The sequence below is a fragment of the Lupinus angustifolius genome, chromosome LG01 (assembly GCF_001865875.1).
Source record: "Lupinus angustifolius cultivar Tanjil chromosome LG01, LupAngTanjil_v1.0, whole genome shotgun sequence".
Taxonomy (NCBI): Eukaryota; Viridiplantae; Streptophyta; class Magnoliopsida; order Fabales; family Fabaceae; genus Lupinus; species Lupinus angustifolius.
Window position 1 is genome coordinate 24,254,648 of NC_032009.1, and position 61,911 is coordinate 24,316,558.

A 61,911-nucleotide genomic window follows, 5' to 3' on the forward strand; every position below is an offset into this window, starting at 1 on the left:
GAATGAGCTCCGAGATGTTGAGAGGGACGGCTTTGATGGCGGTGATTCATCAGCAAAGTCTTGAGGGAGAGTCTAGGTGAGACGAGTCCCATGTATTCCTGGATGAGTTATTCCGTTGGATCGGACAGTGCTCACAACATAAACTATACGATCTCTAACAACCCCTCTTTGCAATCAGGATCAATGAGAGGGATACCCAGAAAGTGTTTGATACGACACCGTCCTGAAATGGACAGTTCCTTTGGAACAGATCGATCATATATCCTTGCGAGGAATAATTTTGGTGTGATCAAATCGGCTTGTTATGGGAACTTCACTCTCGGTTATTTCCGAATAGTTATTGGGAGGATAAAGGAGTAAGGATGGTGGACTCATGCATCGCATTGCATACATGATATTTTTCGATTTTGATTCTAAATTCTCGAGTTTTATACTTCATTCGTCGTTATTATATGCTTGTATGATCACATGATATATTTGTACTCGTGTGTTATCTTGGTGTATTATTCCGTGTAATTCCACGATGTCTATGACAAGTTTTTCATAGATGTTTTATTCCATCTCTTTTCTTCTGGTGTATTTGTGCGCATGTTCAGATGGATCCATCAGCACTAATATGAGGTTATCATTCACTATGTCCCAGGAGGGGACATGGAGTGTTGTGGGTAATCGGCACACTTACACAGGTCCTTGCGACCTGGAGCTGGATTGGGTAAGCAATGACTCAGTTCTGCATCTTCCACCTTACTACACAGTTTAGGAGGCATCATTCACTTTGCCCGACCGAAGACCTACAACCGTCAGACTTTCTATACCGGCTGAAGCTCGAGGCATACCAGAAGTTGTTAGAACCTGGCCCCAAACAAGATTCTCATCATCAGGATCGATGCCAAGAGAGACAGACGAAGCCATGCCAAGGGGGTACACCTTGGACCCCTCGATGGATTGGGGAGCAGATGAAGTGGAGGAGGAGGAAGACAACGGAGAGCTTATCTACATAAAAGATTAAGTTGAGGTCATTGAGATCTCTTCTGACTCGAAGGTGGAGGAAGATCCTAGCGAGGCTTTCAGTGCACCTCCGATTTAGGAGGTTTCTCTTTTGTTTTGTTGTGATAGGAACATGTGTGAGGTACTTTTTGTAATGCCAATGCCCCGACATTATTTTCTTTATATTTTCAGTTTTTTTTATTTGTGGAGATGATTAGATTTCGCCCTGTAAACAATTCTGTATTTATTCAAGAATTTTATGAATGAGAAGTATTCAGAAAAGAATTGTGTTCATTTAATTATCTTCAATGTATTAAGAATTTTATTTCCGCAAGGTTTGAAAATGTGACGTCTTGAAAATGAAATAAGGTAAAAGTGAAAATGATTTGTAAGTTATAGGTTACATAAAAGAAAAAGAAGAAGAAAAGGAAATAAAAATTTACCCATTTTTCTAAGAGATTAAATATGAAAGGATTTTCGGGGCGTTACACACTGATTGTTAATGCAGACATTGTGTATAAATGTATGTTGAGATGTATGATATGCAATTTTTGGTTTGTTTGTTTATGGTTTATTTAGAGGAATGATTTAGAGATGCATGTTTGAATGTTTGGTTATATGCAATGCAATAATTTGTTTGTGCTTATTAAAAGAATAGTGTAGGGATGCATGTTGGAATATTTAGTTATATGCAATGCACTGTTTTGTTTGTTTGTTTGTGCTTTTTTAGAAGAATAATATAGGGATGCATGTTTGAATGCTTGATTATATGTAATGCAATATTTTGTTTGTTTTTGTTTGTGCTACAATGATTGGTATATGAATGTGACTATGGATTGATAAATATAGTTATGCTTTAATGTATGTATGTCATGTATGATATGAGTACTATATATTTTGTTTGAATTGAATGAGGAGTAAGACTCATGCATAAATGTTCTAATGCATCACTTATATATATATATTGATGGAACTCATCAACATTTGTAGACTCAACTGAAGTGGTCCTTGTTGCTTGATGTTGATTGGTACCATAGTTTTCTTTCATCAAAATTTGCCCCAGTTTACTTGAAGATGTATTTCCCTTAAGGTGATCCATAAACCACTTCAGTATGATCTTGAGGATAATGACTAAACCCAACTATTTTGCCCGAGTGTAGGTATGCATAGAATTTCTCTAAAAAATGTGATGCTTTTTGTAACAACAAAAATTGCTCCAATGTGCCTGTTATGAACTTTTGTCTTCACTGAGGAGGCTACAACTTAGATTCTCCAAAAAGTTGCACCAATTTTGGTGATTGATGATATACAATAGCAAGTCTTCAACTTGGGGTGTTCATTTAATTTTCCCTAATTTTTGCCCAGAATACCATATGTAGGCATATGTCGGGAATTCTCTCATTTTATTATGATCTCAAGTCGCATTCATAGGTTTTCGACTTAGGACCCCTCACCTTTTTCTGGGTTGCCCACCTGGGTTTTCAACCTAACACTCTTTTGTTTATTTTTCTTTTTTTTTTTGTTTTTTCTTTTGAATACCGTCGATGTGGCGACTTGAATTGATAGGAAGTAGAAGTCATGTGTGAGTCGTTGTTGAAAGTGTCTTTGAAGATGATAACTTAAGATCTTTCTCCTTACTTGAGGCATTTTGACTTATTTTGAACGAATCAATTTGGATCCAAGAAAAGTCATTTCACTATTGCCTAATTTTTGGTTTTTTATAAACTTTCACAAAAAATGAGATCAACTCCAAAATTACCCCAGTTTTGCCTTCTTGTTACTTTCCACTCTCCAGTGTGAGCTAATCTGAGTCATTCTTCTATTCAAAATGATCGAGAAAATTTGGACTGTAAGGCTTTAGAGCATCAATCATCCTAAAACCTGCCCCAGTTTGAGAGGCGTCCAATTTTCCTTTGCCTTTATTGCTCTTTATTTCATGTATAACGTTTTTCTAAAACAATAATCACGCAAATTTTGGTAATTGTTTGGGCTATGAGTGGTGATGTGGTAGTGATTACAAAATTTGGGTTTGGCTCGGGTAGATATGGTGGTGATGGTAATGATAGAATTCAATTTAGGTTTGGCTAATGTAGATATAGTGATGACTATGATAGAATTTAATTTGTCTTTGGATTATGAGTAATAGTGAAGTTATGAATGATAGATGGTTGATATTTGATTATGGTTGATGATATTTAATTTGTGTTTGGGCATGTGTTGATATGACGATGGTGATAATGAATTTTAACTTATGAATTAAAGATGAGATATTTTATCAAACTTTTACGAGATTGTTGGATATATGGCTCAAAACTTGTGTTTCTCATACCCACCATTCACCTTTCTTCTTTATCCTATTTTCACATTTTTAAAACATGACATTCAACTATTAAGAGAATTTTTTAGGTTTTGATAAGAATTACCTATAATTAATGCGATAATTTTTCATGAAGGGTTCCTTTTATGATCCTTGATACTGCACTTTTGCCATACTTTTTTCTGAGATGTTAATTGAGGATTTTGAGCAGACTTCTTTTTTTGTTTTTTTAGCAATAAACATTCTTTGTATTTTCTTATCCTTCGGTCACATGATTGATGTAAAAGAATATTTTTCTTTAATAATTGAATGTCAAGGAAAACTGTTGAAAAGTTACTCTCCCCGGGCTATTAAAATATTGATGGTTATTCAAAAATTATCTCCTTTCATAATGTCTGGGCTCAAATGGGATGACCAGGGATATCTCCAAGATGTTTTGGAATTACAAAAAACACCTTGTGTCATTAAAAAAAATTGCTTGAAGATGTTCATTATTTTTGTGTGGTTACATTTGCATCATCCTCCATATTGCTTTTGAATCATTTTTTAATCAAATATCTCAGAATAATGCATAGATTAATTTTATTTGGGTTATGTGTTCTCTTTTTCGTGTAAATATGATTGGTAGAGTGTAGTGTGGGATCGTAGGGTGACGTATGAGATGTTGAAATTTGCATATCAATGCATTAGTATATACCTGTTAAAAATATATGCATTTGACAGTGAATATTTCTGAGTGAATGCTTGAATGGTTTAACCTTAACTGTCATCCTCTAGTGAAGAGAATTTTTCAAATTGGTCTTCAATTTAGCTGGGGTTGAAGACAATGCACTATCGAGTATAGACTCAACCACAAATTGAGACTTCTCTATCTTCTTGGATGTCTTCAGTTTCAATATTGATGCCTTTCAGTCGAGTCTAATAGACTTGTTCTTAAAATCAATACATTTATGAGTGTCCTTAGTAGTGGTATCATGAAATGCATGCAAAAAAATGATTTCGTATTGATGCATGATATTCATGAAGGTGAATTTTTATCATGTTACATGAATTGAGATGCAACCTATAACTCAAAGTGATGCATGAAATGCAAGAAACATGTATGACTATGCATATGTTTGGATGTACGGATGGTGCAAGGATGCAAATCTTTTTATGATGCATGAGATGTGGGAATGCATGTAATTTTATTTTTTCTTGAATGAATGAGTCTGCTGGGAAATGCAATTTATGATATGTACGACTTTAAATGCATGAGGGTTATGATATATAGGAAGATGTATGACATTTTTATTTTTATTTTTATGATGATGATTGAAGATATAAAAAATGGTTAATAAAATGATACAATCTTTTAATGAAGTTTTTTTTATGAATCTACGCATGAATGATGTATAAATAAATATGTGTATGAATGATATACTTTTCATGAATGAATGAATTTGTTCTCTTTTTGAATAATTTATTTTCATTTTTTTGATGAATGTATGAACGAATGTATTATTTATTTATTTATTATTTTTTTGATGAATGTATGCACAAGTGAGTGTATGTATGAGTAATGTGTTTATTTTTTAAATTGCATGTATATATGAGTGAATGAATGCTTAATAATTTTTTATGCATGAATGAATGCCAAAGTCAATGAATGATTACTTTTCTGTCTGAATAAATGAAAGAATTTTTTTAGAATGATTAAGTGAATGAATAAAATGTAGATAAATGTATGATCATTGTATTTTTATTTTTTAAAATAAGTGCATGAATGAATGTATTATTTATTTATTTATTATTTTTTTAAATGCATGTACGCATGAATTAATAAATGAATAAGTAGAAGAGTGTATGAATAATGTATGTATTAATAATTAAATGATTGAATAAATGCATAAGCCACTTAATGATGATTTTTTTTATGTGATGAACGAAACAATAAGTCAATCGATTTTTATTTTTATTTTTGAATGTATGATTGAATGAATGAATGAATTTTTCTTTTCGATTGCATGAGTAAATGAATGTGTGAGTAATGTACTCTTTTTAATGAATATGTGAAGGCATAAGTTAACGAATGATTAAATAATGTATTTTTTCATTTTGAATGCATGAATAAGTAGTAGAATGAATAAATGTTTGAGTTAGATGTGTTTTTTTACATGAATGATGAATGCATGAATTATATATTTTTTGATGCTTGAGTGGATGAATGAATATATAAATAAATAAGAGAATGTATGAATGATGTATTTTTTTTTTAAAATGCATATATGGATAGCTAATTAAAAGAATGTACGATTAATGTATTCTTCTTATATGCATGTATGAATGAATTATTTTGAACGATAGTTTTTTTTTTTAGATTAGCGTATGCATGGATGAAATAATTTTTTTAAATGATATATTTTTTAACGTATGTATTTATGATGAATAAACGAATGAATGCATGCATGCATAAATAGTGGATGAGATTTCCATGTATCTATGTGTGTATATATGTATAAGTCATTCAATAAAAAATTCATTTTTGAATGCATGAAAGAATGTATATATGTATAAGTCAATAAATGAAGATTTTTATTTTTGAATGTATAAGTCAATCAATGGATAATTGAGTGAATGTTTGAATATATGTTTTTTATGTTTATGCATCCATGAATGAATTTTTTGAATGATGTATTTTTTTATTAATGCATGATGAATGAAATGTCTAAAAATACAAAATATATGTTCCTTAGGGTAATGGACCATATCTTGAGGGTGGTTTAACCATCATTACAATTTGAACATGTATATATATTTTAAAATTATATTTCTTTTATTTTTATTGTTCATGCTAGCTTAAGGCCAAAATAAATTGCCATATTTATTTTTATGATAATCTCCTTGTTAGGGGAATAGGAATTTCCCTCAACGATGCAATATTATACATGATTTTTATTTTATATGACAACATTTCAAACAATGTGTTACAATACAAACATTACACACATCACAAAATTCACAACAAGTATAACGTCCTAGGACAAGGTTCTAACCTACAATGGACGCCCTTGGCAAGTTTTAGACTCTCTATAAGGTGCCCATATTGCATCTCTCCCCAATAAAGAAACCCAAATATTATGATGTTAGGAACAGGAGACCAGCTCGAGCGACTAACTCATAATAAAGTGTAACAATATGAGTGGTCCACTTCACCAACACTTAGAAGTGGGAAAGACCGCGACTGGTGAGGATAGTGTATCTTTTATTCAAAAAGATATCACTAATACCCGGATGTAGGACATATGTGTGTGCCTAAAATGTGTATATGATATATCACATAATAATAAAAACAATACATACATGCACATATAATTCATATACGCAACATATAATTACTAATTAAGCATGCAATTCATACAATTAATAATTAAGTATGTAATTCATACAACTACTACATAAGCATGCAATTTTCATATTTATAATATATAATTAATAATTAAGTATGCAATTCTCATATTTATACATACAATTAAAATTAAGCATGTAATTCATATTTGTACGTACAATTAATAATTAAGCATATAATTCATATTTATACATACAACTACTAATTAAGCGTGCAATTTTCATATTATTGGAAATTAATTAATCAACCAAATAAAAAAATAATGATAATAATTGTAAATAAACAGTCACACATTTTATTGATTATGAGTCGGACTCTCTCAAAACAAGTCTCTAGTAGAGTCGCCAGCTGTCGCGCCTCGATTTTCGGCTGCACGACTTAGTTTAGAGTCGCCACTACATTTATAGTTAAAAATGTAGAAAAATCTTTTAAATCCAATTACCTTGGGCTTTTGGATTTTTGATATCCATGTTCGGGAGTCGGTTACAATGTAGAGAATGTATTAGCACCTTACCCGCCCGCCTTAAGCGGTACCATTCATTAAAATATATGACTTTATTATTATTATTATTATTATTATTAGTTTTATTAAATTGTCTGATTAATTAATTAATTAATTATTAAAAATAAAAAAAAATATTTTTATTATGGTGCCTGACAAGATTGACCATAGTCCTACGTATCCCTATTAAGGGAGTCAAGACTTACATAGTTATTTAAGTAGAAAAAGATTTGTTGATTGAGTGTATTTTAATTAAAGAAAATATATTTTTAGTCAAAAATATATATTTTGAAAGTTTTGTTTATTATTGAAAAATGTTTAAGAAAATGGAATTTATTTGGTTAATTAAGAAAATGGAATTTAATTGATTTTGAGATTTAATCGATTGAAAAGAAGCGACATAGCGCGACCTTTCGAAGATGATCTGAGAAGAAAGAGGCTTTCAAGGCGACCTTTCTTCATCGTTGATTAAATCTCAAAATTATTCTATTCTTTTGAAAAGTGCTTATAATAATGTTATCATATTCAAATTTTTGTTGAAAAATAATTTGTAGTATTTACATGTTTAGTAATGTGATTTGAAACCATAAATTATAATGAGTTTATTTAATTTTAATAAAAGTATTGTTTGTCATCATATAAATTTTTTTTATCACAGTATTGTTTACTATTGCCACTTGAAATATAATTATTATTCTTTTATTTTTTGATTAATTTGCGTAGATATAATTTCCAAAAAAAATGTTTATATATTATTCAAGAAGTTAATTTTATTTACCAAACCATAATTCCAAGTTAACAAACAAAATAATAAATATAGAGTGAATGTAAATATATACCTAATTTCACCAAAAGTGTACAATTTGCACGGCAGGGAGTGAGGATAGCATGTGGTGGCTAGTGGAGATCCTGGACACGTGACAGGGTGTGAGTGGGTGACTGGAGGGTGCATGGAGGCACACTGTAGACTCATCCGCACGGGATCTCGTGCTCTCCACGGGTTGGCGGTCTGGTGCGGCACTTTATGGTGCAACCGTGATGCGTTTTCGCCTTATGATTGGGTGGTTTATTTGGTCAACGTGATGACAGTCGTGGTATGCAGATCTCACGGCTACCGTTTGAGGATGAGGCGAGTGCATGGGAATAACGTGTTCCCACCTGCATTGGATCACTCTAAAAATAAAAAATTTATTTTTTCTCTCTCTCACAGCATGTTGCTTTTTTGGCAGAGCTTTTTTAGTGTTTATAGTGTTTTCCGTGTAAAATTTGTATGTTTACCATAGGCTCTATTTATAGTGAACTTTCAACCACCCAATCCCAAAATTTCGGTTAATAAAATTTAAATTTCGTATAAACTTAATCTCTTAATTCTAGGGGATCTTAACAGACTAGTTTGACCATCTTATCTTAACATTATTTTAATAATTTCCTGTTATTCCCTTTTCAAATTTAAATTAGGTTGTTAGTGTATTTGATTATTTAAATTATTTCGAGTTTTTTTTATAATATATGGGCAAAAATAAAATTAATTATTTCTTATATATTTAATATTAAAAATTTCGAAAAATCAAAATAAATAAGTAAAAAAACAGTTTTTTCTCTCTCTTTTATATAAAAAGAGTACGGGCTCATAGTGGCTCATTCCTAATTCAATTTTTTTTTGTTTTCTAAAATCATTTTTTTTAATTTAATTTAGTTTTGAACCTTAGGTTAACCTAACCACTTTGATTAAGGAATCCTAACAACATTAATATATTATCATTTTGAATTTTCAGTTAACCTAATCACTTGGATTTAGGAACCATAACATCATTGATTTCTTTATTATTATTATTTTTTGAATTTTCAGTTAGTCCATTCATTTAGATTTTGGAACTTAAGAACCCTGATTTATTTATTATTATTTTTTGAATTATCAGTTAACCTAATCACTTAGATTTAGGAACCCTAACAATATTAATCTAATATTATTATTTTGTTTTGTTATATGTTTTTATTTTTTATTTTTGAAAAGGAAGCTTGTAAAAGGATATTCTCACTAACTTAAATTTAATTAATTGAATAATTTCGAAAATAATTATAAAATTTTCATAAAAATAGTTAGTTATTTTTATTCATTAAATATTAAAATTTCTGGAAATACAAAAATAAATAAAATGAAGTTAATTTATTATTTTTCTTTTAAAAGGTTTTAGGCTTTTTCTGGGCCGAACAAAATTGGGTGTTCATAACACCCTTATCTAAAGTTTTATCATTCAGATCCTTATCCCGACTTCACCTAGTAGGAGTAAAACTTGATTGTTGTTATCATTCACATCCCTACCATCTCTTCAGGATGTGTGGTATGGTGGAGAGCAACTAAAATTAGTTTGGAAGATTAAGCTTTTCATAGTTTCTTTTAATAATAAATAGTTACTTTGAGTTCTAGATAGTGTAGTCACCTTTCATTTACCCTCTCTTTGGTAGAGTAGAGAAAACAAAAAAAGAGAAAGGGGAAGAGAGTTTGAAGAGAAATAAAGAGTCTCTCATGTTTGGTTTGAAGAGAGGAAGTAAAAAGTGGATGTGACCTACAAAAACTTTTTATGTGATGAGAAAGTGATGAAATGACTAAAAAACCACTTTCATTACTTTATATTATATTATTGTTTATTTATATAAATTTTCCATAATTATTTTTTCATTTATCTTACTTCATAATTATTGTTAAAAACTATAATTTGAAATTACAATAATATAATATTTGTAATAAATTTTAAAGTTATAATTCTTAAAATTTTAATTAGTGATAAGATATTTTTCAAATTCTTTTGATTGTATGATTTTTTTGTCATTCAAACATTTATATCTACCTTTTCTATTTTCTTTCTTTTATATCAAACAACACAAAAATTTACTTTTATTGTCACATCTTTCTCTTCTCTTATTTTCATTTAGTCTCTAACACATAAAAGTTATATTTTTAATCCCTCACAATGTAGTTATCATCCACTTTAGTCTCTTTCAGATGAGAACTACCATTTTAGTGATGTTAGTCAATTAAGCCCTTCAAGTGAAACTTAACTAATAATCTCCAAACACTATCAGGGCTAAAATTGTAATTTTCATCCATCAAGGACTAGATTGAAAGGTGACTATACTATCAGAGAATAAAAATGTAATTTTCATCTCTTAATTACCAAAGTAAAGGATCGTTAGATTGTCAAGGAATAAAGTGTCTATAATGAGGGAAAATGCTATAATAGATCTAAATTATAATGCAGATACTACAACTGTGTAAACAGTTGAATCTATCCTGTTAGAATGGGTTTCTGACATAACCAAGGTTGAAGTCTTGAAGAGCAATTGTACCCTAAAAAGGATAACCAAAAAGTATAATTTAATTCGAGCCCTATAAAGTATAAACAAATAAAATAGGTATGACGCTAGCTAGTGTTAAATCTATTAAGTGTTTAATATAATAATATACTTAAATCAACCCTTATTATATATATTTGACTATAATCTCTAGCATAAGATGAATTTTACTATTTTTACTCTCGTAAGGGTGTTTACACATATACTCATCTAAAATGGAAATTGTATGTAATAAGTTCCTCAATCCTGTAATCCGAATAACCTTTTCTCTTTTTCCATTATTTCATTGATAATAATTCAATCATACAATAATCACTCTTGAATTCATCTGCCATTAAATCACCTGCTAATAATACAACCAAATTTTCAAACACAAAAATCAAATAATATCAAATGATTACTTCATTTCTACTCGTAACGGATGTTGTTCATGTTTGATTCCTCATAACCAAGTGGTACATATTTGATTCTATTTAAGTAAGATTTTAGGTTCGAATCTTGTGGATAGAAAAACTATCTGCTAGGAGAATTAGCCCCATATACATGTGGATGTTTCCGACAATTACACATCCCAAAAGAGATTATTTTCTTATCAATATAAGATGAGTGATACCCTTAGTAGTACCAAAATATTTATATTCATAATTAAAGCAATTGATTACACTTTTTTGATCAAATGGTTTCTTAATTCAAAATTGATTTCTTACCAGCTGAAATTGGATCGGATAATAATATCCCTCAAATCCCTTATTTAACATTAAATCAGCCGCCATTAACACATTCAAACTTTCAAATTAAAATAATAAATCATATCAACATATTACTTGAATCATGCCCATAATTATAAGGCAAATAACCGCATTATGTGAAAACATTTAAATAATAATAAAATAGTCAGTGCATTGCACAGGATGCTAACTAAGAACATGATTAAACAAAAGTATAATATGGAATTATATTATTGATCAAGGTCATTCAAAAAATTATAGAAGGGTTTTCCTTTATTCTATAGTTTTTTTATACCATATTTAACTAAACTAACTACAAAAAGAGCAGGTTGATTAGCTATGAAAGAAGTTTATATAGTATTAAACAACAAATATTTCTACCACGTTTTATCTTACACTTCCTTTTACACTTTATCTTTATTGTTTTCTATTTCTTTCCCACATCACCAACCACACACATCTATATACACCACCTAATAATATATAGTGGTAGCCGCTCAACACTCCTGGTGATTAGATACAATTGGCCGAACCTCGTTACTAAATCTCTTGTGTTATTCTCTTGTCTCTATACACTTTACTATTTGATTGTTCGCTTGTTCGCTTGTTCCTAACAATTGGTATTAGATGACTCTTAACCCAGGTGCCAAATTCGAGGTGGGGAAGTTCGAAGAAACTTGTAATTTTGGATCGTGGCAAAGGATGGTTAAGGATGTGTTGGCTCAACAAGGTCTATCAAAGGCGCTGCGTGAGAAAAAACCAAAGGGTATGGATCAACTGGATTGAGAAGAGTTGAAGGAGAAGGCTGTGAGAACCATACAACTCTGTCTATCAAATGAGGTGATGTATCATGTTATGGATTTGACGTCATTAACAGAGGTATGAGAGACATTAGAGAAGCGGTTTATGTCCAAGTCTCTAACAAATAAGTTGTATTTGAAAGAGAGACTCTATGGCTTAAAGATGTAGGAGGGTGCTGATTTGCAACAACATCTCAACACTTTTAATCAAGTGATCAATGACTTGCAGAAACTTGATGTGAAGGTTGATGATGAGGATAAAGCAATTATATTAATGTGTTCTTTGCCAAATTGCTATGAACACTTGGTAACAACATTGACGTACGGGAAAGACTCAATCAAATTGGATGAGATCACATATGCACTTCTGTCCCACACTCAAAGAAGACATAATGTATGTGAAGGGTCTCAGGGTGATGGTCTATATGTGAAAGGAAGCCAAGCGTGTGGGAGGAGACAAGGCAGAGGAGGTCATGCTAAAGGGAAAAGACCAAATTCTAAGGGCAGAATACCAGTAGAGTGCTATAAGTGCAAACAGACTGGGCATTACAAAAAGGATTGTCCCAATGAATGGATTCCTAGCAAGCCGGTTGGGAAAGATGGAGTATCTACATCTACAAATGTTGCACAGAAAGATGACTATGGTTACAATAGTGAAGTTGATCTACTATCTGTATCATCAAATCATAGTACAGATGAGTGAATACTTGACACTGGCTGTTCCCATCACATGACGCCAAAAAGAGAATGGTTCACTACATACAGGGCAAGCAATTTTGGTTTCATGTATCTCAGAAATAATAAAGCATGTGGAATTATTGGCATGAGAAAAATCATAATTCTGATGGATGATGGTGTAGAGAAGACGTTATGTGAGGTTAGGCACATACCAGATTTGAAGAAGAATTTGATTTCTTTGGGGACATTGCAGGCCAAAGGATTTAGCGATAGAGCTGATAGGGATAGTGATATTCTTCGAGTATGCAAATGTGTTCTGACTATGATGAAGGGTAAAAGGATTACATGGAACACTTACAAGTTGTTATGGAGAACAATTGTAGGTGGAGTTGCTAGAGTGGTTGAAGAGATCTCAGTAGATTCAGACCATGGTGCTAAAAAATTATGGCACATGCGTTTGAAACATATGAGTGTGTGTGTCATGACAGAACTATGCAAAAGAGGAGTGTTGAGGGGAGTCAGCAAATGCAAGCTAGATTTGTGCAAGTATTATATGCTTGAGAAACATACACGGGTTAGTTTCAAGGCTGGCCAACACAAGACTCGGAGTATTCTAGACTATGTCCACACTGATGTATGGAGACCCACTCAGGAACCATCCCTAGGAGGTTCTAGGTATTTTGTTACCTTCGTTAATGACTTTTCTTGCAATATCTGGGTATATTTTCTAAAGCATAAGTCAGAAGTCTTTGCCAAGTTCAAGGTTTGGAAGGCAAAGTTAGAGAACCAGACTGGTAGAAAAATCAAATACATGAGTCAAATAATGGTATGGAGTATAAAAACTCACAGTTTCAGAAATTCTGTAAGGAAAATGACATTTAGAGGCACTTTTCAGTGAAGAAGACTCCTCATCAGAATGGTGTTGTAGAGAGGATTAATAGAACTCTTACATAGATGGCCAAATGTATGAGACTGAATGATGGACTTTCCAAAAGATTTTAGGCAGAGACATTTAGTATGACATGCTAACCACCACAAGCTTCATTGGATGGTAAAGTTGCAGAAGAAGTATGGACAGGTAACCCAGTCAGTTATAATATATTACGCATATTTGGTTGTCCTACTCATGTACATGTACTCAATGATGAATGATCTAAACTTGATTCTAAGTCGAAGACGTGTATCTTCATTGGATATACCAAAGGTGTGAAAGGGGTTCAAGTTCTGGGATCCAGTTTCCAGAAAGGTGGTGTTGAGCAGAGATGTAGTGTTTGATGAAGATTTCATGATGAAACAGTCAGTCTTAACAAAGGTGCTCATGCTAAATGGAGAGACTTTAGGATCAAATATGATTCCAGTGAGCAATAAAATGGTTCAGGTGAACAAAGGCAAGGAACCATGCACTAGTTCAAGTCAAGAATATGATGATTCTCAAGCGGAGAGTTCAGGTGTGCAAGAGTATCTACTTGCTAGAGACATAGATAAATGTCCTATCAAACCGTTAGAGAGATATGGCTTTGAAGATATGGCTTCAGTTGCTCTCCATATCAGTTCAGGAAGAGGCTATAAACAGCTAGGAGAAAGAATAATGGATGGGTGCCATGATGGAGGAGATGAAGTCTTTACAGAAGAACCAAACTTGGGAGCTTGTTCCATTGCCCCCAGACAAGTGTGCAGTTGAGTGCAAGTGGGTGTACAAGAGGAAGTCAACAGTATCAGAAAAAGAAGGTGAAAAGTTAAAGGCTCGTCTTGTAGCAAACATGTATTCACAGCAGAAGTGGGTCAACTACAATAAGATTTTCTCCCCACTGGTGAGATATACTTCTATCAGGGTAGTGCTTGCCTTAGTAGCCAGCCGGGATATGCACTTAGAACAGATGGATGTGAAGACTTCCTTTCTCCATGGTGAATTAGAGGAGAAAATTTACATGACACAACCATAAGGGTTTAGTGCAGCTGGAAGGGTCACTTGGTATGCAAATTGAAGAAGTCTCTATATAGGTCGAAGCAGTCTCCGAGACAGTGGTACAAGCGGTTTGACACTTATATGTTGAAGCTTGGTTATAAGCGTTGTGAGTATGATTGTTGTGTTTATGTCAGAAGCCTTGGCGATAGTTCTTTTATTTTTCTGCTACTTTATGTTGATGAAAAATTTAGGGGCTGCTAGGAATATCTTGTGATGGAGATTCACAAGGATAAGGGAGCTAGAAAACTATGGCTCTCCTAACAAAGCTATGTTGAAAAGATCTTAGAGAGATTTGATATGAGCATGCTAAAGTTGTGAGCACTCCATTGGCAAATCACTTCAAGCTTTCCCTAGATCAGTGTCCAAAGACAGATGAAGAGAAGAAATACATGTCAAAGGTTCCATATACCAGTGCAGTGGGTTGCTTGATATATGATATGGTTTGTACTAGACTAGACTTGGCACAAGTAGTTAGCCAAGTATGCAAGTACATGTCGAAACCATGGAAACAACATTGGGAAGTAGTCAAATGAATTTTCAGATATTTGAAGGGGACTACAGATCTCAGTATCATGTTTGGTAGCCAACATAGTAAGTCTTCAGTTATTTGTTATGTTGATTCAGACTATGCAAGAGACTTGGATGATATAAGGTCCACAACGAGGTTTGTCTTCACCCTTGCAGGTGGACCAATTATGTGGAGATCACCAGTTTAGTTTGTTGTTGCTATGTCCATAACTAAAGCAGAGTACATGGTAGCTGGTGAAGCTTCTAAAGAAGCCTTGTGGCTTATGGGGCTGGTAAATGAGTTAGGCATTGAGCAAGATGGAGTTCCGCTGCATTTTGACAGTCAGAATGCTATCTTTTTAGCAAAGAACCAGGTGTATCATACTACGACCAAATATATTGATGTGAGATTTCACAAGATCAGAGAGTTGGTAGCTTGTGGGCAGATACTATTGCAGAAGGTTCACACTTCAGAAAATGCAGCTGATATGCTAACCAAACCGGTTATCGTGGACAAGTTTAGGAATTGCCTGAGCTTGCTGAACATTCACTGATGCTGGACTATGGAGTGCCCCCAACCCAATGGCCGAAGGTGGAGATTGATAATATCGCCAATGTGAAGATTGTTGTGTAATGACTCATATCTCTAGATAACAGCAATACAAGTTATGGGCTTGAGCTTATGTAAATGGGTTGGTGTAGAAGACTATATATTTATGTTATGTAAACCTAATGTAACAAGGAGAAGAATAGTCAAACACTAATCCTTATTCTCTAATAATATATAGTGGTGACCGTTCAACGCTCCCGAGGACGTAGACACAATTGGTCGAACTTGTTTACTAAATCTCTTGTGTTATTCTCTTGTCTCTATACTCTTTACTATTTGATTGTTTGCTTGTTCCCAACATATACAGTGAATGAGAGGTAGACTTCATCATAAAGATATAAGTGGATACTTAAATTGTTGCCATACTTTCAAGATACCTTGAAGTGTTACTCCAACTTTCTAAGTTAGATTTCAAAGTTCTCAAGAGTAAAAATAATTTCAAGACCTTGAAATAACCATCATTAAATATACTTAATAGTTTATCTATCAAGATTCATTGTTCTTGCTTTCACATAAATCTTCTATCAATATAATTTCTATTACCTTTACCACATTCCATTTTTTAAAAAAAAATTCTCACTCTCCCTTCCTAGTAAGGGGGCGGGCGGGACTAGTTAAGACATTTGACTGGAGAGGCCAATCTCTCATATCTTGAGTGTTTATAAAGCTAAGCTCTAATCCTTTATCATTTTCTTTTCCCCTCTCCCTTCTTAAATTTCCTATAATCCTATCCTTGAAAGGAAAACATTAATATTACTGAATTCCATTTAGATTGTAAAAATAATAGTTATTAATTAAGGCTATAATTATAAAATTTATATAGCACACTTTATGATATACAGGTTTTTTATTAAAAAATGTTTTTCAATTCGATGTAGTCTAAATAGGTCTCATGATGCCAAAATACATCACAATGTTGCTCCATCATTTTCCTTGTTTTTCTTTCTCTTTTGTGGAGTAGGTGATGAACTCTTGTAAGTGTATTCTTGGTGCTTGTATAACTTGTATTACTTAATTATTATTTTTGTGGATATGAGTATTATTTGTTCAATTAATACTTTTTATTTACTTTTTTAAATTAATTTGCTGATAAAAAATGTAACTACATCATTATAATTTGATATCACACTGCAATTACAGTGTGACGTGGTTAACAACAATATTATGGTCAGATTACGTAATACGGTCAGATTACATGATACATTCCACAATTTTAAACAATGATAAACCTGAAAATATCCAGAGCATGGGATATCTTAATTTTGCCTGTCTTACAAATTAAGTAGTTTGGTTAACATGGATCACCATTTCTTTCATTGCTAATTCATCACATTCTTTGATTATTGATTCAAATATGCAGTTTTAAGGTCCATCCAAAGGCTACTGATAGCTATGTACTAACATGTTTCAGGGACCACACTTTCAATGATTCACTTCTTGCCATTTTTCCTTTCCATCATCTTGAGCAAATTAGATTAGATCCAGCATTTTTATGTTATTATTTTACCATCAGAAACAAAATAATAATAATAATACTTTTTTACATAAAAAAGAAATGCAAATATGCAATTCAAAGTGGTCAATTTCCATCCACATGAAAAATTGTTGCCCACCAGTGACCTGCTCTTGTTCCTGACACACACAGCAAGACTAGTAGAAAGAAATTCATTACGGTTCCCTAGTCTATTCGTGCTTTTCTTTTGAGCAATGTTATTTAAGCAAAACTTTATATACTACACAATAATTTAGGTTAGGTGTTCACTAAATGCTATCTTTTTCTTTTACTTTCTTGGTGAGGGTCGAGTATGAGTTGTTAATTTGATCTGAAGCAGTTGGCACCTTATCCAATTGCATGTGGACAGTTCAGGTTGCTGATTTACCTAAGCTATAAAAAATGTCAAATGATGAAATAACTAGAATGAAGCACTTATTAGCTATTTCATCTTTTACTTTTTTTTTCCACTTCATTAACAAAAAAAAACCGATAATGCACAATGCTTCCAATTAATAAGGTCTGTGAGGGTAGGGTCAAGGATCTGCTGTCCCAAACCCTGTCTCAGACCAATTATATTATGGCACGTAGTTAAAAAAAATTAAATAATTATAACTTTATCAGTTTTTTTCATTGTGATTGGCCAGGGATGTGGTTGGAGACATGGTTAGGGACAGTAGATCCCCATCCTAGAGGGTAGATGCATGCAATGTTTCACTCGCACGCGGACATATTATCTTCAGGATTTGAACAATGATCTCATTACTACTAAGTAACAGCGCTAATCTTTTTATCACTTCATTAATCTCCCAAATTCTATCTACAAAAAAAATTAAGGTTACTGACTAGAAAACCATCAACCTCACTTTGTCTGGAAGCAAAAATGCTGAAAGTCTAAGCTTTAGTTAGATTTTAAGACCATGCAACTGCAACCATAGATTCCTCAGACTTTTTCTGCAGCTAACAGTCCTTAGATTCTCCTCCCTCCCTTATTTGAAGTAACATTGAAAAGGTCAGATAAAAACTTTTAAAATAGTTTGAAGTTTACAAGCCTTGTAATTGAAAAAGTCTCAACCCTGATGCAATATGTTGAATAGTTAATATAAAAAAGCATCCACTGAAAAGCTTCACACAATTCTAAGTTCACATTTATATAAAAACTTGTCAATATGATCATAAGTGAGATTTAAAAGATGTTTAGTTACAAAAGGAAATATTAGAGAAGTATGAAGGGGAAAAAGGAGTATAGGAACTAGCAAAGCAGAATATTTGTAAAAAATGAATAAAATGTCACATGCAATAGTAATATGGCACCTGACCTAACATTGGAAAGCCAACGCTTACAAATAACAGTTGTTCTTTTTTCCCAACAGCTTTGACCGGTTATTTTTTGACCTTATGATAGTCCCATAATCACGTGCTGCCATGAATAGATGACTCATAAGTTTGTAAAAATCTATACACCAAATCTGGTGAAAAATGGTTTCTTTCCTTCTAACTTTGCCTGGAAGTAAGCACTTTTTAATTTAGTAGACCAAAACAACCTTGGATTCCAAAAAAGTTAGTATAGATTTAACTTTAAAAGGTGAAGTTTAACCAAAATTATAATATTAAAAGAGGTTACCGGTAAGATAGATTAGACAGAGGTGTAGAATATAAAAAGGGTTTGTTCATCACTAACTGCTAGTCCACATGCCAGTTTAGAAAAATATTCTTTTTAATAAGTGGTAATTTCAAGTCTCACACATAGTAAATTAAAAAATCAATAAAATGAAGTTATAAGGTGGTTTGATAGACCAAGAAAAGGGGTGAAATGAAAAAATTGATGATTCAAGTATCGCTTACAACAAATACTAACATACTAATATTTGCCGATAAAAAAACATCAACTTTGGCAGCATCATCTGGCATTCATATACACCTTGTGACTAAGATCTTTCACTCTCAACTTCTCACTTCACTTCATGTTTGAATAAAACTCCTCCCAACCCATCAACTCTCCTATTATTATTTCCATCTTATCATCTTTAATACACTCAAAGCTCATTATGCAAGACTCAGTTGTGATTCCTGCTTGCTTTTCTTCTACAGATAAGTTAAGTGATGAGCATGGAGCAGTGACACGTTTAGGTCAAAGTGTTTACATGTCAGTGTATAGAACAAAGATTGCTGATCACTGCCGTTTGATCACGATCACATGGTGCAAAAACTTGTTGCTTCATGGTTTATCAATATCAGTGGAAGGCTCAGAAGGAGAGACACAATACACTTGCAAGGTTGAGCTAAAGCCATGGTACTTTTGGAGGAAACAAGGTTCTAAAAGGTTTGTAGTAGATGGAAAAGCTCTTGACATATTCTGGGACCTTAAGGGTGCAAAGTTTAATGGTGAAACTGAACCAAGCTCGGAGTACTATGTAGCAGTGGTTTGTGATGAAGAGGTTGTGCTACTTCTTGGTGATCTAAAAAAAGAAGCTTACAGAAGAACTGGTTGTAGACCAGCACTTATTGATCCTATTTTGGTTTCAAAGAAAGAGCATATTTTTGGTAAGAAGAAGTTTTCAACTAGAGCTAAGTTTCATGAGAAAGGGAGTTGGCATGAGATCTCAATTGAATGCAAGATTAACAAATGGAACAATGGTGGTGATTTTCATCTTGCAAGTGGTGTGCAGCCAGAGATGGAGATAAAGATTGATGGGCACTTAGTGATTCATGTGAAGCACTTGCAGTGGAAATTTAGAGGCAATGAGTCAATTCATCTCAGAAAAATGAGAGTTGAGGTATATTGGGATGTTCATGATTGGCTCTTTAGTCCTGGTTTAAAACATGCTTTATTCATTTTTAAGCCTAATTTATCATATGCACCATCTATGTCATCATTATCATCGTCATCATCATCCTCATCACCTTCATTATTATCAACTCAAGCAACAAAGAACTTTTCTGAGTCAGTGGAGGGTTTTAGTATTAGTGGTTCATCAGAGTTTTGCTTGTTTCTCCATGCTTGGAAAGTTGAATGAAAATGTCACATTATCATGTTAGCATAATGGTATATAATATCAGCATCAAAGCCAGCAAAATAAAGTTGGACAAAGACTTATTATATGGAACAGAATGGAATTGTGAGGATTGGGTTGAGAAAGAGATGTTTGGTTAGAAAAAGGCAAAGTGGGACCTAATGGGGTTTGGAAGTTAGTTACAGCTGGGATTGAACAATGTGTATAATTGGACAAAGCAGATTGTATTATAACACAATCACACCCATGCTCAATAATTCTCAATCTAGAGGTATCTACTTCTACATCTAGATTTACCAATTACTACCACTACATTGGAAATGCTCTTTCTTGACTTGATCTTGATAAGTGAGCTTATATATGTTTATTCCAAAATCTATCAAACAAAGGTATCATAGAAATATAGACAGTTGTATTAGATTAGTGAAATGAATGTCTGTATCTGCCCCTAAAATCAAAATGTTCATGCATGTGGCTCATAGTTTGTGTTCCCGGAAGAGAGGAAATGTGTTTGGTGATGATGTAAACATGAGGACAATAATTTAATCCATGTATGTGCGCCTCACGCATATTATTAATACACCTTTCCCTCTTTCTAGTGTTTAGATTATGAATATTGTTGCCTATGTGACAAAACTTATACATCTGTTGTCTAACAGTCTGTACCACTCTATGTGCCATAAATTTATGACTAGTCAGAAAAAAAATATTTAAGTTAAAATTTAATTATTAACTATTTTTTTGACCAATATAAGCTTGTGACACCTAGAATGACACAAATCTTGGGACAACAGATGTCCTCCCCTACCCTAAGTCCATTATAAAAAAATATTTGAACGGCGTATGAGTTTTATATATTATTATTATATTATTACTTATTATTCATGTTTAGTTATCATTGAATTTTCAAAAAATAATACAAATGAGTGATGAATAATTTAGTGACGGTATATAAATTTGTAAGCTGATAAATATTACACTCTTATTCTATTCCTTGTCTTTTCATAATTTATAAATAAATAAAATTATATATAAGGTTAGGTGAAGCATTGAAGTAATTGATTTTGATAGAGTAGACAGAAATTTTGGTTAAGGCCCAAATAGATGGCTAGGTTTTTGATCCAATGGTAGTATTTTTATATCATTTCATAAGAACTTCTATGACAACTTATTGGCCTCCAACCATTTCGGTTCATATGATACGCCTAAAAAGGGTATCCTGTATTATTTGTTTTACTTAGTAGAGATCAGTAGAAAATTGATATCTTAATTTAGTTCAATGCTAGGTTGAGAGTGATAATATTTTATAATAAAAAATTACACAAAACATTACATGTTATACATAGTAAAAACTGTATAAAAAAATGACAGCAGCATTTGTTGCAAGATTAACAACAGTAGATTTGTTCTATGTGGGTCAAAAAGAAATGAGCAAGCTAACAACAAAGTTGGTCCATTTATGGAAGCAATTGAAACAATTTTGACCAAAGGAGATTATTAATTGGTCAACGTCACAAACAATAGTAACTATGTTGTTCATAAAGGTTCAAAAGTAAAATGCATATACAAGGTGTTTCATTGAATATAAAATCTAGTAGCAAAAAAATTATTTTACATAATGTAACTTGCAATCTACCAAAGTGACATGAACGTTTTATTTTAAACTTACATGTGCACATGGTAGCAATAGACTATTTTGTTTATTTCTAGCAATCATGTGCCACGTCAAGGAAAAAAAAAATCGATATCTATAATGGCCTAATGGGCTTCTATAAGTTTCATTCTGTTTTTCTTTTATTTTGGGTTTGAATTTTTCAATATTGAGTTGCCATCGGCCTAAATGGAAATGTGTTCATTCGAACCAAAACCAAACCACTTGGGATGGGGATCATATATCCTCATTCATGTCTCACTTGGTATATCAAGTCAATGAGAAAGTCTCGTTCATTTAAAAAGAAAAATTATAAAAACAGTAATTAATATTTTAATATTATTTCATAAACTTTGATTGGTACGAGACATTGAGACAGGGAAATTATGAGACAGTTGATCTTTATCCAAACTACTTAATAGATGTGAGCTGTGATTATTTGAGGAGATTTTCAAGTTTCACTATACATTTATATAATTTATAATAATTAATATATATATATATATAATTAATTATTAATAACATAAATAATATGATCAATTTACCACTGTAATTCAACCACTAAAAATCACTATGAAATAATAATAATAATAATAAAATAGGTAGTATATAATTTTAAAGTAGTAGAAAATTATAATATGTAAAATATTTAATTAAAAATAAATTTATAATTATGTGGATACTCATGGTGGCTGGATACCATAAAACTCGTACCTATCCAAAAGTTATTACAGTGAGAACTTGTTGTGAACATGATGTGAATGTTATAAATATTGTTAACCAATCTAGTGAGGTACTAGTATAATGATAGAATTAGGGGTGTAAAAGTTTGGCTTGGTTTTGGTACAATTTGGTGACCGAACTAAACACAAAGATAGGTTTCGGTTCACCTCAGTTAATCACAAATTATATTATAGGAACTACCGAACCATATTTGAATGGTTCAGTTCGAGTCAGTTCCATAAGTTTCCTGTTTTTTTTTCTTCATAAATTGTATTAATTGAAAGTTGAAAATATAATATATGAAACATTGTTTTCCCATAAAAGAATAAAACTACTACTATTATTTTTATTAAAAAGTATATATCATATACTTTTTAATATTAAAATCATAATTCTTCTTAGTAACATATACAACAATTATGTAATTTATGAACAAATAGTGAACACTGACATATATAATAATATATAATCCACAATTAGTTATATATATATATATATATATATATATATATATAATATAACAATAAAACTAACTATTAATAACACACGTGACAATTTAATTGCACATATATGAACTAGTAACATATATAATAGTATCATATATAAACATTACAATTCATAATTAGTAACATATATAATAATAAATGTATAATAATTTATGGTATATGTCGATTTCAAATTCATTACCAAGAAAGTTAGAAGATATTTTCCAAATTATCAAGATATTGGAAAAAATAACACACAAACATATATAACAATTTAGTAAGTAGTAACATATATAACATTAACTTAATAATAACTTAGTAACATATATAACACTACAACTCACATAAAATTGGTTAAGGAATTCAAACAACAATACAATATTATTCCCTAGTATCTATTTATTTAATAAGTTGCTTGGTTCGGTTTCAGTAGTTCTTAAATTTCTAAAACCATGAACCGAATTAAACAGAATTGGTTCCTTATAAAAATAAATGAATTGAACTTTGGAATCGAACTGAACCATATTTTATGGTTCAGTTCAGTTCCACCAGCTTCGTAGTTTAAACTAGAATACATCACTTACACCCATAGATTGAATAATTCAATCGATATTTTACTAATTAAAACATAACTATGAAATTAAGTATATTTATATATGATATTAATTGACATTAAAGCCAAAAAAACTAATAGGAAATATAATAATTACTTTTATTTATACCACCTACCGAAATAAAATGTGTTTTGTTGATAGACAATTTTTATATGTATAAATTAAGGTGGTAGTATGTTGGATCATATAGATGAAAAAACTAGTCGGTATGTCAAATACAATATAAATGAAAATCATTTAATTTGATCGATTTTGACTAGTATAATTATATGACTAACGTAATTACTATACTATACTAGTATGAGATCTCCTCACTGGTATTCTTATCGAATTGGTCTGTATGGTCCATCGATATTGTAATTGAAGCGGTTGTTACTATCTAGTTTGTTGATATTTTTGATTGAATCTACCAGTATGGTCTTATAACACTTTGTTCAAAGTTGAAAAATAATTAGCTACTATCATGTAACTATTCTACTACCTCATTATGAAGTTACTATTGAAGTTCATTTAAAAAAAAATAAGATTTCATGTCAATGGTAATAAAATAGTCTATTCAAATTAATTTTTTACATTTGAAAGAAAGGAGATAGAGAACATTTCATGGTTGTATGAAATGCGCCCTTTACAAAATTCTAATTAAAATCCTTCAACAAAAAGAATCTCTTTCTAAGCGAAACATGCTTGAAAGAAAAACAAAGCTGTAAGAGTGGATTTGACGTTGCTAAAATTAAGTTTTAAAACTCAGAACCAAGATCCTAACTCATAATGTTTTTAGGGAATTGCATGTTAGGGTGATACCCTAGCAATTAAGAATTATAATATATTAAAGGAAAACGAAGAATGATAAAAAAGATGTAACATTAGGAAGTAGTTTTTGATCTCTCTTGGGCCTTCCTGTGATACTGGACTCAGAGTGGGATCCAGACGATCCAACATAGGCCAGTTCTTCAAGGGAAACCTTGTCCTCAAGGTGTGATTCAGTGTGGAGTTGCTTTTTTTTTTGTCTGTGTGTCATTTTCTTGTGTGTTGCAATGGGTGTATCTGTTGGGAGGGAAAATGGGTTTGATTCCATGTGTTGTGTTGCTTTGAGTAAGGATGCACCTGCAACTTTGGCTTCTTCTTGCAATGCCACGTAAGCCATCTTGCCGCATGACTGGGTTTTGTTGGGCGTGAGATTCACGCATGGCTGATTGGAGTGGGCTATATAGGAAGTTTCTTCCCCTATTGTGTCATGCATTGTTTTGGGTAGTGTGATGGCACACTGCTTAATATTTTTTTCCTTGTACTTTTACTAGGGTACAATTAATACCTTATTGAACTATGGGAATTTGAATATCCTTGAAGATATTTTGTGTGAAGTTACAATTAATGCCTTATTGAACTATGAGAATTTAAATATCCTTGAAGATATTTTGTGTCAAGTTATTGGTATTACCACCTGGTGTTTGAGAGGGCACACGATTTTGGATGGTGGTATTTATTAGAGATGTACCATTGTTTGCATCTAATGGTTGCACGTGTCCACAAGGTAGATCCGATGGTGGGGTTTGTTGTTGGACTTCTAAGCCTTTATTGATAACACTTGAATTCCTTAACTGATCAGTTGGGGTCTCCAATGTATACTTTTGCAATTGCTTTTCGTGTCTTTTCTTCTCCTCTACCAACTGTGTGAGTTGTTCTCTAAAATTACTCTCTTGAGTATTAATCCCTTATTTCCGATGTCGAGTGATATTTTTTAAGCTGTAATGTTTTCATCTTCACCCTTTTCCTTGGTGGTGTACGATTGTGTCCCCCTTTCTTGCATGTCTATAATTTTTTGTCTTGTTTTCTTTGCTCAGATCTATGTCCTTTAACGGTTGGTTCCAGTTGTATTTCCAACTGTGGTTCTTGGTTGTGATAGGGTCTCAATCGTGAAACATGCACAACATTGTGTATATGGGCTAGTGTTGGTAGGTCCAGTTCATCTACCACTTTTCCTATTCGATGTAGTATTTTAAATGGGCCGTAATATCATTTTGGTAATTTTTGTGATCGGCGATGTGCTATTATGGTTTGTTGGTATGGTTGTAGCCGAAGTAAAACTAGTGCACCGACTTCAAAGGTATGTTCCTTTCTCTTTGAATCGACATATGATTTCATCTGTTGTTTGACATTTAAATAAATTTGCTCGTAACGAAGCTAACAATGTCTTCCTTTCACACACGATCTTGTCTAAGTGTGCATCTTGAGCTCGCCCGAGAATATAATATTTAAAAGTTGGCGGGGAACGATCATATAGTGCTAAAAAGGGTGTAATTCCGATGGCTGAGTGCTTACAAGTGTTGTACTAGTACTCAACGAAATGTAAAAAACTGAACCATTTAGTTGGGTGCTCACTTATGAAACAGCGTAAGTAGCTCTCCAAACATCTATTCACTACTTCAGTTTGACCATCAGATTTAGGATGATATGCTGAACTGAAACATAGGCATGTGCCTTGTAGTTTAAAAAAATCCTTCCATAACTTACTTAAAAAAAGTGAATCTCTGTCTGACACAATAGAACGAGGGGCTCCTTGTAGTTTGTATATTTCTGTTGTGAATCTTGTTGCTAAGTATTTTGCTGTGAACTTGGTAGGGAGTGCCACAAAGTGGGCGAACTTGGTAAGGCGGTCCACTACTACCCAAATGACTGTATGGCCGAATGATGGTGGTAGACTTATTATAAGATTCATTGAGATGTCTTCCCAGACTTTCTGTGGTACGGAGAGAGGTTGCAATAACCCAATTTTGGCTTGAGGTACATATTTAGTTTGTTGGCATATTAAACAACATTTGATGAATTTTTCCGTATCCTAGTACATGCTAAGCCAATAGAATGATGCGGCCATGCGAGCTAGAGTCAGTTTCAACCCTGAGTGTCTTGCCGCTGGAGTTGTGTGAAGCTCGGATATCAACGTTTCTCTCCATCCATTATTTTCAGGTATGAATATTCTGTTTGTATAGTAGAGCAGAAAGTTGGTAAAATGGAAGTGTGGATGTTGTTGTTGTTTACCATTTCTGAACATGGTAATTAATTTTTGTATGTTTTGTGTGTTGTAGAATTTGCGAAGATCATCTAGCAACATAGGTACTGGTGAAGTGATGCTGAACTGAAGTGCTTCATCAGGTGTATGACATCTGGATAGTCCATCCGTAGCTTTATTCTCCTTCCCAGGATGGTAAAATGTCTCATACTCAAAACCTTGTAACTTGGTTGCCTATTTTTGCTTCTCTAGAGTCTGAAATGTTTGAGTCCTCAAATGTTTCAGGCTTTGTTGATCAGTAAAATTTTTAAAGTGCATGCGTATTAAATATTGTCTCCATTTTTTAACAGCTTCTGTTACTGCATACATTTCTCTAATGTTTGTGGATGCTGCTTGCATGCATGCAAATATCTTTTTGCTGAAGTATGTTATTGTGTGACCTTTTTAGGATAAAACAACACCAATGGTGATCCCTGAAGCGTATGTTTCAACATCAAATGTCATAGTGAATTTTGGTAGAGCTAGTACTGGAGCATTTGTCATTATGTGTTTTAAATTTTTGAATGCATGTTGGGTTGATTTACTTCATGTAAAACTTCCTATCTTTATTAAATCCGTCAAAGGAGCGACATGTGAGGCATATTGTTTGATAAACCCTCGATAAAACCCGGTGAGGCTAAAGAAACCCCTTAAGGCCGTGATCGACTTTGGTGTTGGCCATTTAACAGTGGCTTGAATTTTTTCCGAGTCTGGTTGTACACCATCGCTTGATAATATATGTCCTAGATAATCCTCGCTATGCACGCCAAAAACACATTTAGATAATTTTGCGAAAAGTTTTTGCTCCCTTAATAAGGCTAAAATTAACCTTAAATGTATTAGATGTTCAGTTAAGGACTTGATGTAGATTAATATATCATAAAAAAACACGAGAACAAATTTTCGAAGATATGGCCGTAATAAATCATTCATGGCAGCTTGGAACGTTGATGGACCATTAGTGAGGCCAAAGGGCATTACCAGGAACTCATAATGCACGTCTACTGTCCGAAATGTTGTTTTGTGAGTGTTAGTAGGGTCCAATCTAATGTGATGATATCCGGATCTTAAATTAATTTTTAAGAAAATATGTGCAATTCCTAATTCATCTAGGATCTCATCAATAATAGGAATTAGAAACCAATTTTTAATAGTAATTGCATTCAAACTACGTAATCCACACAAAAATGTCGTGTTCCATCTTTCTTTCGAATTAGTAAAACTAGGGATGAAAATGGGCTAGTACTTAGTACTACTATGCCAACTTATAACATTTCTAATAATAGAGTTGCCATTGCTTCCTTTTGGGAGTGGGAATACCGGTAAGGTTTAACATTAACTGGGGATGAGTTGGGTAGGAGGACAATTTTATGATCATGTGGTCTTTGTGCTAGTAATCCTTTTGGGGTATTGTAGATTAACTCAAAATCCTTTAGTATGGGTTGAATAGCTTTATTATGGTATTGTTTGGGTCTGTTAAGGCTTGATAGATTGTCTGTGTTGTTGGTGACAGTGTTCCGGTGGGTGCTATTGTGACACAAAATATGTCTGCAATAACATCTGTATGTGTTAGTCTTTTGAGTTGGTGGAAGGTGGATAGTGTTGGTGAAGTTGAGTGTTATCTGGTTAGGGTAATGGGTTTATTGTCATATGTGAATGTCATAGAGGGAATGACAAATCTAAACTCATTGGTCCTAGGGTACTTAACCATTCAATCCCTAATACCACATCAGCTCCTTGTATTGGCAAAAGATAAAATGGAATGTGAAATAGTTGTTGTTGTAAGTTTATAGGAGTTTCTTTACATAATCCAACACAATAAATATGCTCACCATTATCTACTATGGCTGAAAACTTTAGGGTTGGGTAGATCGGCAGTAGTAAAATTGTGCAACTCAGGATTGCATAACATTATGTGAACTACCCGTATCCACTAACACAATCACTGTATGTCCAAAATTTTGGCCTTCAAATTCAAGAGTATTTGGAGATAGGTTACTTTGTAGAGCGTGATCAGATAAGTGGAAGTGAATAATTTCTGATTGGTCTATGTCATGAGATATGCATTCCATATTCAACGTTGATAAATTAGGATCATTAACAATTAGACCCTCACTACCTTCCTCACTCAGCATCAAGAGGAATTGCTTTGGTTGTCAACGGTGTCATAGAACGAACTTTTCATCGCAATTATAACATAGTCCTTGTGCGCGTCGTTCCTGCATTTGAGTTGTAGTGAGTATTTTTATGGGCAGAGTGTGAGATGTAGTTTGACTAACATCATTAAGTCTAGCTGTCTTGGGACTGTTTAGTGTAGTTGTTTGGGAGTGCCATGAGTGATTTGATGTGGCCATTATCGCAACGATTTTACTTTCCACCAATTTTGCCAACCCAATTGCGTGAATCACTGAAAAGGGTTATTGAATTGCTAGTTCGTGCCCAATCTCTGGATGAAGTCCAAATAAGAAACAATTGAACAGCATTTCAGGAGTCATTCCCACTACTTGATTTGAGAGACGTTCAAATCTGGTTTGGTAATTTGTGACTATAGTAGTTTGTTTTAATTTAAATAGTTCAACTTGAGGATTCACAAATGTGGATGGTCCAAAACGTACCACTAGATCTTTTGGAAAGCCTTCCCAACTTGTTAATTGATTGGTCTGAAACATCTACTTATATCAACTTAAGGCGTTTCCTTTCATTGAAAATGCTACGAGTTCAAGGCGTTGAAAGGGAGTGACTTGATATAAGTTGAAATATTGTTCTCTTGGAACAACAATCTTGTGGTTCTGTACCATCAAATGGTTGTAGTTGTAATTTTGAAGGTTTTATATTTCATGGTGGTGGAAATAGTCCACACCCATATGGAGTTGTTGGTGGTCTTGGTTGGGAACCATATGGTGGCGGAAGTGTTGATTGAAAACCATATGGTGGTGGTGGTGGTATTTGTAGAAAGCCATATGGTGGTGGTGGTGGTGTTTGTGGTTAACCTCGCGATCTTTCACACTAACCCATTAAGGGTGCTTTCCATGCGGGCTTCCATTGATGCCTAGAATAGATCCTGTCATTCATTCATGTTCTGCTGCATGGCAACTAATTTTTCCCGAACCATCGCATTGAAAGTGTCCTCCATGGTAAAGTGTGTGGATGAAGAAGACGAAGTAGGTTTATGAGGCATGAGAACAAGAATGGAAGCACCAATGTTAGGATGATACCCTAGCAATGAAGAATTCTAATATACTAAAGGAAAACTAAGAATGATAAAAAAGATGTAATTTTTATTGATGCCCTTTGAATGAGGGTTAATATTACTTAAATAGTATAAAAATCTAATCTATGAATTGATGAAATATAATCTCAATCTAGTTATTTGGAAATTAAATCTAAAAATAACAAAATATAATATTATCATAATCTTCTTATAATTTTATAAGGTAGTTTTTAAATTTAGGAGATAATTTTATATCTCTCTTGGATCTTCCTATAATATAGGACTCAGAGTGAGATCCAGACGGTCAACATTGCACTAGTTAATAAAAGAACTAAAATGTTTTGTAGTTGTCAAAAACAGGAAGGTATCACTATTCTTATAATAAGACTGATATAACTACACAACATCGATCTCTCTCTTTACTTTGCTTTTCTTTAACGCTGCATGTCATAGTAATTTCACCATGTGAAGGTATGCACCGCATATCTACCCTATCAGGGAATACACAGTTTACTATATAAATTAAGAGTTTAAATTTATACATTGTCAATATAAAGTTTTTTATACTTATACTTTACTTTTATTTGAGAATCAATGATAATTAACATATGAATAATGAATGATTTACTGATAGTGTAAAAAAACATACACTGTTAGAGTATAAATATTAAATTCATAAATTCACCACTATTATACGACCATACACCAATTACAAATTCAAAAGGATATATAAAATAACCTCCTTAACAACAAATCCTAAAATGTGTGATACTAATTTGGAAACTAAAACTGATAAACCAATTAATTACGTATTTTATTAACAACAAAAGAAATCAACCACTAAACATTAGCACAACATGTTAATTTCTATCCTCCACTAAACTGCAACTTCTCATTCTAACTTCTAGTTTACAATTTAATTTAATTTCAGAGCAAAAACCTATAGTGTGGCAACTTTAGGTATACCCCCAATTTATTGTCACAATTAATAAATATGCCTTTATTCTTTTTTTGTTGATAAGCATGAGAAATGGATTAAGAGCACAAGAGGTGCTAACCCAAAGAGAACACAAAGATGAACAAAATCACAAAGAAGCTAAAATACAAGACCAAGGGTCCATACACTAATTAGCAAAAGAAAACGAGTAACACTCCGTCTTAGCACAGAACCAAACCCAAGAAAAATCTTAATAGAATTCAAAACATTCAAGACACTAAACTTCTTATCCCGAAACACAACCTCATTCCTCAATAACCAAATAGATAAGACCACCGTGAACCACAACATCCTCCACCAATTAGAGTAATTAGCATTGCTACATAAGTTCATGTGATACCTCAGCGCGTCCGTGATGCAGAAACTCCCTGCTGGAACTGCAGCAGTGTTCCCTGCTGGAACTGCATCAGTGTTCCCTGCTGGAACTGCAGCATTGGTCCCTTCTGGAACTGCAGCAGTGTTCCCTGCTGGAACAACAGCAGTGTTCCAGTCAATTGCTGAAGCAGTGATCCAGCCATAGAAAGCAAACCAAACACTTGTTGTAAAGGAGCAAGACACAAATACATGGTTCACATCTTCGTCCTCCTCCAGGCAGAAGATACAGTATAAATCCATAGCATTATTAATAATTTTCCTCCTAAAAAGCTGCACTTTCAAAGGCAATTTCCTTCTCAAAAGCTTCCAAACAAAATAGTAAACCTGGGAAGGGCAACAACCTATCTAAGCTTTATCCAATAAGGACCCTGTGATAAAAGGTGATGAATAAAGGGACACCGAATAAGCCGATTTAACATCATAATTCTCTAATTTAGTTAGTCTCTAAGACCACGCATCTACTGCACCCTCCTTACAACAAATTTGAGAAATGACAGAGTACAATTCATCCTCCAACTCATCTTCCCAGCTAAATAACTTCCTACGCCAACTCACCCGCCAAGCCCACTGACCATTCAACCAATAACCACATTCAAAGACAACAACTTTCTTATTTAAGGCCATTGAGAAAAGACGATGAAAACGCTCAGCAAGGCAGCTAGACCCAACCCACACATCATTCCAGAATTTAGTACTCAAGCCATCACCTATACTTTGAAAGCATTATAATGAAACCAATTTTGATGCAAATTTTTGCCCCTCCCCACCTTAGCTATCTCTTTCCACCAAGAGGAGACCACCAAGGCCGAAATACTAAAATTATCTCCATACTTTGATTTAATAACCCTGACCCGCAGAGAGTCGGTCTCCACAAGGAATCTCCATTTCCACTTACCAAGGAGCGAAAGGTTAAAAGAATCAAGATTTTTCACACCAAGCCCCCTACCTCCAAAAGAAATAAATTTTTTTCTCCAAGATGTCAGTCTCTTATTTACTGTTGCGATAATGGGAGCCCAAGCCAAATTATTCTTCGAGCTTGCACCCACCGGAATACCAAGATAGATGAAAGGGAAGCAACCAATTCTGTAAGATATGAACTGAGATGCTGTATTAAGGAAACCCTCATCCACTTTAACTCCAAAAATAGAGCTCTTGAAGGAATTGATCCTCAAGCCAGAGACCAATTCAAAGCATCTGATAATAATTTTCAAGCACCAAAGATTCTCAAAACTTGGTTTACACACCAAAATAGTGTCATCCACATATTGCAGGTTCGTCACAGTAACCTGATTTCTGCCCAAATCATACCCCTCTAACAAACCAGAATTCCCAGCAGACCGAATTAAACTAGATAGACCTTCAGCCACCAAAAGGAACAGGACAGGAGCCATAGGATCCCCTTGACGGATACCCCGCGATACCAAAAATTGATTTGTAGGACTACCATTTACAAGGACTGACATCAAAGTTGAGGAGAGACAACTCCCGACCCACCTTCTCCACATCAAAGGGAAACCAAGCCTGAGAAGCATATAATCAAAGAAACCCCAGTCCACTAAGTCATAAGATTTTTCAAAATCTATTTTCAAGATTAAGCAACCATCAGAGTCTTTCTTTGCCGAATGAATCACCTCATTTAAAACCACCACCCCATCCAAAATACTTCTATTATGGATGAAGGCTGACTGAGAATCAGAAACTAAAGAACCAACTGCCAACTTCAGCCTTGAGGCCAAAATCTTGGAAATAATTTTGTAAAGAGAACCTATCAAAGAGATAGGTCTAAAGTCTTCTAATTTTGAAGGGCTGATGACCTTTGGAATTAGAGCAATAAAAGAAGCATTAAGACCCATTGGGAGTTTAGCATTGACAAAAAAATCCTTAACAAAGCAAAAAATATCCTCACGCATAATACCCCAACACGCTTGAATAAACTTGAAATTGAAACCATTAGGCCCTCGGCTTTTATCCGACGCACAACTCAACACTGCAGACTTAATTTCTTCGTAATTGATCTCTGCTGTAATAGACCTGACTTGTACACCCGAAAGGGAATTAAAACAAACTCCATCCAAGGCTGGTCTAGTGAACTTAGATCCGGTGAACAAAGATTTAAAGTAGTCAAAAATTCCTTTTCTAATCTGGCTGTCATCCTCCACCCATTGATCATTCAACCATAAACCCAAAATCTGGTTTCTACGCATCTTATTCTTCATACAGATATGAAAGAATTTAGAGTTTGCATCTCCTTCCTTTAACCATTGAACCCTGGAATTCTGAACACACAGATTTTCTTTAAGAGATGAGATCCTCCACCACTCAGCGGACAACCTACTCCGCTGCACAATTTGGTCATTAGACAATGGGCAGCCTTCTCCAGCCAACTCCTGATCTTGGATCTTTAGAAACACTCTCTAATTGATATTCCCTACGTGAGTTTTATTCCAGTCCTTGATCCTGGCTTTCAGAAGATGAAATTTCTCCTTAATGACAAAAGCAGGCCAACCATGAATCGAGATGTCATCCCAAGACTCTTTTATAAACCTGTTAAAATCCTTTTGCAAAAGCCAACAGTTATTGAATTTGAAAGGCAAAGGTCCTCTATTGATCACCTTGTATTTTAGGAGAATCATGCAGTGATCTGAAAAAGGACAAGGAAGAGCCCACTGAGATGCGCCAGTCCAATGATCAATCCAATCAGACGACAACAAGAATCTGTCCAAGCGACTCATACATGAACCACCAGATTGAACCCAAGTGAATTGTCTACCAATAAGGGGCAAGTCAACCAAATCCATACACCGAATCCAATTGTTAAAGATTTGAATCTCACTGGACGAAACACCAAGACGTTCCGAACCACTCCTAACTGCGTTAAAGTCACCCAAGAAACACCATCTAACATTAGATACCGATCTCTTCAACGAGAGCAAAGCCTCCCAAAGAATTTTTTTCTGAGAGAGTGTACACGTCGAGTAAATGTTAACTAAGCAACAAGCAGAATTATCCAATATCCAGTTTCCAAAAACAGCTAAGAAACCAATGCCATGAACCGAAGAAGAATGACAAAATTTAGAAGTATCCCAAATGCTGAGGATGCCCCCCGAACGACCAACTGCAGGAACAAAATCCCAAAGACAATTTTGATTCCCCCAAACCGCAAAGCACACTCTATCCTCCACCACCTCCAATTTTGTCTCTTGAATTGCTAAGAAATCCACGTTATTTTGAAGAACCAATTCCTTGACACGTCTTCTCTTAACACCACTCCCAAGACCCCTCACATTTAAGCATGTACAAATCATTGATCACTTTGGACATCCCTATGGTTGGGGATCAAAGTTCCAACCATATCTCTTGACTCCAATTCTTCAATTCTTTTTATCATTTCTGAATCATCGCCCACAAAAGAAACCCCTAATTTCTTGCCAATCTCCCAAATTCTCTCAGCAGCATAATTACCTTCTTTTAAGAGAAGTCTATTAACACATCTCACATGTGAATCATCAATAGAGTTGCTTATAGAAGAATGAAGATTATCGTTGCTCTCCACTTCCTTCTGGATTGCCTTCTTCTTAACCGAGTTATTGGAAGCTTGATCCTTATATCGATGGGAGGAAGGCTTCAAGACTAAGGGAGGATAAAATTTCTTTTTCCTCTGAATCTGGGACAGGAGATAACCAGGCGAAGGATCCCCAATGGAAGAGTTCAACTTTTTCTTTTTTCCTTTTTTCAAGAAGTGACGTATATTTTTAGTCACCTCTTTCAACGGGGCTTGAGTATATTTATCAGCTTCCTGAATCACCAAAGCCTTTGAGGCCGAGCCCACTTCAAAAATAGAATTCTCATACACACAATTCTTTGATACATTCGGTTTATTCAGAGGGGCCTCACAATGGCCCGAAACAATGCGCCCTTCTTTAGATAAAAATTTACTGGAAAAATGTACAGGCCTAAAAACCGTACTTGATTCAGAAGAATTTCCATCTGATAAAATAGGCCCAACACCCACCTTGATCTTTTGACCTTTATTCCTACAACTAGAAGCCCCAACAACGTGGGACCCAAGTAGAGGAACATTTGAATACGAAAACAAAGGATCCCGACGATCCTTATCGGAGTCCATGACCCAAGGACCTGAAACCTCCTTAGGGGTGTCACCCTTGGGCCCAACGCAGATTGATACGTTCTTATCACAACAATTTAAATAAGGTACCAGAACCTGCTCACCTTTGCTAGGAGACAAAGGACCTTCCTTAAAAGGCAACAAAGGAGGGCAGCTCGGGGCAAGGGAAGCCCCAGAAGCGGAGAGATTTGGAGAATCAACACTGACATCAACAAGCATATTGCTAAGGGAGCCAGAATTAGAAACCTTTTGGTTAACTTTTCTTTCAAGTATTGACTCATTTGCCAAACTATCTGCCACCTCATCATCTTCTTCTTCAAGCAAAAAGTGATCTCCCCAGCAAGAATCCCTATCCTTACACGAATCAAGGTCGCTGTCACTTGGTACATTCACCATCTGATTCACTTTTGATGATAAGCTGGTAAGGTTCACTCCCCCTAAATAAAATCTGAATTAACTTTGTCATAATCCTTTGTAACCACACAGTTGAACAAGTTGATTATTACATACATATTATAGTTCAATTGTAACTATAATATCCACGGATCCACCTTTGAAAAAAAATAACAAGTTGCTAATATAATTTGAGTTGACATGCTAATACAAGCACCGTCTACAACTCATTGCATTGAGAGAAGAAATGCCCTTTACATTTCAAATCTAATTTAGGCTAAAATTTTGAACATCTTATCAAATGATGTAGATTGTCTTTCATTTTTCTTAAAACATCGTTATATAAAATATTTTTGTTACATATTTGTTCTTTGCAATATGATTAATATATACATGCTTTTAAATATGAAAAAAAAGTTTTTTACAGTGTTACTTTATCATTTACGACTCATTTTTAATTGTTATTAATTCTTAAATAAAAATAATAAAAATGAATAATAAATAATGTACTAAATATTTATACTAACATTGCAAAAAGAAAGTTGAGTTATATTCCACGCGTGAAAGAGAATATTATATTTTCTTGAAAAAGTGAATAATAATTTTAAAATATATAAAAACAACTCAATTAAATTGATTCTTCTGGCCAGTCTCTAAATTATTATACATTATGTCAACTCTTCTTGGACACACAAAAATAGTCTTATTCTTTAGTCCAAATAAGCAACAATAATTTCTAAAATAAGAAATTTGATTTCAGTTGACGTCCTTATAAAAATGTTGATTACACGTTACATCCTTATTTACAAACATATCTGTCAAATAAAAAATTATTAGATGTTTTTAAGCATATTCGATGATGATGCACAATCCATGGCTGATGTTGATGCATTACAAAACTAAAATATTATAGTACTCTTATCTGATGAACAGGATTTCTTCAAGAGATAATGCACAAGTCATATATCTAAAAATGAATTGTTTAGTGCTGGATGGTGTACCAATAATAGTAAATCTTATTAAGAGAGGCATCTTAGAAGCAAATGAAAATCAAACGTGTGCTCTTTGTGGGGAGTTAGAAGAATTTTCTAATAATCTATTCTTGTTTTACTCAATATTCTATATTGTTTGACAAAACCTTTATTCTAAATTTGGTCTTACATCTATTATCCATAATAATGTTAAGTTTTACTTTTCAATGCATGCGAATATGACAATGATGGAGAACAAGAAAAATAATATGAGGATGTGTCTTTAATTATTTACTATATGAACTCTTTGACATATTAAGAATAAAATGGTATTTGAGAATAAACGTTTTCACCCAGAAGAGAGGATGAAGCTTATATTTTTTATTTCTTGAACTTCTTAATGTCGTTTTCATAACTTCTCATATTCTTATATTGAATAGGTGCAACATCCATTAAATTTTCCACTTCTTTATTAATTCTTAAGATTAACTAAATAGAAGTATTACTTGTTATCATAATTTCTTTATCTCATTATTAATAAATTTATTTGCTGATACAAAAATAGCAAAGTTATATACTCTCTAAATAAATAGGCATTGATGGGTTTGCTAAATGCATAGACATCTCATGTGAAATTAGAAACCATAGAAGGAAAAGAATGCCTCTTCTATCAATTCAAGAGAATCTAGCATTTGTGCTAAATTCAACTTTCTACTTATCTATACTATGTTTCTTAGGTGTCTTATTTGTTTTTAAGATCACAAGAAGAAGCAAAACCAATTCTCCACCCTCCCCTCCAAAACTACCCTTCATTGGGAATCTTCATCAGCTAGGCACATTCCCACACCGTTCTTTACAAACCCTATCTCACAAATATGGCCCTATCATGATGATGAAGTTAGGACAAATTCCAACGCTAGTGATTTCATCTGCTGATGTGGCCAGAGAAATATTCAAAAACCATGATGCTGTTTTCTCCAACCGGCCCTTGGTCACAGCCTCTAGAATCTTCTGCTATGGGTTCAAAGACGTGGCCTTTGCTCCCTACGACGATGAGTGGAGACAAAAAAGAAAGATTTGCGTTCTTGAGCTTCTAAGCATGAAAAGGGTGCAATCTTTTCAACCCATAAGGGAATCACTAGTTGCAGAAATGCTTGATACTATACGTGATGTATGCATGGGATCAAAGTCATCAACGGTGAACCTTAGTGAGATGCTGATTGCAGCCTCTAACAACTTAAATTCAACATGTATTTTCGGACAAAAGTTTGATACAGAAGATGGCAGTGGCGGTTTCGGAGATCTGGGAAGGAAGATGATGAGTCAGTTCGCAGCTTTTTGTGTGGGAGATTACTGGCCTTCATTGAGTTGGATTGATACAGTTTCAGGCCAAACTCCTGATTTTAAGGCCACTCTTAGAGCATTTGATGTTTTCTTTGATAAGATAATTGCAGAACACAAGGCAAAGATGAAGAAGAATGATGAGCAATCCGATAAGAAAGACTTTATGGATATACTTCTTGAACTTCAAGAGGATGATAGACTTGACTTTGAACTCACCCAAGATACCCTCAAAGCATTAATGGTGGTATTATTCTATTTCTCCTTATCAACTGGACTTACACTATTCCTCTTGAAGAAAATAATATTTATAAGTATTTGATTTAATATTTATTAAATTTTATTTTCTTGATCTATAGCATGAGAAGAAACTGACAAAAAATATTGATATTGATGGAATTGTTTAATTTTTTTCATTTTCTTAAATGATGTTCTTATTTAACATATTATATTATTTATATGGGTAGAGATTCACTTATTTTAGGAGTAAATTTTTTAAATTTATTATTCATTCTAACCATCAAATTCTAGGAATATCTAATGGTTAGATCTATTAGTAATTAAAACCATTGAATTTCCTTAGAGTTATGGTTAATATAAGAAATAAAATATATATATATATATATATATATATATATATATATAAATAATGTTAATATCCATGAAAAACATACATACACATGTAACTATTTAATACAAATAAATATTCTCTTTATATCCCTTAGTTTTCATATATCTGTACCCAACCAATGAGAGTTTCTCAACAAATAATAAAAATACATTATTTTAATTTTATTTTATTTAATACACCCACTTAAAGCTGAGTATAAAGATTTAATTTCCATTTTTTATAATTCCAGGACATGATTATTGGAGGAAGTGACACTTCATCAACAACAATGGAATGGGTTTTTACAGAGCTCATGAGGAATCCAAGCATCATGAAGAAAGTCCAAGAAGAGTTAAGAAGAGTTGTGAGGTACAAAACAGTAGTAGATGAAAATGATATGAAACAAATGAATTACTTGAAATGTGTACTAAAAGAAACTTTAAGATTACACCCACCCGTTCCTCTCTTGGTTCCTAGAGAAACAACATCTAGTGTTAAACTAAGAGGATATGACATTCCCTCCAAAACAAGGGTAATTATGAACGCATTTGCAATCCAAAGGGACCCTGAAGTTTGGGACAAAGCTGATGAGTTTTACCCAGATAGATTCGAGAATAGTGAGGTTGAATTCAAAACACAAGACGTAGAATTTATAGCATTTGGCAATGGAAGAAGGGGATGCCCTGGAATTTCATTTGGGGTTAATTTTAGTATGTATGTGATTGCTAATCTTCTATATTGGTTCGATTGGAAGCTTCCTGAAAGTGTTGGACATGTAAAAGACATAGACATGAGTGAGAGATATGGACTCACTGTCAACAAGAAGGTACCACTTCACCTTGAACCTGTGCCATACTCGTTTTGAAGTGGATCTCAACCTTGACCTATTGTGTGTGTCATTATGGTCTCTTATGTTTTACCTTTCTTCTATATATTTATAATTTTCATGTAATATACAAATAAAGTGATGTATTGATTTTATGTGTGTGTTTAAGCTTTGGTAAACACAGCTAAGGTATCATTTGCTGTATCGAAGTTCCATTTCTAATAAGAATTTCATGTTTTCTAAGAGCAATAGCAGCCATAAACTAAGCCATGCAAGGCATCTAAAGCACGATTCACGGTTGAAATAAAGCAGTTCTTTGGTTTCGTTTTTGTACGATAAGAAATTTAATTTTAGAGATAAAAATGTGTATACTATAAAGCATGATATAGACTGTTAGGTTCTTTTTATAAACTTCACAAAGTTATTTAAATCAAATGAAATATTAGTTTGAGTTGTTTTATTTAAGGTTGAGACTCATTTAAGCAAGCACCTGGTGTTAGGTATTAGTGGACAGAACACATCTAGAAGGGGGTTGAATAAGTGTTGCGGTTCCCAAATACCGCTTTTCGCACCGAAGCCCTATTCTGAAAAACGCTTAGTTAATCGATTAAAGCACTGACTTAATCGATTAAGGTACACAAAATAGACAGTTGCAAAACGGCCTGTTTGCTTAATCGTTAAGCATGGTTTTAGCAAGCTCCTCTAAGACTCGATTCTTCCTCTCAACAACTCTATTTTGTTGAGGGGTATGAGGAGCCAAAAATTGATGCATAATACCATATTTATCACAAAATTTATCAAATTGATGGTTTTCAAATTCGCCATCATGATCAGATTGAATATATATTATCTTATGGTTAAACTGATTTTGGATTTGTTTTGCAAGGTTTTTGAAAGACTTGAATGCATCGCTCTTGGACGATAGAAATAGTGTCCATGTGAATCTATAGAAATCGTCAAAAATTACTAAAGCATAAAAACTACCACCAAACTCATAACTTGTGATGGTCCAAACAAGTCCATGTGGAGAAGTTCCAAGGGTCTTGTTGTGGATATCACATTATTCTTACCAAAAGAGTTTTTAACTTGTTTACATTTTTGAAAAGTATCACAAGTTTCTTGAGTTTTAAAATCAAATTTTGGTAGCCCAACAACCAAATTATTTTTAGACAGTTTATCTAGATGATTTACATGGATATAAGCGACACGCCTATCAAAGCCATATATCAACCTCTTTTGATATAAAACATTTTGGAAATAGAGTAGTGACATCCTCCAAGTTAACCATATAGATATTATTAATACAATATCTGAAAAACTTAAATTTATTAGATATATTGTCACTAATTATAAAACATTCGGAATCAAAAGATACACGGTGACCTTTGTCGCAGAGTTGGCTGATACTCAAGAGATTGTGTTCCAGGCCTTCAACATATAGCTCATTCTCGATCACTGCCTGATTTGAGTTGCCAATTGTTTTGGTGCCAAATATCTTTCCTTTGTTGTTGTCTCCATACGTGACAAACCCTTTTTCTTTCAAGGATAGATCTAGGAATTTTGATCTATCTCCTATCATATGTCACGAGCATCCACTATCAAGATACCAATATTGTCCATGTGCTCATAGACATACATGCAAAATAGATCACTTGCTTTTTTCAGGTACCCAATTTATATTGGGTCCTTTTCTGTTAGTAACTAGGGAGTCATCTCCCTTTTTCATCTAGAAATATACACCACTAGGTACACCATATTTCCTGATGTAACAAGAGTAGGAAGTGTGGCCATGTGTGCCACAATAAAAGCATGTAGGAAACTTATTATTATAAAATTTCTTATTAGGCCAAGTAATAGGTCTTCTATATGGTCTTCTCCTACGCATAGGGAGGATATATCCTAGTCCAGTATGGTCACCAACATTTCTAGTTTGACTAAGCATAATGTCTAACATGTTTTTGACTCTCTGTGAGTTTTGCGAGTTTTTCATTAAGTCTCAAATTCTCATTTTTCAAATTCTCGCAAGAATCACAGACAGTTGTTTGACATAAATTATCATTAGAGCAATTGCATGTATTACAGGAATATATTAGATCTAATGTTTCATTTTCTAGTTTTAGTTCATCTAATTCTTTCTGTAATGAACCTATTTTCTATTCATTTAGAAGGATTTTAGTCATTTTCTATTAGAACTAATCCTAGATAATTTCTTTAATTCCTCATGCAATTCGACATAAGCCTTATATAAATCCTCATAAGGAGGTGAATCATCAGATGAGGAAGATGAGATGTCAGAATATACCTCGTTGTTTACCTCTTTCGAATTTGAGCAACATGCATCATTTGTTCTGGTCATTAAGCATAGCTTGGCTGTCTTCTCTTCATCTGAGGTGCTCGATGTCGTATCCTCCTTTGGTACGTCCCATACAATGTAGGCCTTCTTTGACTTGAAGTCCCGATGAGTGCTCTTCTCTGAATCAACCTTCTTGAGGTAAGTAGGAGATTGAAACCTCATGTGTCCTAGCTTACCACACTCGTGGCAAGTGAAGCGCTCTTTGTTATCCTTGCCTTTTCTAGTTGACTTGTGCGCTTCTTTCTTCTGGAAACATTTGAAGTCTTCTTTCTTTAGGAATTTCCCGAATTTTTGTATGAGAAGGCTCAATGTTTCATCATCCATATCTGAATCAGACTCATCATCTTATTTTTCTTCTGTAGATTGAGATGTTGTTGCTTTAAGAGATATAATTTTCTTTTTGCGGTCTGATTCCTCGTGCATCATTAAGTGTCCAAGCTCCATCTTGTGTTCTTGAAGCTTTCTAAATAATGTCGCCAAAGGCATGGAGTCAAGATCCTTGGATTCCATGATAGCTGTAACTTTAGGTTGCCATCTCCTGTCAAGACAACACAAAACTTTATTAGTAAGTTCTCCTTTGGTAAAATTTTTATCTAGAGCAACTAAATGGTTTACTATATGAGTGAATTGTTTTTGCATGTCACCGATAGATTCACTCAATAACATACGAAACAACTCATACTCATGTGTTAGGGCATTCCACCTGGCACGCTTGACTTAGTTAGTGCCTTCGTGAGTCACTTGTAAAGTGTCCCATATTTCCTTGGCACTTTGACACTGTGAAACCTGAAAGAACTCATCATATGATAGGGCCAATGTGATGATGTTTTTAGCATGTAGGTTGTATTGAACCTTTTTACATTCATCATCAGTCCATAGACTTTTCGTTTTTTCTTTCGGTTCATCATCCACTAAATGTTGTGGAACGAAAGGCCTGTTGACTACGGCTTCCCAAATATCCAAGTCAATGACTTCTAAGAATATTTTCATGCGGACTTTCAGTAGGCATATCCTTCGCCACTGAATACGGGAGGGCGGTTAATGGATGCGCCATCACCGCCAAAGGGGTTGGTGGAACCCGTTTGTTTTCCCTTAAGGATCATGTGTATGCGGTTGAGCTAGCACGTCATACTAGCTCTGATACCATTTGTTAGGAATCAGTGGATAGATCACACCTAAAAGGGGGGTTGATTAGGTGTCGCGGTTCCTAAATACCGCTTTTCTTACCAAAGCCCTATTCTGGAAAACGCCCAGTTAATCGATTAAAGCACTAACTTAATCGATTAAGTTGCATAAAACAGACAGTTGTTGAATGGTTTGTTTGCACAGCCACTCACCGATATTACAGAAACAATACAACAAATATATTTGAACATAATTAATCTTGATATGGCAGAGTGACAAAATTCAAAATATCAGCTAAAATAGGCAATTAAACAACTTGAAAATTAAAGAGATAAGGGTAAGAAAAAGCCTGCAATAAGGATTTTTATCTTGGTTCATTTTGCGGTCCACTGCAAAACTACATCCAATCACTCCCTTCAAATCTTGGGAGATTTTCTTCACTAAAATTAAAACGAATGTATTTTACATGCACACTTCCAATTACAAGACCTTAGATGCTCCCTTCTTGAATTCCCAGAACCCCTACCTTGGATTGACTACTCTACTTGCCTAGGAAAACCTTTCCTACGATCTAGCCCCAACCAAGAGTATGTTCTAAACTCAAGACCTCTAAGTCTTGATGAAGACTCACTGATTCTCGTTGGTGGTAAGACATCAAGAGGCGACGTTCCTTATCACAAAAACAACATAAAAACAGAGTATTATGAAGCACAATGACCTTAGATGCTCCCTTCTTGAATTCCCAGAACCCCTACCTTGGATTGACTACTCTACTTGCCTAGGAAAACCTTTCCTACGATCTAGCCCCAACCAAGAGTATGTTCTAAACTCAAGACCTCTAAGTCTTGATGAAGACTCACTGATTCTCGTTGGTGGTAAGACATCAAGAGGCGACGTTCCTTATCACAAAAACAACATAAAAACAGAGTATTATGAAGCACAATGTGGCTCAAATATTACAATTCAAATCTAACTATAAACCCTATACAAATCTCACAAATTAACAAGAATATGTATGAGTTCAGAATTATACAGAAACATGTAATTTCTACCCTAAAAAATCTCTAAAAGAAATGAAAGAATCATGCAAGAAAAGATAGAATAATGAACATATTTAATCACATACAATTGGATGACATTTTAAGTCCTAAGCATGATACTATCTCACATGCATTTCTCTATGCCTATATGACATACAATGAGCACGAAAATATGCAACTTAGCAATTCTAAAAATGAATGAATGAATGTTATGAAGCATGGTTTTAAAACACAATTTATATAGAAAAGTTGTTTAACAACTAGTTAATCTATTAAGTGCCCTTTTAATCGATTAACGGACTATTGAGAATAACTGAATTCTGTTTTTCAGTTATCTGTTAAAACTGATTTCACGTTAATCGATTAACACCTTGCTTAATCGATTAACTAGCATATTTTCAGCTAAGAGATTAAACAATAAACTACCTATATGTTATGCTTATCAACTATACATGTTTTACCATGATGTTATGCCTAAGATTCACAAATAACATGTATGATTAATGCACGAATATATAATAATCTAGATGACATGTCTCATGTAAATGATTTGATTGTTTTTAGGACTTATGAGATTTGCATCTAGGTTTACCTAACCTAGACTCAATAACTAAGACACATATCTAAGACTATTAATGATTACTCTATTTATGACTCTAGTCTAGACATAAAGCTCTTGAGTCTTTGACATGTTGATTTGTTGAGTTATCTTTAAACTTTCACTAAATCCTTGTCTTCATCAAAACATAGGCAATCTAATAGTGCTATCTTGACACTTTGCACTTTCACCTGGGTTCCTTGGATATAAGCTAACTGGACGCATGTGCAAGTCCCACAAGTACGTTGTACAAGACCTATAGTTAATGGAGTCCAAATGTTTTTACTGACACAATAATTTTCTATTTTCACAATTTTTATTACTATACACGAAAATCTTATCCCCACGTAACAAACTCAAGATTAGTTTTATATATACAGATACTATTAAGTAAAATGCATAAGAAGACAAGTAATACAAGTTCATATCTAGAAAATGTATTAGTTATTTAGTTATGCAAGTTTGAAATTATGCAAGAGATAAATATTTTATTCAATATTCATGCAATAAGATGATGAAACTTAAAGCAAACATTAAGTAAATACAAGAACTCAAATATAATCAGAACTTCATGAATTAATAAATGAATCGGTGTGTATACATTAAGCTTGTGTTACAACCAATCATAACAAGAGAGTATTTAACTACTCATGTGTACACAATATAAGAAAAATAAGGATAATACAAAAATCACAGGGTGGTAGAATCACTCACAAATGTTCATAGATTAACTTATATAGTGCTTACATTTAGTTTATATGATCTAAATGAGCTAAACTCTTTAAAACTTGGGAAAATAAGTATTACAATTCAAATATATCAAGTGTGCTCCCTTTGGCTCGAGTTGGAAAATTTTAAATAGTATCTGCATGCTGGCTTCGACGCTGAGCACACAAATAACTTGTTAGGCAGGACCAACATGTGCTAGGCCTTGGGCACATCACTTATTGTGCTAAACATAATTCTGTGTGTTAAGCGTATAAGTTACAGAGGCTAGACTTCTAATTCTTTTAATTTAGACGCTCAACATACAGGTTGCATCGAGCGTGGTTCTCCCTTTGCTGGGCGTAGCTCTGGCATTGAGCGTGGAGGTCGCATGTTGTTTGATTCGCTTAGTGTGATCCTTCCATTGAGCCTGATTGAGTTTTGTGTGGAAGTTTAACTTTTTTCAATCATTCATCCGGATTAAACCTATAAAATATTTCAAATATAATATTTGACCATTTAAATAATTATTAGTCATGTATTAGTAAAATTTTATCAATTTGAATTTTATAAAAAGAGTGCATAATATTTGATCAACTTCACACTTAATTAACAATGTCTTTGGATACCGTGAAGCAAAAAGGCTTAGATTATGGCTTCTAACGCTCTTAGAAAACATGCCATTCTTATTAGAAATTAATGTAACAACAAATTATACTTTAGCCGTATTTCCCAAAACTTTAATGGAGATCACCTGTCCCAAAATCAGTGTGTCCCTATATCCCAAGCTAATAAGATTTTTCCAAGTAATACACATATATTACTTTAATTTTTTTAATATTTTTTAATGAAGTGTCAAATTTTTATTGGATCAGGATAGGAAAATAGGACAAGTAATGTGTGTACAAACTCAAGACAGGGAAATTCTTATTACATCAAAATTATAAATAGAAGAAAGGTAAAACATTAAGAAACCATAGTGACACACGGTAGGTCAAGGTTGAGATCCACTTCATAAGAAGTATGGCACGGGTTCAAGGTGAAGTGGTACCTTCTTGTTGACAGTGAGTCCATATCTCTCACTCATATCTATGTCTTCTACATGTCCAACACTTTCAGGAAGATTCCAATCGAACCAATATAGAAGATTAGAAAGCACGTACGTGCTAAAATTAACCCCAAATGAAATTCCAGGACATCCTCTTCTTCCATTGCCAAATGCTATAAACTCTACGTCTTGTGTTTTGAAATCAACCTCGCTGTTCTTGAATCTTTCTGGAAAAAACTCATCAGGTTTGTCCCAAACTTTAGGGTCCCTCTGGATTGCAAATGCGTTCATAATTACCCTTGTTTTGGTGGGAATGTCATACCCTCTTAGTTTAACACTAGATGTTGTTTCTCTAGGAACCAAGAGAGGAGCGGGTGGATGTAATCTTAAAGTTTCTTTGATTACACATTTCAAGTAATTCATTTGTTTCATATCATTTTCATCTACTACTGTTTTGTACCTCACAACTCGTCTTACTTCTTCTTGGACTTTCTTCATGACGCTTGGATTCCTCATGAGCTCTGCAAAAACCCATTCCATTGTTGTTGATGAAGTGTCACTTCCTCCAATAAACATGTCCTGGAAATATATAAAATGGAGATTAAATCTTTATGCTCGCATTTGATTTGGGGTATTAAATAGCCACATATGTATATTTGTATGTTGTTCACGGATATTAACATTATATATACATATATAATGAATGTTAAATAAGAACATCATTTAAAGAAGAAGAAAAAAAATTAAAAACGATATTTACATATGGGATGAAGTTAGTTTGCCAATATTATTTTCATTCTTTTATACTTTTTAAACAATATTATTAAAGTACTTGTTAAAACAATTCCATCTCCTTGAATATTTGTGTCAACTTCCTCTCACATTATAGATCAAGAACAGTAGGTCCAGTTGATAAGGAGAAATAGAATAATACCACCAATATTGCTTTGAGGGAATCTTGGGTGAGCTCAAAGTCAAGCCTATCATCCTCTTGAAGTTGAATAAGTATATCCATAAAGTTTTTTTTATCGGATTGGTCATCATTCCTTTTCATCTTTGCCTTGTGTTTTGCAATTACCTTATCAAAGAAAACATCAAATGCACTAAGAGTGGCCTTAAAATCAGGAATTTGGCCTGAAACTCTATCAATCCAACTCAATGAAGGCCAGAAATCTCCCACACAAAAAGCTGCGAAATGAGTCATCATCTTTCTTCCAAGATCTCCGAAACCGCCACTGCCATCTTCCATATCAAACTTTTGTCCGAAAGTACATGTTGAATTTGAGTTGTTAGAGGCTGCAATCAACATCTCCCTAAGGTTCGCCGTTGATGACTTTGAGCCCATGCATACATCACGTATAGTATCAAGCATTTCTGCAACTAGTGCTTCTCTTATGGGTTGAAAAGATTTCACCCTTTTCATGCTTAGAAGCTCAAGAACGCAAATCTTTCTGTTTTGTCTCCACACATCATCGTAGGGAGCAAAGGCCACGTCTTTGAACCCATAGCAGAAGATTCGAGAGGCTGTGATCGAGGGCCGGTTGGAGAAAACAGCATCATGGCTTTTGAATATTTCTCTGGCCACATCAGCAGATGAAATCACTAGTGTTGGAATTTGTTGGAACATGGTGGTGTGAAATATAAAAAACATCAAGTACCACATAGAAGAGTTTTGAAAAAACAACTTCCAAGTCCCACGTTGGAGAGATGAGGAACATGGAAAAAACTCATTATAAACAAAGGCTTTCTCTCTCTCCCCAAGTTCAATGCGCTTTCATTTAACTTTTTCTTTCTCCCTCATATTTTCCGCCGATGTATTTCCGGCAAACTTCTCCCCCTTTCTTTTGTGAGCATTTCGAGAACTGATACTGGTAGTCAATATTAAGGGAAAAGAATTGGCACGAGTAGTCATATTGTGGGCATTTCGAGAACTGATACTGCTAGTCAGTATTGAGGGAAAAATTTGGCACAAGTAGCCATATTGTGGGCATTTCGAGAACTGACACTGATAGTCAGTATTGTGGGAAGAAAATTGACACTAGCCATATTGTGGTGGATGTATTCGAGATCGGTTGTTACAGTGCAGTAAGAACTCGATAACAGAGATCTGAGCTGTTTTATCCTGGGGACGACGTAGTTGATAGTCTGCTTGCACATTTTGGACAGTGCCACGAAACGTATTAAAGAGAGCGACCTCGTCGTGACTCAGCCAGTAACGATTATTTCGTGCCATTTAGAATTGTTGCAAGCTACGGTAACAACAATTTTAAGACATTTCTACTGCAATGACATTCATAGATAATATTACTGGACCGAACAATTATGACCTGAACAAACCATTTTGGTTTGATGGGATAAATTTCAAACGTTATCAACATAAGATGAATTTTTTTTCCTCATTATGATATAAGTTGCAAAAAAGAAGAAGGATAAACCAACTATTAATATAGCTCTCTGGAATATAAATGATTTTTTTATGAATTTCATTCTAAATGAGTTGTCAGATGATCTTTGTAATTACTACAACCCATATATGTCTGCCAAATTAATATAGTATGCACTTGAGAAATAAAGAAATATGATATCGAGGAAGTTAATATAAAAAATCTATATATGATGTTACCACTACCTCAAGTATCATATGAATAATGATAAATCAGTAGAGTCTCAGTCCAATGAGATAAAGAAAATTGCTCATGAAATTATTTATGAAGGTGTGCCCCTAGAGCCTATGAATGTGTATTCATTGGGGTATGATATAAACAGTATTATGTATAAGTATTACGTCCTTAACGCAAAATGATCATTGAGTCTGAAGATATTGACTTTAATGAGAAGAAATTCCTTTTTAAATTAAGGAATAGTGGGGGTACATCAACTAGTCACATACTTCTGATTAGAGATAATGATAGAAAATGAAAATTTTGAAATAGAACCTAAAACAAGTAAGAGAGCAATAATTGTTAGAGAATATAGACCTGATTATATGGTGTATATAATGGAGTTTAATTCATCAACTCTCCAAGAAGTTTTGACTTCTTTGGATGTCGATTTGTGGCAAGAAAACATAAATGATGAGATGGATTATCTAGAATCTAACAAGAAATAAAATATGTTATCTCAATCCACTATGGAAGTTGAGATGATAGCATTAACAAAAGCTAATGAAGAAAAAAGTTAGTTGAGAAGTTTGCTTGCAGAGATTCTCCTATGAAAATTAAAAACATATATCAGTTGTGTTGATCCATTGTGATAGTACCACGACTATTGCAAAAAAATTGAGAACTACTTTTATAACGGTAAGAAACGACAAATACGTCGTAAGCACAACACCATTAGAGAGTTACTCTCTACACGAGTTGTTAGAGTGGATCATGTATGCATTGAGAATAACTTAGTAGATCCTTTCACGAAAGGACTAGCTAGAGAGAAAGTCCACAATACTTCTAAGAGTATGGGACTATTGCCCTTAGAACGTGGATCGCTCATGATAGTAACCCGACCTAACTGACTGGAGATCCCAAGAAATAAGTTCAATGGGTAATAACAAGTTGTGAAGTGATATGAGAATGAACATGCTGTAAAATTATGAGAAGCATGATTCCTGTAGCATATGTAAGGGTGAGTTAAAACTCTTAATGAGATCTATACTCCAATTGGAGTGGAGTACCTAGGCTATAGGAGTACTTTTGATAGACTCACCTATGTGAATTTGGAAGTGGGGGCCGCTTTCTATGAAATTTTGGGATCTTGATAGATAGACTCACTTATATGAATGTGGAAGTGAGGGTCGCTTCCAATGAAATTTTGGAGCATAAATTTCTAGAGCGTTCACTATACTGGGATAGACGTGCATGACCTTTAACGCACGGACTTTACAGAATACACATTTGAAAATGTTTTGTATGGTTTGATGTTGGAGATAGAGTTTAAGACTACGAGTCACTCTAGTAAAATCTGGATCTTACTCACTATGCAAATGTTCAAGTTGCATGACACCTTTGTTTACGCATAATCTTATTGAGACCACATAAATTCTCAGAAATCGTTTTTTTAATTTCAAGTGGGTGATGGTTGGAATATGGTGGTGTGAAATATAAAAAACACTCAAGTTCCACAAAGAAGAGTTTTGAAAAAACAACTCCCAAGTCCCACATTGGAGAGATGAGGAACATGGAAAAAAGGTCATGTTATAAATAAAGGCTTTCTCCCCTCATTATAACTTGCCCCAAGTTGAACGCGCTTTCATTCAACTTTTTCTTTCTCTCTCATATTTTATGTCGATGCATTTCTGGCAAACTTCTCCCCTTTCTTTCCGTGGTACTAAGAATTGGCACGAGTAGCCATATTGTGGGCATTTCGAGAACTGATACTGGTAGTCAATATTAAGGGAAAAGAATTGGCACAGGTAGCCATATTCTAGGAATTTCGAGAATTGACACTGATAGTCAGTATTGAGGGGGAAAATTGGCACAAGTAGCCATATTGTGGGCATTTTGAGAACTGACACTAGTAGTCAGTATTGTGGGAAGAGAATTGGCACTGGTAACCATATTGTGGTGGGTGTATTCGAGATTGGTTCTTACAGTGCAGTAAGAACTCGATAACAGAGATCTGAGCTGTTTCATCCTAGGGACGGCGTGGTTGATAGCTTGCTTGCACATTTTGGGCAGTGCCACGAAACGTCTTAAAGAGAGCGACCTGACCGTGACTCAGCCAATAACAATTATTTCATGCCATTTAGAATTGTTGCAAGCTACGGTAACAATAGAAGTGGTCCCATTTTCAACATCATGATGGGGCCATATTTGTAAGATAGGGTTTGTAAGGAACGGTTTGGGAAAGTGCCTAGTTGATGAAGATTTCCAATAAAGGGTAGTTTTGGAGGGGAAGGTGGTGAATTGGTTTTGCTTCTTCTAGTGATCTTAAAAATAAATAAGACACCGAAGATACATAGCACAGGTAAATAGAAAGTTGAATTTAGCACATATACAAGATTCTCTTGAATGGATAGAAAAGGCATGGTTTTCGGATGTCTAGGCAGTGAGGCAGTGAGCAAAGCCATAGAGAAAGTGTGTATGAACAAGCATGTAAATAAATAAAAAGTTTCGATTAGGCCAAGTTCCACATTTGGAGTGACTAGAATGAGGATGGATTACTTTGATTGAAAAACTAATTACAGTTATGGGAGGACTAATTTTATATCAATAAAAAGTTTGATTAGGCCAAGTTCTACATTTGGAGTGACTAGAATGAGGAGGGATTACTTTGATTGAAAAACTAATTATAGTTATGGGATGACTAATTTTATATGATATTTTTTATATGTTCACAAATTTGCACATTTTTAATTATCTTGGGAAGTAAATCCTACATTATTTGTCTCAAATATAGGTGGACATCTGTTGTCCCAAAACAGTGTATCACTTCATATGCTACTCCTTGTAATTGGTTAGAAAAATAATTAATTATTAAAATTTTAATTTAAATATATTTTTTCAACCAATCACAAACAATGACACATGGAATGACACACTCTGTGAGATAGCAGATATGCTCCCCTCAAATACCTATGTGTATTGAAGGTAAGTCGACTTAACAATGATCATCTTCAATAATGAAGAGTCTAATGCATGTTTTAATTTTATTTATTTTTACTGACAAAAATATAATTTCATTGTAATAAGAGGTATATATATGTCATTAAAAATTGCATTTCCCTTTATTTTTTGAAGCATCTGTCTCTCCATTAATGGAGATAATCATAACTCATTGATTTAATGTATAATAATTTAGTGACCGACCAATTGAGTTGTTATTATATTTAAAGATTATTATTTAATTTTTCAAGAAAATATAATATTCTCTTTCACTCACGCTTGGTGCGAGGAAGTATCCTCCTTTCCATGGGTTGAGTATCCATATTCCCTATAATTTGGTTTTCTTATGGAAAACATAAAAAAAAGGAAAATGTGTAATTTGGTTTTCTAATGGAAAACAAGGAAAAAAGGAAATATGTATATGTTGGAACTTTTTTATGTTGAAATCTATTAGTGAGAACTTTTAGGTGTGAAATCTTAAAAACTCCGTCCCACATAGAAGAGTTTTGAAAAACAACTCACAAGCCCCACATTGGAGATATGAGTAACTTGTAAAAAATCTTATAAAAAGATGTTTTCTCCCCTCATTATGACTCGTTCTATTTTAAATGTACTTTCATTCAATTTTTTATTTATCCCTCATATTTTTCGTTAATGCATTTCCAGCAAACTTCTCCCCTTTCTTTTCATGGCACAAACAACCAAATTGTGGAATTTCGAGAACTAACACTAGTAGTCAGTATTAAGGGAAAAAATTGGCACATGTAGTCATATTGTGGGTATTCCAAGAACTGACACTAGTGGTCAGATTGTGGGAAAAGAATTTGCACAGGCAGTCAAATTATGGGCATTTAGAGAACTGACATTGTTAGTCACTATTGTGGAAAAAGAATTGTCATGTGTAGCCATATTGTGGGAATTTCGAGAATTGGCACGGGTAGCCATATTGTGGTGGGTGTATTCGAGATTGATTCTTACAGTATAGTAAGAATTCGATGATAGGAATCTGAACTGTTTTATCCTAGGGACGGCGTGGTTGATAGTCTGATTGCATATTTTGGGTAGTGCCACGAAACGTGTTAAAGAGAGTGACCTGGTCGTGACTCAGTTAGTAAGTATTGTTTCATGTCATTTATAATTGTTGCAAGCTACGGTAACAACAATTTTAAGACGTTTCAACTGCAATGACATTATGTATATATTATTACTGGACCGAACACCTATGACATGGACAAACCATTTCGGTTTGATAGGACAAATTTCAAAGTTGGCAACATAAGATGAAATATTTCCCCACTATGAGAAAAGTTGCACACGTTCTGAAAACTGATGTCATAGTGCTACAGGAAACAGCTGAAAAAAGGAAAGGGATAATAAACTAGCTATTGATATAGCTCTCTGGAATGAAAGTGATTACTTATGTAAGAACTTCAATTGAACAGGTTGTCTGATGATCTCTATGATTACTACAACCCATACAAGTCTGCCAAATTAATTTGGTATGCACTTGAAAAGAAATATGATATTGAGGAAGCTGAGACCAAAAAAACATGATGTTAACCACTAACTCAAGTATCATATGACTGATGATAAATAGTAGAGTCTCGGTCCAATGAGATAAAGAGAATTGCTCATGAAATCATTTATGAAGGTATGCTCCTAGAGAATTAAACTCGCAAGTAGAGCCTATGATTGTGTATTCATTGGGTATATTGTAAACAACATGGCGTATAGACCTTAATGTAAAAGTGATCATTGAGTCTAAACGATGTTGATTTCAATAAAAAAGAAATTCAGTTTTAAATTGAGGAATAATAGGGACACATCAACTAATCACATATGTATGATTAGAGATAATGATAAAAAATGAAAGGTTTGAAATAGAACTTAGAAGAAGTAAGAAAGCAATAACTGCTAGAGAGCTTAGACCTGATTATATTGTCTATATATTGGAGGAGAATCCATCAAATTTTAAAGAAATTTTGACGTGATTGGATGCTAATTTGTGGGAAAAAGCCTTAAATAATGAGATGAATTATCTACAGTCTAACAAGAAATAGACTATTTTTGTTCAATCAACTATGAAAGTTGAGATTATAGTACTAGTAACAACTAGTGAAGAACCGAGTTGGCTGAGAAGCTTGCTTGTAGAGATTTTCCTATAGGAATAACTGATACCAGTTGCGTTGATCCATTATGATAGTACCACGACTATTGTAAAAATTGATATTCACTTTTATAACAGTAAGAAACGACAAATTCATCGTAAACATGACACCATTAGAGACTTACTCTCTACAGGAGCTGTTAGAGTGAATCATGTACACACTGAGAATAATTTAGTAGATCCTTTGATGAAAGAACTAGCTAGAGAGAAAGTCCATAATGCTACTAAGAGTATGGTACTATTTCCCTTAGAACGAGGATCACTCATGGCGGTAACCCGACCTAACTGACTAGAGATCTCAAGAAATAGGTTCAATGGGTAATAACAAGTCGTGAAGTGATATGAGAATGAACATGCTATAAAATTATGAGAAACATGATTCCTGCAACATATGTAAGGATGAGTTAAACTCTTAATGAGATCTATACTCCAATTGGAGTGGAGTACCTAGGCTATAAGAGTACTCTTGATAGACTCACCTATGTAAGCGTAGAAGTAGGGGCCGTTTCCTATAAAATTTATGGGCATAAATTTCTAAAGCATTCACTATACTGGAATAGACGTGCATGACCTTTAATGTACGAGCTTTACATAATACACCTTTGAAAAGGTTGTGTGCAGTTTGATGCTGGAGATAGAGTTCAAGACTATGAGTCACTCTAGTAAAATCTGGATCTTACTCACTATGAAAATGTTCAAGTCGCAAGACACCTTTCTTTATGCACAATCTTATTGAGACCACATAAATTCTCGGAAATCATTTTTAAATTTCAAGTGGGGGATTATTGGAACATGGTTTGTTGAAACCATTAGTGGGAACTTTTGGGTGTGAAATCTAAAAAATTCCCCCAAGTCTCACAGAGAAGAGTTTAAAAAAACAACAACTCCCAAGTCCCACATCGAGAGGTGAAGAACTTGGAAAAACTCTCATGTTATAAATAGAGGTCTTCTCCCCTCATTATAACTCACCTCAAGTTGAATGCGCTTTCATTCAATTTTTCCTTTCTCCCTCATATTTTTTGTCGATGCATTTTTGGCAAACTTCTCCCCTTTTCTTTCCGTGACACTAAGAATTGACATAGGCAGCCAAATTGTGGGAATTTTGAGAACTGACACTAGTAGTCAGTATTGAGGGAAAGAATTGGCACGAGTAGCCATATTGTGGACATTCTGAGAACTAACAATGATATTCAGATTGGGGAAAAGAATTGACACATGTAGTCATATTGTGGGCATTTCGAGAACTTACACTGATAGTCAGTCTTGTGGAAAAAGAATTGCCACATGTAGCCATATTATGAGAATTTCGAGAATTGGCACGGGTAGCCATATTATGAGAATTTCGAGAATTGGCAAGGGTAACCATATTGTGGTGGGTGTATTCGAGATCGGTTCTTATAGTGTAGTAAGAATTCAATAACAAAGATCTGAGCTATTTTATCTTGGGGTCGGTGTGGTTGACAGTCTGCTTGCATATTTTTGGCAGTGTCGTGAAACTTTTAAAGAGAGCGATCTGGTCGTGACTCAACCAATAAGTATTATTTCATATCATTTATAATTATTGCAAGCTACGGTAACAATAATATATTAAGTTGAGACAGAGATCACTTGTCCCGAATTACATTTCTGTCCTGAGTTAATCATATGGAACAAAGATTACATGTCCCCAAAAATCATGTTTCACCTTGTCTGTATCCAATCAAGTTACATCAAGCAATACAATTATGTTTTTATTATTTTTCTTTTTAATTGAATGATACATTTTAATTGGTTTGATACATCAATAGAAACACAAACATGGACAAAGGATATTCATTAATCAAAATGTTACTTTTAATTCTTAAAAATGTTCTGTCAATATTTGATTGATCCAATATTGAAAATGAGACATTGTGAATATGTGATCTATGGTGTTACGTTGTGAGTAAAGCAATTATTGTGCTTTTATTTATAGGGTTGTATCATTTTATTAATTGAGCTTATAACTATACTTAATATTCTACCTGGAACTTCTCTTTTAGTATAATACAATAAGATTACTTCCATCTAGTTAATTGTCAAATAACTTAATACCAATACACATCAAGTCACATGTGATGTATAAAATAAAATTACTTCCCATCCACTTAATTGGAAGATACTTTAATAACAATTCCCAACAACTCACATGTGAGTATTCTAGGAAATATATTTTTAACTTTTTTTTCTGTTGAGTGATCAAGTAAAAAAGAGATAGGTAAAAAGGAAAAAATAGTTCATCCAGATTTTTAGAATTTGCAAGTCTATCTTTATTCTCCTATTGTCTACTTAGCTTGAAGAGAAAGATTAATTTAATATAGATCTACTTTTTAGATCTATTATATAATTTGGTTGCATGACATTTAAAAGTACATTTTCATGAGAATTTGTTTTTCATATAAAATTTACAAAAAATATATTATATAATTTGGTTCCATGAAATCTAAAAATACATTTTCATGAGAAATGTTTTTCGTACAATATTTACAAAAAAAATATCATGTAGGATAAAAATGTTTTGTTTAGCCCAAAAAATTGTCACAATACATTTTGTTGGATAAAAATTTATTTGCAACTCTATAAAATACCAAAAACTACTATGATAACCATAATGTCATTTTTATTGTTATTTTGAAATTTTTGTAAAAAAATGAGTGTCACAAAATTGAGTTTTCATACTAATAGTGATATCCAAAAACTACATATATTTTAGATTTATCAGAAACATGACGGAGATTTCCAGTTAACTCCAATTAATCCCATAACCATGTGCAACAGTATTTAACAACTGAATTTACATGTTGATATTACTATTTACTAAGTTGTGATTTTCTCAAATTGTTACTGCTTCCATTAAGAAGTCGATATTCCAATCAATTATTTCTTATTCTTCTTGACCAATTAATTTTGCGGATTTTTATTGTAATTTTGTTATTATGGTATGTGGCATCCATGAGGTATGTATTGTTGCATGTTTTAAACTTCAACTTTACAATCTGTTCATGATGAAATAGCCAATCCATGAGGTATACATTGTTGCTTCGTGTTTCTCATAAAAAGAAGGCCAAGACAGGTTTCTAATGAACATGTAAATGTTTTCCAATTAGGCTGGGATCCTCTCCAGTACTGGCGGGTTCAGCCAGTAATAGAGATGATCCATTTTCTTTCCAATTAGAATATTTGGATGTAATTGATTCTGTATGGGTATGGTTTATGAGAGTGTATGTTGGGGTTTAGGGGTAGGTTAGAGTTTGTAATATATTGGAAAGATGTTGGGTTTATGAGAGTGTATGTTGGGGTTTAGGGGTAGGTTAGAGTTTGTAATATATTGGGAAGATGTTAGGTTAGGGGGATCTAGTGGTGGGGGTGGAGAATCGATACCTGCAAGTTTATGTGTGATTGACCATAGTGCATCAACAATTACCACTTGTATATTTTGCTCAATCACTGAAACCTTTCTATGAAATGAAATAGTATTCAATTGTTAACATGATTTCACTCAAAATCAGAGCATACAGCCATAATTGAAATGTAGATTATAGATAAAGATCAAGTTTCTGAATAATTGGGGGAGTAAAAAACTCAATAGCATTGATATCCTATCATTTAAAAGGGTTAAATATGTTTAGTGTTTTTTTATATTGTTAGTATATCATCCACCATTCATATATTTATCATCATTAGTGTTGATTTTGTAATAGATTGAAGTGTAATTCATAGCTTTTGTATAAGTTGGTTTAGTTAGTTGTGATACTTTCTAAAAATAGAATTCATAACAACCAAGTTGGTTATGAGTTACTATAAGTAGAAGTAATCAAGTTTGATGTAATTACAACTTGAATTCATTGAATAAACTAGAGAATCTTCTTCCTTACTCTCCTCTCTGATTTCTAATTCTTCTCCTAACCTCATCATCATCTTCTTCACTCGTTTTCATTCATTCTTCTTCTGTTTCTTGTTCTGCAAGTAATGCAGAACAGAAACCAATCTGGTTTCTAATTCCAACAGTGGTATCAAGAGCTTCAAGGATCAGGGATCTGTGGTAGTGCCAAGAGTGGGTGCAAGAGGCTTCAAGAAGTGAAGCTCACGGATTGAGAATCAAGGCTGCAAAACCAGAAGGGAAATCAGTGGTGTAGAAGAATGGCAAACTCGAATGGCTTTGCAATGAATCTTCCAATTCTGGATGGGAAGAATTATGAACATTGGAGCATTCAAATGAAGGCAATCTTTGGGTTTCAAGAATGCCTTGATGTAGTGAAAGGAGGAATGCCAATTGCTGATGAAAACTCAGTGAAAACTCAGTGGAGTATAGGGAAGCAAACAAGAGAGATTGCAAGGCAATCTTCTTGATCCACCAATGTGTGGACAGAGCCAATTTTGAGAAGATCTCTGCTGCAACAAGCTCGAAGGAAGCTTGGGAGATATTGGAGAAGAACTATTCTGGTGGAAAGAAGATCAAGAAGGTGAGATTGCTGACACTCAAAAGGCAATATGAGTTGATGCAAATGGATGAGCAAGAATCCATAGCAGAATACCTCAACAGATTGAGGAGTTTGATAAATCAAATGAAGGGGTGTGGAGAAACACCAATTGAGCAACATGTAGTTGAAAAGATACTCAGAACTCTCCATCCAAGGTTTGATCATGTAGTTGCAGTGATAGAAGAGGCAAAGGATCTTGACACTCTATCAGTTGATGAGTTGCAAGGATCCTTGGAGGTGCATGAGCAGAGATTTATGGAAAGGCAGAGTTATAGACAAACAGATCAAGCCTTAAGTGCTCAATTCAAGAAGAAGAGTGTCCCTGGGCAGAATGAGAAATTCAGAAAAGACAAAGCAAGATGGCAAGGTGGTAGGAGAGTGGAATCTGATACTGGCAAGTTTGGATCAAATTCACATCAGAAAACTCAAAGCAATAGTTGTGAGAACAGTAAAACCAAGAAGTGGAACAATCAGATGGGAAGAGTGAGCAAGAAGGATAAGAGCAAGATCCAATGCTTCAATTGCAGAAATTGGGGACACTATGCATCTGAGTGCAAAGAGAAAAGGGTCATCCAAAACAAAGAAGAGGAGGTGAGGCTAGCAAAGGATGATGAATCAGAAGAAGAAGTGTTGCTGATGGCAAGGAGCATTGATCCTTCTCAAGATGCAAATGAGTCAAAGAATGCTTTGCTAATGGTAACAAACCAGAGTTCAGGTAGTTGGTATCTTGATTCAGGTTGTTCTAACCACATGACAGGAAATAAAGATTGGTTTGTAACTCTAGACAAATCAGTAGAAACAAGAATTAAGTTTGCTGATGACAGCATAATCAAAGCAGAAGGGATTGGCAAGGTGATGATCAAGAAGAAGGATGGCTCAACCTCATACATCTCAAGTGTGCTATATGTGCCAAGAATGAAGAGTAACCTTCTAAGTCTTGGACAATTACTTGAGAAAGGATACAAAATGAGGCTAGAAGAAAAGATGCTCAAGGTATTCAACAAGAAGGGAGTGTTAATCTTGAAGGCACCTTTAGCCCAAAATAGGACCTTCAAGATTGGCATTCAGTTAGCTGATCAGGAATGCTTGGAGTCTATAGCAGATGAGAAATGGATTTGGCATCAAAGATTTGGGCATCTAAACTTCAAAAGTCTAGAGCACCTGAGTCAGGATGAGATTGTGCAATTACATCAAACTTGACCTTCAAGGATGACTTTGTGACCTTCAAGGATGACTTCACAAGGAAACTCTGGACTTATGCAATAGAGAAGAAATCTGAGGTGTTTGGCAAATTCAGAATCTTCAAAGCAGAAGCAGAAAAACAAAGTGGCAAGAATCTAAAGCTGATTAGAAGTGATGGTGGAGGGGAGTATGTATCTCATGAGTTCAAAAACTTCTGTGAATTAGAAGGAATAACTCATGAGATCACTGCACCATATACTCCTCAACATAATGGTGCAGCAGAAAGGGTAAACAGAACCTTGTTGAATATGGCAAGAAGCATGATGAGGACCAAGTCACTTCCAAAGAAGTTTTGGGCAGAAGCAATATCTACAGCAACCTACCTTTTGAACAGATGTCCTACAAAGAGGTTGGTAAACAAGACTCCTGAAGAAGCTTGGACAGGACACAAACCAACTGCAAAACATCTCAAGGTGTTTGGCTCCATATGCTTCAAGCACATACCAGAAAGTAAAAGAGGCAAGCTTGATAACAGAGGAGAAAAATTGATCTTTGTAGGCTATCATTCAACAGGAGCCTACAAGGTATACAATCCTACAACAAATACAATCTCATACAGCAGAGACTTAAGATTCATTGAAGGAGAAGCTTGGGATTGGAATGAATCCAATGAGACATCCAACAACTCAGGAAGGATGATGTTGGATAACATACAAACAGAAGAAGATGCTCAAATAAACAATGATGATCAAGCTGTATTGAGAGAAAGACCACAAAGAACAAGACAATTGCCACCAAGACTCAGAGATTATGAACTTCTTGATGACTCAGCAATCACTCAAGAAGGAGACTTTGTGCATATGGCTCTATTAGCTGAAATGGAGCCGGTGTCCTTTGATCAAGCAATAAAAGAGCAATGCTGGATAGAAGCAATGAAGGAAGAAATTAACTCAATTGAGAAGAATGCTACATGGGAGCTAACAGAATTGCCAAGGAACAAGAAAGCTATCCTAGTCAAATGGGTGTATAAGGTGAAGTTGAAGCCTGATGGATCAGTCTCTAAGCACAAGGCTAGACTTGTAGCAAAAGGGTTTCTACAGAAGCAAGGCCTGGATTTTGAAGAAGTCTTTGCACCAGTGGCCAGATTAGAAACCATAAGACTTGTAGTAGCAATAGCAAGCTCAAGGAGGTGGCACATTTGTCAAATGGATGTGAAATCTGCTTTCTTAAATGGTCCATTAGACAAAGAAGTTTACATAGCACAACCCCCTGGTTTTGTAATTCCAGAAGAGGAGCACAAAGTATACAGACTGCATAAAGCCTTGTATGGCTTGAAACAAGCACCCAGGGCTTGGAACAAAAGGATAGATGGATTCCTACTGAAGCTAGGATTTCTGAGATGCATCAATGAGCATGGCATCTATACAAGAAAATCACTACAGAAGCTTCTATCATTACATGCCTTTATGTGGATGATTTGCTTATCACAGGCAACAATATTGAGGAGATTGAATGGTTCAAAGAAAAGCTGAAACATGAATTTGAAATGACTGATTTGGGAAGCCTTTCATACTTCCTTGGAATCGAATTCCTCAGAACTGAAGCAGGTATACTAATGCATCAAAGAAAGTATATTACTGATATACTTGGAAGATTCAAAATGCTAGATTGCAACTCAGCTTCAACTCCAATTGAAACTGGACATACTCTATGCAACTCTAGCACTAAGAATTCAGAAGATAATGCAGTAGATTCAACCCTCTTCAGACAAATGATAGGATCTCTTCGATATGTATGCAATACAAGACCTGATCTTGCCTATGCAGTTGGCCTAGTAAGCAGGTACATGGAAAATCCAAGACATACTCATCTAATAGCAGTG

At 34.1% G+C, this 61,911-nt stretch overlaps 4 protein-coding genes across 4 annotated transcripts in view; 3 read left to right on the forward strand and 1 right to left on the reverse strand.

The window, feature by feature from the left end:
• On the forward strand, window positions 19,217-20,367 carry LOC109357741. The gene has a single exon (XM_019601774.1). It carries the CDS (start codon window positions 19,378-19,380, stop codon window positions 20,344-20,346), a length of 969 nt encoding a protein of 322 aa, XP_019457319.1. The 5' UTR covers window positions 19,217-19,377; the 3' UTR covers window positions 20,347-20,367.
• Window positions 20,749-39,887, forward strand: LOC109357732 (cytochrome P450 71A1-like). Its single transcript, XM_019601761.1, has 3 exons — window positions 20,749-20,755; window positions 37,587-38,523; window positions 39,137-39,887. Exons 2-3 carry the CDS (start codon window positions 37,594-37,596, stop codon window positions 39,749-39,751), a joined length of 1,545 nt encoding a protein of 514 aa, XP_019457306.1. The 5' UTR covers window positions 20,749-20,755; window positions 37,587-37,593; the 3' UTR covers window positions 39,752-39,887.
• Window positions 46,531-51,640, reverse strand: LOC109357748 (cytochrome P450 71A1-like). The gene is made up of 3 exons (XM_019601786.1): window positions 51,360-51,640; window positions 47,516-48,200; window positions 46,531-47,160 (listed from the first exon to the last, which is right to left on the reverse strand). Exons 1-3 carry the CDS (start codon window positions 51,602-51,604, stop codon window positions 46,546-46,548), a joined length of 1,545 nt encoding a protein of 514 aa, XP_019457331.1. The 5' UTR covers window positions 51,605-51,640; the 3' UTR covers window positions 46,531-46,545.
• The window catches only part of LOC109363293, a 7,149-nt gene continuing 3,744 nt past the window's right edge, over window positions 58,507-61,911 (forward strand). Inside the window, exons 1-5 of the mRNA XM_019609547.1 lie at window positions 58,507-58,703; window positions 58,736-60,012; window positions 60,114-61,445; window positions 61,520-61,636; window positions 61,697-61,871. Coding sequence (XP_019465092.1) covers window positions 58,507-58,703; window positions 58,736-60,012; window positions 60,114-61,445; window positions 61,520-61,636; window positions 61,697-61,871 — 3,098 coding nt within the window. The remainder of the gene's footprint in view (window positions 58,704-58,735; window positions 60,013-60,113; window positions 61,446-61,519; window positions 61,637-61,696; window positions 61,872-61,911) is intronic.

Coding starts and splice junctions, on each gene's coding strand:
- LOC109357741 (XM_019601774.1), top strand. CDS start 19,378: ATGCAAGACTCAGTTGTGATTCCTGCTTGCTTTTCTTCTACAGATAAG.
- LOC109357748 (XM_019601786.1), bottom strand. CDS start 51,604: ATGCCTTTTCTATCCATTCAAGAGAATCTTGTATATGTGCTAAATTCA. Junction 48,201..51,359: donor ATCATGATGTTGAAAATGGG/ACCACTTCTATT, acceptor CACCATGTTCCA/ACAAATTCCAACACTAGTGA. Junction 47,161..47,515: donor CCCTCAAAGCAATATTGGTG/GTATTATTCTAT, acceptor ATATATTTCCAG/GACATGTTTATTGGAGGAAG.
- LOC109357732 (XM_019601761.1), top strand. CDS start 37,594: ATGCCTCTTCTATCAATTCAAGAGAATCTAGCATTTGTGCTAAATTCA. Junction 38,524..39,136: donor CCCTCAAAGCATTAATGGTG/GTATTATTCTAT, acceptor TTATAATTCCAG/GACATGATTATTGGAGGAAG.